Genomic DNA, 72,089 nt, shown 5'->3' on the forward strand with positions numbered 1-72,089 from the left:
ACTGAAAGAGTGCTATGCTTGGTGCCCAAAAGTGGCAGACCCTTTGCCAAGGTTAGCTGACCACCTTACAGTTGTAAATTGATATATTAATGTATTCGACTGGTAAAAATTAGGTGGCTTTCAACGAGACAAATTAATGTTTGTTAAAATGACCAAATTGTGTTGAAATGACAAAATTGGGAATTCATACCGTTGCCTTACACAACATAATTTGACCTTTTTAGCCTCATCATTTGGTCCTCCGTTGCTGCACGATTGTCATTATCCAGATTAGCAAAGCAGTGAAGCCAGAACCTTCTGCAAGGATGGCTCCCTTGGTGCAACATTGGCCGACTGAACATATCTATATGTTTGTTCGTGTAATGAGCTTCTATTCCAGTCCCGGATTCAATTTCTTTGCTACTTGATGATCATCTAAGGGCAGACGTGGCATCAACGCTTAGAGAACAATGCGTCTGAATTGAATCTAAAAGGCTGTTTCATGAATGGGACTTGTTCATTTGTGGTGGCATCTTGGTTGTGAGTTTCTCCTACTGCAGGCACACCATGCATTCCTACAACATTCAGCGCGCCATGCGCGCCTTCACTTTCCAAGCAGCCCGGGACAATGGCGGCCTCTTCTTTATAATGCAATAGGTCTCGCATTTACAAGAGTTTGAGCTATTGGCATTGTAAATGGCAATGCCTTTTATTTATGTGTTAATTTGTAAACAAATAAATAAAAGGCATAGCATAAACTCTCCCAAATGCGAGAACTATTGCATTGCAAAGGCTTTATTCTGTTCAGTTAATAAGGCACACTCCCGATCAGCGAGGGTAATAATTACCATACTTTGTGCTGGCACTGGTTGGCATTTAGAAGCTTGCAGTCTTCACGCCTGCTACAACTGCAGTATTTTGCACCAGCACTGATTCAACACAGTACATCCACAGAACCCTGTGATGGTTCTTCAAGAAAAAAAAACTGTAGAGGCTTATCCTTCAGACCTCCTCGCTCTTCCCACCACCCGCATCTTCTAATAAACATACCCATACAAATTTGGCCTATAAACCTCAGGCCACACTTACTGCACCCCCTGCTACTCCAGTACTGGGTATCACATACATCTTCGAGTGCTCCTAAAACATGACCTGCAATTCCCTCGCCACCAACCTCCACCCTACTGTTGCAGAATGGAAACCGATTTGCCTCATCCAATTCACCCCGGCACCGACCTGCTGCACACCCTTCAAATCCAGTCGTGGAATCCACAAAATGTTGTCCATGGCCCTGTCCCATGTCAATATGCCCTGGTATTCCAAGAGTCATTGCTCTTCAGTTTCATGGTACCCCAAAGGCAGAACATGAGTGAGTGAGATATTTCCAACAGAGGTCGAGTGAGTCTAAAAAATACATTCTTTTAATAAGAAATAAAATATTGTACAAATGTCGCCAGGTCGGTCGCAATAAATCACTCTGCTTCTTCTCTGGCATCCTTCACCTAGTCTTAAAATAAATAGCAAAAAATAGAGCTCTCTGAAACTTCAATGCCCAACATTCAGATTGGTTATTTTGGTCTTGCAGCGATTGCTGGTCAGTCTTCATTGGTGGATATGGGTGGAGACAACAGTGCAAGAGGCTGGGTGGAGTGTTCTTTGCTGGTGTACTGCAACAATTCAGGAGGAAGGATGAATGACAGCGTGTTGGACATTTCAACTGTCTGACCATCTCCAGCGATTACAGGAAGATTTGGTATAAGCTTGCCTCGAGTCCGCTCACTCTAAAACCAAAATCATACAGAGGTGTCACAACCACTAGAAACGCCATGGTCATACCAAAGCATTTTGTATGATGTCCCTATCTCTAAGAAGTAAAGTCTAAAGCCACACTGGCTCCGTATCACAAAACAACTCGGACGTTTTGCTTGGAATAATCAAAGCTAGACGCGGATGTTCCCAAGATGCGCTTGTGCTTTGCTTCCGAAGTGAAACCTATTTATAAACAATTTTCCCGTGGTGTGTGGCGAGCCATTGCAATTTATACAGTTGGTCACCAATAATGTGCTTGGATTCACCTCTGTCAGAGACTTGGGGGCTTATTGTTGGTCTTAGAGTGGGCCTTCATTGCTTTGTGGGAACGGGTACCCTGATTCGGTTTTGGCAAGAGAGTGCTACATTTGAATAAGAAGATGCCATATTGGTTTCAAGAGGAAATGATTGGAAAACATGACAGTATTTGTCATTTGTAGAACACCATTTGGCAATGCATTGGGAACTTTGCACTTTTGGTTTGTTTATCCGGGTTGTCAGGTCATTGGTTGAAAATGGAACGGGGAAGGCGCGATGGGTTGGATTTTAATATTTGTATGTCACGCACTTGCCGAGTTTGAGCCACTGGGCATTACTCTACAGGTTGAGTAGGCTTAACACTCTAGTTTGAATGCATGGGTGTCGTACCGCTGGTGTAGAAGTAATGATTTGGTTAATAATCATTGTCATCCATTTGGTGCATGGTAAAATGTTTGGTTTGGTACACTAGTGTTGCAGCACTGCTGTGTGTACGGGATGGTTTGGTTTGAGTATCTCCGAGCCACACCATTAGTAGAGGGGAAAAAGGTTTGGTTAGTGTCGCTGGCAGTCATGCCATTGGTCTGTCTGGAAAAGTTTGCTTCAATACCTGAATTTCACCTCAACCGTGTAGACGAATGCTTGGTTTGAGCACTGAGTACCAGTCTCTTGGTGTAGAAGGAAAGGTGGGTTAAGTGGCTGAGAGCCAAGGTGTTGCTGTAAGAAAGAACACGTTTGGTTCAAGTACCTGGATGACTTGCTCTTGGTGTAAGGGGATAGGATGTGGTTCGAGTACCTGGGTGCCGTACCATTCTAGTAAAAAGGAAATGGCTTGGTTTAAGTACCTAGATATCATACTATTTATGTAAGGTAGAAAGGGTTTGGTTTATGTATGGTGGTACAATGCCATTGGTTTAGAGGGAGGTCTGAAGAAAGGGTCTGTTTTGTGTCTCCATTTCTCAGATCATTGTTTAGGCAGCAGACAACTTTGTATACTCGGTTGGAGTATCAAAGACATAAAGTGGGTACAATATGCCATGAGTCTAAAGGTGGATTTTGTTTTGTGTGCCTTAATCTCCACTGATTTAGGAGGGAAGTGATGTGTCTGGTGTATGCGGTGGTCATGTTGGTTGAGGGTAAGAAAAGGACTCGAAAAGCATCCCACTCATCTTATTTTTGTGTAAATGCAACTGTCAATGCACATGCTGGGGGAAGCGGGTTGAAAGAGCCGTCTGGGTTTGGTGCCTGGACGTAGATGTCCTCGCAATGTTTTTGGGGACAGCGATAAGTATGAAAAAGGATGATCATTTGTTTCCTATGTGTTGGCTTTATGTCAGTAGTTTTGGGGGTGACATGTCAGTTCTCAAAATTGTCCCATTTCAGATGGGAGTAGCTTATGCAGTATACACTTCTTCGGTAATATCCTGATACATGCAGTTTTTTTGTTTTTTACTGAAAACTAAAAAAAGAAAGTAATAGGGTTGTAAAGAAAAAACTGGACTTGGTAATCTACAAATCCCACAATTACCTACCTGTAAACACCACAGGTGGTAATGGGTTTCCTATATATTAATTCCGTTAAACCAATGCAACATAACATAGCATTGTGGGCCAGGCACAATACTCATTTCTTAAGAGAACAATGGGTCTAGGCTGAATGCAGCGTTGTGTAATTGGTTTATATGCCAGGGAGTTGGTTTATTTTACATACCCTATATAGCGTAGGGCTGGGGTCAAAGATTGTCCCACACAGGTGGGCAAAGGCCACCGCCTTATCAACTGCTTGCTTTAGCTGGATCATGCTGCTCCTATATGGCTAAAGGAGCCATTCCCATCTCTAAGATGCTCTTCTGTAGGAGGGTCAGCTATTTCATATGAATGTGTTCTTCTTTTCACATTTTTCAAAACAATACTACCCGATGCATGTTAGATTTTTGAAACTCAGACCCTTTTCTGGCACCAAATATCCCTTTTTTCAGTTTTAATGTATGTATGTGTGGGGTGGAAAGCGGAAGTCACAGACAGGGACAGAACAAGGGAGAGGGTGCAGCCTTACGGCTAGAGCGGTCGACCTCTGACCTGGGGAACCTGGTTCGAGTCTCGGCAACGATGCTCAACATCCAGTGATTCTGGGCAAATCACTTAATCTCTCCATGCTTAATAAAAATGAATGTGTTCATCTGTAACAAAACTGGTGTTCATGTGAAGCGCTCTGATACCCGATGTCTCGGGTCTAGTTCGCGCTTTATAAAACTCTAAAAAAAAAAAAATTAAAATAAAAGTGCATTTGCTGGATGCTGTATTTCGCACAGGAGAAACTAAGACCGAAGCCTACTGTTTTTCTTCTTGCTGGTGCTGGGAGGGAGTGGAAAGAGGACTGTGAAGAAGAAAGCAAGCGTTTACCTTCTGGGCCCAATAATTCAAGTGTGAGAGTCAGCTACCACGTACCCACTTTGGTATAAGCGCTGGACCATAAAAGCATTAGGTCAACATATGTCAGAACAAAGCAGGATGTCCAAAAGAGCAGATGCATCTACCAGTTGTTTCCCACACGGACATGAACTTGCCCAAAAGAAGCAGGCGTCCCGATACGGATAAGGCTCCCTAGGAGAAGACCACATCTTTCTACTTCTTCCATTAAAATCCCACCCATGGGATGTAGCTGTGTCCATTCAAAGTCCTAGATTCCACCCTCAGCCATATGAGTTCATTAGCCTGAACAGAAGGGCTAGGGGTGTCCATTCACAGTTCAGCTAATTCCCGTTTGCCATCACATCTCATCAGCATGGATGGGTTTGGCTAAATCTATGTCCTTCTGCTGTTGAGATGCTCCCTGTGGTTCTCTTCCTGGGTGCTCCGTGGCTTTTTTGCCTGCATGGTCTGCATCTTCTGTTTGATTAGGAAGAGAAGTGTTTTTGGCCTTCAGCTGACCTAGCGGATCTGGTGGTGGTTGACCGTGCCTCTGTGCCACCACGTTCACTTTGACGTCTTCTGGGACCAATGGCTCAAGGGGTTCCCACGGTTTCTCCGGTCTATTTTTTCCTGGTGGATTTGGGTCAGGAACAGCTTCCTCCGTTGCTGGGACGTCTATCATTTCTACAGCTTCGGCCTCATTTAGAATATTTCTGGATATCACTAAAGAGAAGGAAGGAAAGAGGACTCGGTGAGTCAAGAGTGAAAATAAACATCTAGAGGACGAAAATTGAGAATTACAACCAGCACACAGTTTCCAGCTGCTTTAATCAAGAAACTTTAATTGAAGGTCTAGTTAAATAAAACTATCAAGCAGGCCTGCTGGTAGTGAAATAGAAACACGTCCATGCTACACAATAACCACAACATGTTGTGTCACTCACAAGAAGGATAATAAATCCTTGAAGGTAGACTGGCCTATCATCCTGAAAAGCCAGTAGGGGTGAGATTGACAATTTCATGTCACATACATGTATGTAAATGACCTGCCTCAGTCCTGCTGACGTTTCAGAAGGCACTTGCCTGTCCGTGAAGTCTTTCTATAGCCCCAGTTGCCCTGGACAGAGCCACCGCCTATGCTGAATGCCCCATGCAGCCAAATAACATGGTTCTAGCAGGGTAGCGTCTCATAGAAAAACCTTGAGGGATTGTTACCTCCTGTGGGCTTGTATCCATTCTCGCTGAGTGCCGATCCAGATCGAAAAGGGCTATAGCTTGGAAAGATCAGCAGAGCCAGGGAGAATAAGAAGATCTAGAAAAGAATGAATATGTTATTAGCACGCTAGCAGGCAGGCAGCTTAATACTCGTTTAACAGTCGTTCTATCATCAAATCAATATCACTAATTTCATATCCTTGGAAGAATACACAAGTGGAAATCCCAGCCAAAATTGGAATCCATGATCAGCAGGACAGAAGCAGGATGCACAGGAGTTCAAGCCATTTAGCTACCTTGCAGATCGACTAAGTAGGAAAAGCAATCTTTCCGGAAGGAAGAGCGTTATCGGTGAAACAAAATTACCACAATGTCCATTCCACTTTCCTATTTGATAAAGAATTCAACCTTACCAGCTCTTTCAAATGTGCTAAGAAGGTGCTACCGTATAAGAGACATGGGCACACATCCGAAACACAGATGCTTTGAGGCATAAGTTTTAATTGAAACAGTAGATATTTAAATTTTCTGAGGAAAATCAATTCGCCACAAAGATTTTTATACCAACCAAAAATAGAATAAGTTAACATAACATTTTTTTTAAATATCAGTAAATGTATTATTTGCCAAGTTATTTATCAACCAAAGGTAGTGATCAGAAATACCTGCTTTTGGATGTACATATATTTATACCTTTTCTTCATCCCCAAATGTTTTTAATTTTCATTAACAATATTTAAAAATACAAAATATTTTAGGCCATTTAATGAAATACCCCATCTTTTAAATGCCAACTCTTAGAGCAAATAGGAACACCGGAAACATTAGTTCTTCTATCCTCTTTGTTTTGCTTTTTTGAACTAAAATGTTTTGTCTTTTGAAAACTGCCTCTTTGATTTTTCTGACAATTTATTTAGAACCCTAATGCATACACCAAAAACAGTAGTTAATTATGTGTATGTTTTACTTTTTCACTTAAGTATTTCTTACTTGTAAATATGCTGCAATTAATCCCAACATAATTCAAGGATTACATTTGGCCAATGTACACCCTAGAAATATTAGTTTTGAGTTTGGTAAACTAGTCTATAAATACTAACTACATACCCATTGGAGACCTGAACTTCCACCTCGACAACCCCAGCGACCCCAACTCCACTATCCTTTGTTACAACCTCGCCAGCATCGGACTAAAACAACTCGTCAACACACCGCCCCTCAGAGCAGGACACACCCTCGACCCCATCTTCGCGGCAGGAAACAGCGTCCAATTCAGCCACACATCGCAGCCGCCAAGGATCGACCATCACTGCGTATACTTCGCCATCAACAAACCCAAGGCATCCAAACCAGCCCCACGCCCACCACGAAGGAACTGGAGCAAGACTACCGATGAGCAACTAACCTCCACCCTCACCCGAGACAACCACTCCTGGGCCCCTGACGCAAACGAGGCAGCCAGATAACTCCACACCTGGATCTCCAACTGCACAGACGAGCTCGCTATGCTACGCAACCCCAACAGACAAAGACCCAGGAAAGCCGCCTGGTTCACCACCGCTCTCCAAGAAGCCAGACGCGCCTGGAGAAGAACTGGAGAAACACCAAGACAACCGAAAACCACACCACCTACAAGGACACCATGACGGACTACCACAACCAGATCAGAGCCACCAAGAGGAACTTCATCCACAACAAAATCCTGGTCAACTACACCAACTCCAAGGAACTTTTCAGTGTCATTCAAGAATTCACCAATGCACGCAGCGAAGCCACAGACATCACCCCATCCCAAGACGTCTGCGACAAGCTTGGAACCTATTTCCACCTGTTTCCACCTCAAGATCAAAACCTCTACGACAACTTAATCGACCATCAACCAGGCGCCACAGACGGCCCCCGCACCCCAGAAACACCAGCCAGCCCACCATCTCCAATTGGACACCTATCACGGCCGAAGACACCACCTCGACCATGAAAAGCATCCACTCGGGGGCCCCCACTGACCCCTGCCCCACTCGCATCTACCACAGAGCCGCGGCCGCCATCGCACCCGAACAACAACGCACCATCAACACCACCTTCAAAACAGTCATCCAGACGACTGGAAGCATGCAGAAGTCAGACCCCTGCTCAAGAAGCCCATAGCTGACCCCACCGACCTCAAAGAACTATCAGCCCATCTCGCTCCTCCCCTTCGCAGCCAAAGTTGCAGAGAAAACAGTCAACAGGAAACTGACACGATTCATTGAAGAGAACGCCGTCCTTGACCCATCCCAATCCGGATTCCGAAGCGACCACAGCAAAGAGACCTCCCTACTCGCCACCACAGACGACATCCCCACCCTCCTGGACCAAGGCCACTCCGCAGCCCTCATCCTACTCGACCTATCAGCGGCCTTCTACACTGTCTCCCACCACACACAAGTTGCCAGACTACACGACGCAGGCATACAAGGAACAGCCCCTGGACTGGATCTGATCAATCCTCACTGGAAGAAGCCAAAAGGATCAGACTCCCACCTTTCCTCTCCGACCCCACGAAAATCACCTGCGGAGTCCCACAGGGTTCATCACTAAGCCCCACCCTCTTCAACATCTACATGGCCCCCCTCACAGCCATCGTCCAACAACACGGCCTCAACATCGAATCCTATGCCGACAACACCAGGCTCATCCTCTCCCTCACCAAAGAACCCACCACTGCCAAACTCAACTTCCAGAAAGGAATGCAAGACGTAGCAGTCTGGATGACCAACAGCTGCCTGAAGCTCAATGACGAGTAGACAGAAGTCCTCGTCCTCGGTACCACCCCTTCTGCATGGGACAGCACCTGGTGGCCGACTGCCCTCGGACACCAACCTACCCCCTCAGACCACGCCGAGAACCTCAGCATCATACTCGCTCATCGCTCACCATGAACCGACAGGTCAACGCCGTCACCTCCAGCTGCGTCAACACCCTCTGCATCCTCCGCAAGACCTTCAATTGGATCCCCCCCTGAGTCAAGGAAGACAGTCACCCACGCACTCATCACCAGCAGACTGGACTATGGAAATGCACTCTACGCCGCCATCAACAAGTCCCTACTCCTCAAACTCCAGATAATACAGAACACCGCCGCCAGACTCGTCCTCACGAACACATCAGCCAACACCTACGAAGTCTCCACTGGCTCCCCATGGAGAAAAGAGTCACTTTCAAAATCCTCACTCACGCCTACAAATGCCTACACAACAACGGACCCAAATACCTCAACGACAGAATCAACTTCCACGTACCCAAAAGAAACCTCCAATTTTCCAACCTCGCACTGGCCGAAACCCCGCACATCCACAGAGCCAGAGCAGGCGAAAGATCCTTCTCTCACATTGCAGCCAAGACCTGCAACTAGCTACCGGCAGTCAACAGACGCGCCCCCTCACTGAACACCTTCAGGAAGACCCTCAAGACCTGGCTCTTCAGCTAAACAGATCTGCGGACCCCCCCCCTCAGCGCCTTGAGACACTCACGGGTGAGTAGAGCACTTACAATTCATTGATTGATTGATTATGAAGTGTTTTTATCTACTAGATATTCCCCTTTTAGGTTACACATGTTGATAATTTAGAAGTGAATGCATGTGATTACTATAGAATGCATGTTTATTTTCATATCATTTTTCTATGCTAATTGACTATCGAGCATGCTCAAATATATTCTCAGTAATATATCTGAGTTGACTGTTCTAATTTAAATAGTGGTTATTGAGTTGTGTATAAAGGGGCTGATTTAGAGTTTGGCAAAGCGGGAACTTCTTTGCAATGGCGACAAAGTACTGTCCCTGCCAAACTGAAGGTCCGCCCACGATAGAGCCTACCCTGGTTCCATCGCTAACATACTCCTCCAAGGGCCCGATGGAGTTAGGGTTGTGCGCAGTTAGGGTAGTCGAACGGGCAGTTTTTATTACGCATCACGGCTCTGAAAAGCCCAGCGGTGAGTGACAGTAAAAATTATTTAAATGACCCCCACATCCACGGGAGAAAGCTTTCCATGGTGCCAGGAAGTCATTCGTTTTTGATTTTTCATAAACAAAAAGCCACTTTGGATAAAACGTTGGACAGGCACCTGTCATGTTTGAGAGAAAGGTCCGTCAAACGTTTGACTCATTGAGAAGAACTGCAGTGACAGTGGATCCTGTCAGTGACTACAGTTGTCCGCTTTGCCAGCGGACAACTCTTAATTCAGAGAACAGGTACTCTGAACTCTAAATCAAGCCCAAAGTTTAATGGAAGGCTGATAAAATATGTTTCTCATTTACTGTTCAAGGAAAACAGTCTCACATCAACTCAGTTCAATGTGAGTCCTTCCATTTAGAGTCAAAAAAGGGGTGGTGATCATTTCTGTTCCATCAACACATACTGAGATATCACACGGCAAAAAGAAGATAGGAAACAGAGGAATTTTCTCCGCACGCAGAGAGACAACTCAAAGGTTCAGAGACAGCTCTAAGCTCAGTCTGTCATCACACGGCCTATTTAAGGGATCTACGAACACCGGTGACAATTGAAGTTGCTTGCTCAAACAATTCCTGAAAACTTCCTTATAAAGAAAATGGCTAGCATGAACAATGGACAAGTGTTCTGGTCAAGACAATCATTAAAATTTACTCAAGGTGAAGAGGTTACATAGTAAGAGAAGCAGACTGCTGGGGGGAAACAGACGAGACATTAAAAGTGCAAGAGACAGAAAGAAAAGTTTTACAAACAAGCAAAAGGTTATTCTCGCATCTAGGACATATAATACTACACAGAAACCTATGATGCAAATACAACTTCAAAATTTGGTTTTACAGCGGCCCAAGCCTGTGCACAGTTCTTTGAGAAAGTACATTTCCTTGCACAAGCAGTGGCTGCACAATACTACAAGAAAACGCCAGAGGTGAACAAAGGTATGAATGACCAAGATGAGATAATGCACTGCAGAGGAGATACATACGCCTTACATGCAGGTTTAGCTGAACCACCCACAACCCATGGCAAGGCAATATATGGATACATTTATGTGCTGAGCCTGAGAGACAAAATTGTGAATCCTAATTGTGAAGCCTCCGCTGAGTAAGCAAATTTGAGTAAATGTGCATACACCCGCTATAAGATTGACATAAAAACATCAGAATATGTTGTTTTCAATTAAATATGCGCATCAGAAACACTCACATCCACCTTTTTTGTATCACTGCTTTGTTTACATTTTAAAAAGTATATTGTTTACTCCTAACCAGAAAGACTAAATTTTGCTTGCCAATTTATTAATCTTAGAAACACCCATTTGTACCTGCAGGATTTCGTTTAGTGACCTGGCAGGCCTTTACGTTTTAGTGGTTTTGTTTTACCTCTGACCATGAAATTTCTATGCAGCAAAATTTTATTTCTCACCATATTTAAAAACATATGTAACCCATCGTGCAGTAAGTATCTACATTTTGTGAAGCATTACAAACAACGTATAATGTGCGAAAGTATGGAATACAGGTGCGTGTGTGAAAACAGTCTCAATATTTTCTTTCCAATCTAACAGCGTAAGTGGCATACATACTAGGATACAGGTGCTGGTCTGAGCTGCCTTCGTGGAAGTCTGTTTAATCAGGGTTTGCAGTCTGCGCAACTGAGTGAGAAGGGATCTGTGGATTGAAAGAAATCACAGCTGGCATGAAAAGGTTGTTAGTAAGTTTGCAAGCACATGAATTAGCACACACGATTTTAATTCATATTTGCAGATTGAACCTGTTATGTTAATAGGTGTTTGTAAACTACCATCATTTGAAATATTTTATAACTGCAAAATTGCCACCTTCAAAAAACATTTTTCTGTGCGAGTGAGGAGCCGGAGAGGTCTTGGAGAGTGCAGGAGCAGGCCTTAAGACCAGCCATAAAGAGGACTCTGATGGGATGAACCCATGGCAATGGGGCGGGGATTTGTGGCAATCCCGGTCTGAGCCCCTCCCACCCCTCTCCAAAACAAAAAAAAACAAAAAAACCTAGGCCACAAAAGAGTTTGTAAAACTACTGTTGGGTGTGAGCTGTGCAGAGCCTACACAAAAGAGCTGTAAATCCAGTCTGTGGAAGGGTTTCCAGCAAGCCTTATCATTCACCATGTGGTATTGGCTCTTCACCAGGAGACCGTGTGAAGACAATAGATATCTTGAAACAAACAACAGCCCTGTTTGCGTCAACAGGTACAAACAATTCAATAGGTACAATTTCCAGTCCATATGTTTGAATGGCAGTTGCAGAGCAGGCAATCAGGAGGGGCGGGATCATAGGAGGTGGGACTCTGGTATTTTTGGGGTTGTTTAGTAAATGTTATTTAACAGGAAGACAATCTTAAATACCTGTTTTTTCATTAATTATAAAGGAAGCCTGTGATATTCATACATTTCATGTAGTCTACAGTCCACATACCAACAGGACACCCTTGGATCAACAGCTGCACTCTACAGTTATATGAACACACCAGTGTGCCCACTTGTCCTAGGTATGGTGGGAGGCTGTGCACATGACTGATATGTTTCAGCTCACTAGACAGTATTGCTCATTTCTAGCCAGCACACCCCTATTCTATATGAAAAAATGTTTATGTTGCACATACTTTCTCTTATGCCTACATTTGGGGGTTGTGATTCATTTTGGTTATCCTGTCCTTTTAACACAAATGTAAAGCATCTAGCAGTTACCCACTATGTGAACTGTGTCCCTTGCTTGTCAGCATACAGTAGTTCCTCTCTTCCAGCATGATTGCCACGCTCCAGCTTTTTGCTAGGCACTACTCAAGAGGCAATAGGTTTAGTCTAATGCAGGGGTCTCCAACGGGTAGCTGGGAAGGAAAGGGTAGCTCGCCAGTACCCTGGAAGTATCTCCCTCGAGTGCGTTCGAGCACAGTACATAATTCAGAGGATCTATCATCAATGCAACCCGCTTCTGTCTGGTTAGCCAAGGGTGAAATTTGCAATCTGCGTGTAAAGTATCTTGCAACTGCATGAGCTTGGAATGAGACCGTGAGGTCCTCTAGGCGTCCCTTTCCTAGGGTCTGGTTTGTAAGGTACTCACACATTATGCTTTTCCAGTTGTAGAACTTTTTTGTGCAGCTCCTGGTTCTGGGCCGAACATGCAGCTACCCTGAAAGAAAAACAGTGGTGAGAGTTCAGAGTGTGTGTGCCCAGACATTATGTGATCTTCCTCTGGTCCTGTGAAGCAAAACTCATACACCATTACTCAGCATGACAAGAATGGAAAACTGCACCAAGCTTCAGTGAATGTGGAAAATACAGAGTCCATCAGCGAAAAAGTAGCCTTGGGGTTTGTATCAGAGAGTCTGGCAGAAATCTTGAATTACAAACTATACAAAGTCTGCGACGAGATTCCAGCAATGCACGAAGCATCATATCCTATAACTTTTCACTTTGCCCAGCCAGTGCTCAATCCCTTCTTCACTTGCAGCACTGATGAGATCAAAAAGTTACAGGCAAAAGACTACTTTTTAGCAGCTTGTCTTACAGAACTGAGCAAAATGAGCATGAAACACAGCAAATCGGTGTACAAGCGGTACAAAACTGGGATAAAAACATTGTTATTCTCTTGTGCCACACATTTTCAGCAAAACGCTAAGGAGGAGACTAATGAAATTTGCAGTGGCGACTTTAAACTCTAAATATTATAAAGTGCAAAATTGTTGTTTCGCCTACTTTCATACAATCAATACAATAAATGGAGAGAAAAAATTATTTAAAAAATTAAACATTTTACATCAATAATATCAAACTAGCTCGGAGGGAGACTCTTTGTTCTTCTAACACAATAGGTGTGACAATGGCTGCGCGGGACCTGCGAAGAAGAAAGGTGAGAGCAGAAGCATTTTTAGGTCGAGTCTGGGCAGCGCATGCGCTGCTCTGCGAGGGATGCTGTATTTAGGTATGGACGTGAATCTCCGCCCAGTTTTTTCATTGGCTTGTGTCACTGTCCATTGTAAACTGTGGCTTTTCATCAGTCAATAGGCTTAGTAGTCCCTCCTTAGTACTACCTTTTCCCATTTTGCAACCTCCCATGAGGACACCCCCGTTACATGTGTTGTTGCTCGGATGCTGTAATTACATCAGCCTCCGAGCATTATTTTCTCAAAGAGCTTTGTCCTGCTTGCTCTTGCCGGCAGGAAAAGGCAGGACACGCTCTTTCCTAAAAACATTTACAATGCAATAGGTCTCGCGTTTGCAAGAGTTCAAGCTATTTGCATTGTAAATGACAATGCCTTTTATTTATCTGTTTTTAACAAAACACATAAATAAAAGGCATTGTCATTTACAATGCCAATAGCTCAAACTCTCGTAATTGTGAGACCTATTGCATTGCAAATGCTTGTTTTTGTTAGCACTGGAACTTATTACGGATCGTTTAGACAGTGTGTTGCTCAGCGCTGAGGAGCTCTGAAACAAAACACACCTTTGTGTCCATATAAAATACTGGATGGCATCACAATAAACTGGGTTGCGATTGTGCACTAATGGCAGATTCTGCTGTTAATGAAGTACATGGTTCTTGTGAGCCTGAGAGTGCACTTAGATCGCTAGCACAGGTGGATTCATCGACAGAGACCTTACGTGTTGAAGCGGTCAGAAACTCTGCATCAAGGAATCAGTGGAGACTGATTAAGGTCTTCAGGGCTAGTTGAGCTTGATCCTAAAAGGTCCTGGACAGAGGACGTGGAAGCAGGGACTGTCAAAGGGTCTTACAGCAGCATCTACATGGGCCTTGGAAAATGAATATCCTCCATGCACGTTAAGCACTACTCCGCCTCTGCGGGGTTACAATACAGTGACGACACACGCTGAAATGAGGACCATGAACATTTTCGCTGAGGCACACCCCCTTTAAAACATCGAGGATTCCAAATCTGTAATATTGCATTGTACGTGAAGTGAGCAGTGGCTGTCTTCCTTTTAAAATGGTTGCTGCTATGTCTATATGGGTGGAACTCCTAACCAGCTTCCTGGAAATTAATGAACACAAATCTTTCTATGACTGATTGCCATGCATGATCAGTCAAGCATGTTGATTTCTTTGTCATTCTTAGGGGATTAGTTTAACTCAAAGATATGCACCATTGCAAAGATATGTTTTAACTTTTCTACTAAAACGCCTGCTGCCCTGTTAAAAGCCCGAGCCGAACGCTGGAGCAGGCCTTTAATGGCTGTTGGGATCAGCTATGGCAGGCTCTAAGGCTATATTGGTATATAGATGAACAATTCAGGTGTGGGTGTATTTGGGAATGTTACAAGATCTGGAACTCTCTTCCGACGGAAATATGCAGAATCTCCTCCACGGTTGCTTTCAAATTGGAAACTAAAAGATTCTTGATGAACAAGTTCTTACCTTAAATGGGATAGGATCTCTGCTCTAAGTCATTGACCTTACAACCGTGAGACCTTCTTTGGAGGCTACTTTATTGACCCTACCGTTTGCTCCCTTCTGAGCACGCTATGTAACAGTTATTGTATTTACCTCCTCTGAACCTTTTGTCATGTAATTGTTCTGTTTTGTTATTCTTATCTAATGCCAATATTACATTTATTACCTGCCTCCATCCTTTTGTAAAGCTCTCATATATCCTTTGAGATCTTGTTTGCGCTATATAAAACTTCATAAATAAATAAAATCTCATATTGACCCATCCAAGTCCGTCTCTTTCTGCCCAATATCGTCCTTTTCCATGGCACACTCATGCCAGTAAAAGGAACTAGATTCTTTTCAATACGGAAGATGATTCCACAACAAGTGGAGAATAACACCTACTTTCACTGAAACTGTCAAATGACCTAGAACTCAGGAGAGCAGATTCCCAGATCTGGAATACATCACCCTAGGGGTGCTAGGCTCAAAGACGTGCAGCTATTCTGCCCTCCCTTTCTGCACTCTGAGGATAAGCAGTGACCCTTATGAACAGCTTTCTCCAAACAAGCATTGCAATGAAGCACTTCCCTCACAAACCACACTACTTTCTTCACTGTCTCTTCTTCCATAATCTAAGCATCCTGTTATGCTGTTTGCTTCAACATGTGCCAAGACTCAGCAACAAAAACAGGATTTGAGCATATTATTGATGCAAATGAATGGAATGAGAACAGTGGTGGGATAGGCCTCATTATAGGCGCAATCCCCGATCCATGCACGTCCATGGTGTAGCATGCTACTCATCTGTAATTGTGCTTCGGCACCTTGGATTGGGCATGAAACACCATACAGATTAAACTACAAATCAAAACATACTGTCCTGAGCTCTCGCCTGCTGTCTGCTACTGAGCTCTTCCCTGTTCTCTAATTCTTCATTCACCTGCTTTCCAGCCCATCTATATATTCTTTCTTCCGTCGGCGACTGTCCTGGGCAGACTGCTTGTTTCGGATCTTCCGTCGAACCTTTTTCAGTATTCTCTCTTCTGCCTAGAGTTTAATGAGAGATTACATGAGTCGCGATGAAGTACATCTGCAATTGCAATATGAGTACCGAATCAAGCAGAAGGGGGTTAGCAAGCTTTCTGTTCACAATATATGCCCTGCTTTAATATCACACTGGGTTTAACATCTCCTACAACTGTTCCAAACAGCATCCATAGAATCCTTTTTCAGAATGCTGCTGCCAGTCACTTACCAACTGCTGTTCCACTCACATCAGGGGACCTTTGTCGCTCAACTTCCTGCAAGAGGAATGAACGTTCTGAGCACTGAAGCCATCTTGTGATTTCCACTGCACCCCATGCTTGACATGACCAGGCTACATTGTGATTTCACTTGCTTTCCCTTCCCAAGGATTTACAGCATACTTTCGATTCCCCCCTCCACTCCCCTGTATGCCTTATTTATGCTTATAGTGTCAAGTGCATTTTTGGAGGGGCTGTCGGCAAAGGATGAGTTTGTAGCCATTTGTGGAACTTGGGTGAGATATGTTAGTGTGCCTTCTGACCTGGAAGGTGTAATACTCTGGGTCCCATCACTGTAAATATTGGGCCTTCCAAGGTTACCCTTTAGCAATGTAGTGTTTCCTCTTTTTGATGAAGTGAGCAGTAGAAGCCGTATGGTGATAAATTTATATATCTGTTTTTTATCCTGTGTTTTTGAAACTGAAGGACTATTCAAGTCAAATGTATTCGTATCAGTATTGGGGCAGAGGAGGAAAGTCGGAGAATGGTGGTAACAGATCTTGATTTTCTGTACCAGAGAGATACGTTACAGGATAGGATCATAGTCTGTTTTATGCTTACAATCAAATTCACCAAAATGGCTTATTTTTCATTACAGAAATGTCCCAGTTTTGGTATGTTATTATGCCCCTCTGGTAGCCATTCCCAGCTCTGTGTTTATTGGGACAGGCTCTCAGAGACAAACAACATTAGCGCTCAGTGATTGATGTTTTTTAATCTCGTGTAGCATAGCCTTTAGCAGGAACAAACATGGCCCTAATGAATATTAACACTTTGCTTCACTTGCCTTGTGCCAGACTACTATTTCTGCGTTTAGGCTTGAAACGGATTGCTAACCTAGAGCAAGCACTCTATCCACAAGCAGCTGCATTGCAAAAATTAGTGCAACCGCACACACACACACACAAAAACATAGTCCAAGCACTCCAACATGCCATACACACAGTTAAACTAACTGTCCGAACCAATTTGACCAAAACCCAGGCCGAAGACTTCACTTAATCTGCACCCGGTACCATGCCTTTTGGAAAAAGAGCACCAGGAAAAGTCGGAACTTCTTTCCACAGCCGGACTGGGAAAAGAAACCAGTTCTGCTCAACCGGCCTCCGGGGGAATGGTGGAGGGGTTTATAGCTACTGAGAAGCGCCGGCCGGGTGGTGGGTGGGTGGATGACAGAGGTAGGCTAGTGTCAAGCACCGCTGCTGCTTTTGTTACAGAAGTCCGATATTGTATCACTGCTGCAAACCCGGCACCCAGTGATAAAACTGCCCCCCCCCCCCCCATGGCCAAAAATCGGCCCCCACCCTTGCGGCCCACCGGGGGGAAACCCTGTGCACGCTATGGCCAGTCCGGCCCTGATTAGTTCACATCAATACACTCACAAGGCTACTACTCTCAAATCTCCTGTGATGGGGCTCTGCTCTGCCCCACATCCACAACACTTCCAAATGTCTTCTCCAAACTGCTAACCAAACTCCAAATGGAGTCGAAATGCTCACACAGTACTCCCAAACAACCTACATGCAAATAAATTACATTTTCCAATCGGTCTTGCAGTACTAAGCATTCAGCACACAATAATCAATAACAAACTGCAATTCCCAAACAACAGAAGTCAACTTACATGGAAACTGCTTACCCTGACACATGCATTACCAATATGATGTATATGGTGCATGTCAATATTCACAAATCACCACACAAACAAATAAACATCCCATTTAGTGGGAATCAAGGCACGTTTCGTAACAGAAACTCATAATAATACGAACTCCATGAATGCAAAATAACCTAGCTGAATAATTAACTGGATTACATATTTTAAACATTGCAATTAGACAAATTCCAGGTAGGCAATGTTTTGACTTCCCATGACTTGGAATGAGCCCGGCCTACACAGTCTTTTTTCTTTTTCCAGTGTCCTTCTTCTGTTTCTTAATTAACCAGAAAGACTGGCATAGTCTTTCTCCAAAGTCTCTAGATGTGTTCCAATCAAATTTCAGCTTACAACCCTCATCCATAACGTCCAAGTCTACATAACGGTGTAATCACAAGGGAAGGCTGCATTACCCTGACAGAACCTGGGCACAATCAAATGCAAAAACACTGGGTTTTTCTGCAGGGATAGATTTGCGTAACCAGCAATCTGTCTTTACTAAAAGAACTAGCTTCACATAATGCTGCCCATTTACACAGTTCCACTCACACATTGTAGATGTGTATGCAAATACAATCCATTATCCAAACTAACAATAAGTCACGAGACCTAAATACATACAGTTCTTTTTAACACAATTTTATTGCATAACTCACAAATTCATCAACGTGAAAGACATTTCAACACACAATGTCCTTGTTAAGAAAATCTTTATTACAAGGTGTCCACCATAAATCAGAAGCCTGTTGTACGCTTAAAGGTAGCACTGCATCTGGTTGTGAGGGAAAGGTCTGTGTGATGTCTTCCACAACTATGTTTATTATAATTAGGGCTCCAGGTTCCATGGTATTAATTTTTGGGGCATTTCCGTCTGTATATATCCAGTTTTATTTTTTGCTAATTTTTTCTGTATTTATCCCTTTTTTTTCTTTTTTCTGTATAAATGAAGCTGCAATGGGTATTTTTCCACATTTATTTAACAGATAAATGTATACTCGCATGTGAATGTCCAAAAGGATTCAGCGGTGTACAGTGCAATAGTGTTATCGGAAAACACTTGCATTGTAGAATAGCATAAATATCTGTAGATCTGCACTTAATTAAACTTAATTAGGAAATAGATTGTCTTTTTTTTTTATCTCCCCTACCCCTCAGTCTGTACACCAAATGATCTGGCACTCATGATTGACAGTAGAAAAAATATCCCAAAAGGACTATTTTCCTGTATTTAAAAATAAATACAGACAGGAAAATAGTTTTCTGTCTGTATTTATCAGTAAAAACGGAAAATTGGGAGCCCTAATTATAATCATCAAGATTCTGGCGGCGAGCTCCTTTATAAACAGAGTACGTTTAGGCGGACCACAGATTTTTGTGCGATACTGCTATTATCAATCAGGGCCTGCACTCGACTGCCCAAGCCCTCAAGTGAACAATTTCTCCTTTCCCTTTGTAACATATTTGCTCTGTCGAAGATTTATAAGTCAAACTAATGGCACCTATCTAATAAGTCCCTTTTAAATCCATTACCAGTCTCCTGGAAACTTCTGTCATATTTTATATTCAACATTGAAGCAGAGCCCATGAAATAACTCTGCCGACAGCATATCTTCCACCTAACGACATATCCTTAGGGATGCAGGCCACACGCCGCTAAAAGTAAAGTAGTGCACCTGGTTTACCCTCAACAATCTCCATGTATAGTGATTCAGGATTGGGTTTGAATGCGGTTAAAACATCCTGTGTGTGTGTGTACATTAAGGGAAAGTGTTGCACCTCATTTCTTTCATATTTAACCCGTGGCTTAAAACTCCTCTAAGCTGGTCTCAGACAGAAAGACGGTATGGTGCTGGGGAGCTGAATGGAGATGGTTTTTTTTTAAAGCAAATTGTACTAGTCTGCCTAGTTCTGAAGCTCACAGATCACGACCTAGGATGGTACTCTATAGGCAGAATATGTAGGACCATGCATAGTGTTAGCAGCCCACGCTCCTTGAGAGAGGTGTGCTTCTGAGCCCTACATGCTTACAAGGCGCAAAAGAGCATTTCTAATAAGGAAGTACATTGCTTGAGCAATGGCATCAATCAGACACCGATAAGACAACATGATGTTTTTGGGAAAAGATAGCCTTTTCTTGAACTGAGAAATTTTGGGGCCTAGTGGAATGATTTAGCAAATCTAGTGTATCGAGCAGATGAGGAAGATGGACAGCGGTTTGCATACTTAGTGCCGTGCAAGGTAAACCCACTAGGATTTAGCACAATAATAATAATAATATTATAATAATAATAATAATACAGCATTTTGTAGAGCGCGAACAGCTACCTCACAAGGAGGTGTCCCGGCGCTGAAGACCGCTGGGGAACCCGTCCTGGCTTTCCCTGTGAGATGGTCCCTTTCTGGGTATCTCCAAGGTGAAACCAGGCATCCCCGGCGTCTGTGGGGGGCCGTTGTAGAGATGAGGCAAGCTTAATGCCCAGAGTTGCCGAGTGTGTTCCTGGTTAGAGTAGGTACCGAGGCGAGAATTATCGAGTCCGTTTTTGACCCTGGTCCACGACCCTGCTGCATCGGGAATTGAACCCTGGTCCTTGGGCGAATCTCTGCTTACGGGTCTGCCGCCTCTAACCAGTGAGCCACACCTCTCCACAATGGTGCACCCAAAGCATCACGCATTGCCCAGCCATCTCGCTCCAAAGATTTTATTCAACGTGGATCTGCTACTTTACAAAACGGGGGAGGGGCAAGACTATTACTCTTTTTGTACCTTGCCGATTGCTTGACCTCTGCACATACATGTTTGATTTAGTTTACTTTCAAACTTGTTTGTTGAATAAATGTGTTAAAACCAGTTCAGTATTATGTTCTCTTTGAGTGTGTCCCTTTCCCTACCAACTATTAATAAATTAAAAAGATGGTTGTGGGCATTCATTTTAAGATGGCATCATCCCATGCCAAGAAGTGCTTAAATCCTCAGCTGAACAGCAAACTGACATGTTTTAAGAATGCTCCTTTGACTGTGCTGCATAAAGACCAAGTCTTGGATCCTGCCCTAGCAGAATTGAGGGCTTTAAACTTTTATCCGCATCCAGTTCTAATACTTTAGACGTTCAAAGAAAATGTGCAGCTTTGAAACATTATAGCAAATGGTAACAAAAGAAAAGATCTCTCCAATCAAGCAATTATATAGAAGATAGAAACGGAAGTGAATGGCATGTTGAGGAGGACAAGTGCAAATGCCTGAAAAAAACATCCAGCAAGAACTAGATCATTAATTGGATACTAAACTTTGTATGATTACTGACAAAGCCCAAAACTTGACACATCTCTAACTCCAAATCTAGCAGGCGCATAATATTGTTGTAGAGTTAATTGAAGACATTAATGTACGATACATGGGAATAAAAAACCATGGAGCTCGAAAGCCACAATTGCTTTGTGTGGTTCTTTCCAACAAATTCCTGATACGCGACCAGTAGCGTATGTCCTACAGCAAGCTCAGGTAAAGATGATGCCTGAAACAGTAACATCCGAAAAGAAAACCTAGCACACAAACTGTTTGCGACACAAGCCTTGGTAAAGAAAAAATACATTTCTTCACATTTTTATTAGGAGCTTCAATCGAAGCTTAGGTATATTACACCCATTTACAAGTAAATATAAAATAACCCACAATGGTAAACTGTTATTCACCCAACTCTAGTGGTTTCAAGTAAACATCTGGACAAGATCCCCATCCAAGAGTGATTGGGTCACCTGAAACAGCAGCCAACAATGAAGCCAGCAACAAGCCAATATTCTCCATCCTCAATCACACACATTTGTTATCAACACCGTTTTACATCTTTATCTATACTTCTAAAATCAATCTACTGGTTTAAATATGATCTTTCCTATTTCCCTCATTTTCCAAAGTGAAATGTCTAACACTAAATTGACTGGGCAAAGCGCTAACCCACCTATTACCCTGTTCGAGCTTCATACGGCCCTCATAGCACATTCTGTACTTAATCATGATGACTGTCTTTTATATCCAAGTTATACCTGTACGTGTTATCAACCTGTTTCACCTCACAGATGCAACCTTACCACTGCTGTGAAGCAACAATAGGAGAAAGATTCTATTTAGTATTTTCTTCTGCCACTCTTCACCCAACCTCTGGGTTTCCTACACATTTGGCAAGCTTTAGGGGTGAAACCTAAGGATTAACAACAACCAATGTCTCTAAAGGGCAAGTCTTGGAATTGGAAGAGGATAAATCATCCAATCAAAATATGCAACATCCTAACCCACAGTGAGAAACTGAAAGCCAATAAGCCATTCATCCTACAAAATTCACATTAGTGTCATAGTCGGCCAAACACCATGTTAAGTGGGTTGGACTTGGACACTTGATCTGCAGACAGAAAGACAATGCTGCAGGCCAATTCCAGCTGCACTAAACATCATGGAGGAAACATTATACTTTAATATTTACAACCCGAAGCATGGAGGCCCTGAACTACAGGAAGCCACTGAAGGAACTCATTGGCACTTCAAGTCAATCCTAGGTGGGGACAAAAAAGTACTTGGATGCTTTATCAATTAAATGCTATAGTTTGTTACTACCTCAATAAGAAATAAAAAAAACATTCTACAGCCAGCAACATTAAAACACAGCTTTTACTTAGTTGACCCAGAGAGTAACATTAAAGAATTGATCATCTTTTTGTCTGCGAAGATCTACTGAATAGCCACATGTCCCGCTCCAAGATCTCAGTCAAGCAATTGCAAATTAAATTCCTCCCACTGTTCAGAGTGGACCTGAAGTTTCTTCAGTTCTTCCTCGGTAGACTAAAAATTGAGAAACACATAAGGGCTAGAGTCCCTCTAAGCCCTGGACTTCTGAAACAGACTAGGGCCTGCATCCTGGTGTTTATTTTATTTATTTATAAAGTTTTGTATAGTGTGAACAAGACCCAGGCGGGTATCAGAGCGCTTCACAATTTGGATGGGTAGGAAATAACAGTTGTAAAGAACCAACGTTACTTCGAAATGCAAACACGAGCAGGTTCCAAGAGGGTATCCGAGTACATCAAATTAAGAGTAAGACATATACCGTACTGGGAGAAAAATATACATCACTTAAAAGTGCATACCAGGCGAGGCTGGGATTAAAAGGTGAAAACCAACTAATAAACAATCCGGAGACAGTGAGTGAGGAGTGGAGTCATTGCCAATTAAGGCAAGAACGTGTTCATTAGGATTGTTTCTACTTCCTTTTTGAAAGAAGCCGTGGAAGAGATCCGGCGGACTTCCGGTAGAAAAGAGTTCCAGATCTTCAGGGCACAGCCTGAGAAAGCTCTGTGACTCATTCTCTTTTTGTGGAAAATCTGTGGTTTCTGAACATGCACTTCCTGACGGTCTACCCCGTCCATATAATTCAAGCTTTTGAGACAAATAAAATGGGGTCTTAAGATAGAGGGCTTCGAGGAGGAGCCAAGATGGCGACCGGGACGGCAGCGTAGATTCCCGGCTCCGTGAACCTCCGCATCCCGCACGGATATCCTGCATGAGATCCTTATTCTGCGCTACGAGATCGTGTTCGTAAACGAAAGTGGCAACCGATCGTGTGACTCCGAGGTCTCTGACTGCCGTACAACCGGAGAAATCAGCGGTTGAACTTTGCGGCCCGTGCGGTCCCGAAGCCGGGACCTCGAGTGGACGCCTTGGCCGGGTGGCAGTTGAACAACAGCGGCCTGTGGTGACTGGGTGGAGTCGGTCCACCGAAGCGGAGCTCCCCTCGGCCTGCATTTTGCTGCGGCCGCTCCCCCCTGCTGAGCGTTGCGGACTGAGGACATGCCCGGGTGTGCAATTCTCGGATTCTGTGGCGTTTGCCCCTGCCTTTGACGGTGAGCTGCCCGGACGCCGTCCCTGGCTCGCCCTGATCCTTGCGGGCTGCTCCCGGCTTTTCGCGGGAGCTGGTCCGTGGCGGAGACGACTGTTGCCCGTGACCGCGCAACGGCTGAATCTGTGCCTGCCCCAGGATCCCTGTCTTCAGCGACGTGGACCTTGAGGCGTTGTTCCCGGGGTCCTGGCCCCAATACGAGTCGGGCCTTCCCAGCGGCCATTTTGTCACGATGCTGCCTACCATCCTATCCGCTGGGACGCAGCGAGACTGGGGGTGTGTGACTTTCGGGAGTGTGGCGGAGCGATCGGAGGGAGCTGCTCTGGGGTACTGCGACCTCCTGGAGGCCCTTGGTGCCCTTCATTACTCCTTGGCTCATGGCGCCGGGGTCCTGGGGGGGAAGCTAGATGGTGTGGTAACAGCGTTGGGACAGTGGCGGCATGCTGGTCCGCAGGTACACAGTGGCTTTCCACACTGCACACAAGAGGAAGATGTTGCGGCCCCCCCCGCGATTAGTGTACAGCCGGACACTCCGGACAATATGCTACCGTGTGGTCGGCTAACTGTGGACTTGATCTGTTCCGGAGGTATTGGACCTGAGCGGAAGATGGTGGCCTTGTCCCGTGCGCGGTCTCCGGCGGCCCAGGGACAATTCCAGCAACGTGTGTCTCATTTGGCTGATTCAGCCTGTCTGGACCTTGTGTGCAGTGCAGATCCTGGGGCGGCACTGGAAAAGACGCCCCTCCATGAAGCGGTCTGTGCGGATGCTCAGAGACTTCCACCCCACCTGTGTGCGGCGCTTCCCGACTGTTTTTGGACACTCCTGTACCTTGGGACATCGGACATGGTGCTGGGTCGAGGGGCAGGCATGGGCAGAATCGCAAAAAGCGGTCAAGGCTGAGGCCGATCCTTCGGGGGTGGTCACCTAGTAGACAGGCGGACTCATGGTTGCGCGCTCTCGTGATTATTCGCATAGTTGGTGTATAATGCTCCCCATTCCCCCCCCCCTTTTTTTGATATGGTCGACTTGGTGATGCTAATTGTTTGCTGGGGGGAGACTTCACCGTGCGGGAGGGAGAAGCCGGGGGTATGTTTTTAAGGCCCTCCTCCAGTTTATTATATTCTTTCCGCCCCCCCGTCTGGGGGGGCTCTTTCTCACTCTCTTTTTTCCCTGTCTCTTCTATATTTCGGGTCTAGTTCCAGGGCGACAGGCACACTGCTGGGGGGTGGGGCCATACTCATTCGCAGAGGTGCAGGGTGGGGGGATGGGGGAGGGGACTCTTTAGTCTTTATCTCTTTTTCCATGGCCTCCTCTTTCTTCTCTGTTTCTTTTTGCTTTCTTTTTCTGGGATCAGTGCGATACACCACCCTGATTGTGAATCGTTTGCTCTTCATGTGTGCCACAGTTTCCGGGGGGTTCGCTGGGCTTTAGGTATGGGGACCTGTAGGCGCAACTATCTTTGATATTTCTCCCCATCCGTACTTTCCCGCGCCTGCGCCATTGATTCAATGTATTGCTGCTTATTGTTTACGTCTCTTATCCTTGCCCCTTCTCGTTGTTGGGAAATTGTTTGGCACCTGATCCTACTGTTTCGTCTTATCATAAAATGAAAAACCCTTTCTCTCCTGGTGTCCTACCTGCGCGGCTCATTGGCCGGACTATATTGGATTGAAGACTTTGCTCTCCGAGGTGCCGCCTGTGTTGACATTTGCTTGTATTATCCTGGTTATTTAGCGGCCGGCCCCGGGGGGTTGTAGGCCCATACGTGTTAATGATTGAAACATCAATAAAGGTTTTTCAAAAACAAAAAACAAAAAAGATAGAGGGCTTCGTGAGTCAAGCAGGCAATCTTTAGCTGAATTCTTGCTTCGTAAGGCAGCCAATTTAGAGATTTTAGGACTGGGGATATGTGAGTATTTCTTTTTGTACCAGTAATCAATCTGGCTGCGGCATTCAAAGAGGCTCTTAGTGGGGCCAAGGTATATTTAGGAAGACCACAGAGCGTCGCACTCCCGTAGTCTAGCCTAGGCAGTGTGAGCGCTTGAACCGCCTGCTTGAAGTCATCTTGTGGAAGGAATGGTTTGAGATTCCTGAGTATACTCATCTGGGGTTTAGCGCTCTTGCTTATATTGCTAATGTGATCCTGCATATTCAAGTGCATGTCCAGTGTGATTCCAAAGGATTTAGAAGATTCAATAATGTGGGGGGAGCAGTTGAATGCTGTGAGGTGATTCAACCAGATGCCAATCTTGGCCATGGGATTAGCAAGCGAGATGAGAAGGAATTCCGTTTTGGAGGTGTTGAGCAAAAGGTGACTTTCAGTTAACCAATTTTGAGTATTTGTCAGGGTAGCGTTGAGTGAAGTGAGGTCATCAGGGGAGTTGATTTTCAGATAAAGTTGAGTGTCATCTGCATACATGTGAAAAAGAATGTTCGCAGAATTTAGTGCATTTGCTAACGGTTCCAAGAATAAATTGAAGAGGACGGGTGGTAAGGCAGACCCTTGTGGAACCCCCATGGATACTGCAGTGGGCTGGGATAGGGAATGATTCACCTTGACTCTTTGAGATCTGTTGTGGAGGAAGGACGCAAACCATTGCAATACCGGTCCTGAGAGGCCCATCCTGTGTTCTAGAATGGATAAGAGGTTGTCGTGATTGACATGTCAAACACGGAGGAAAGTTCCAGGAGGATCAGGAGGCAAGATTCTTTTTGGTCTAGCATTTTTAAATGTCATCCAAGATGTGAGTCAGAGCATATTCCATACTGTGACCTCTCCAAAATCCAGACTGATGTTGGTCCAGAAGTTGGAAATTCTCTATGTGCACGCAAAGTTGCGATAGTACACATTTTTCTAGAAGTTTAGCCAGAGTGGGGATGTTGGAAATAGGACGGAAGTTATTAAGATCAGAAATGTCAGCATTAGGTTTTTTTAGGATGGGGAATACCTGACCAGCTTTTAGGCAGTCGGGGATCATGCCTTGTGACAGTGAAGCTTTGATAATCTTTGTCCAAAGGGGGATGATGGCGTCTCTGATTTCTTTGACGATGGGCGTCGTGGGTCGCTGAAGTGGTTAGATGGGTTGATCATAAGGTAAATGTTGTAAATGTCTCTTTTGCTGAATGGAGCAAAGGTATTCCAAGTGGCATTGTTCTTGGTGCTAAGTCTCAAGGGATCAAGGCTCTCATGGTTGACAAAGGGAGAAGCAAACCCATAGGATGGAAGAAGAGCCCTTTTAGAATCCAGGTCACTACTGATGATTTTTGTTTTCTCAATGAAGAAGGCAGCCAAATCGTCGCATGATGGAAGGCCGTCACCAGGGTCAGGGCGGTAGGGTGATTTGACCGATTGTTGTTTAACAATTTCAAAAAGTTTCTTGGGTCGGTTTTTGGCCTGATTAGGTTGGGTTCTGAAAAAATCAGCCTTAGCATTCTTGATTTTTTAATTTTAGGAACTCCTAACCGATCTAAGGTTAATTAAATGATCCGTGGAGGGTTTGGATCTCCAAAATCTTTCAGCTGCCCTTAAGTTGCGGCGATCCGAGTTTAGGTTGTCGGTGAACCAAGGTTGGGAGAATTTGCCTGAAGCATTTTTTGGCTGTAGCAGAGCTAGGGAGTCCAGGATATTAGAGATAGTGGAATTGTAGAAATCGACAAGTACATGAACGTCTATCGTATCAGCTTGGGAAGACAAGGCCTGCTTACGGCGGGTTGTTAGATCTTGGGTGTTGATGTTCCGGAGGTCCCTTTTCCATTGCTTCATTTTCTTAGGTTGAACTCTTCTCAAGGACACCTCCCTCTTGATAAAGAAGAAGATGCTGTAGTGGTCAGACCAATCACATGGGCTAATGAAATCCAATGCAATGGCGTTTCCTTTTGATATGATAAGGTTCAGAATTTCTCCCTTGTTAGGAGTTGGTCTGTCACAGAATTGAGTCAGCTCATGATCAGATAGGAAGGATTTTAAGCAGTTTACTGCTTGATCATTAGGGTTGGACCAGTGAAGGTTGAAATCTCCCAGGAAGATTTAGGACATCGATGTGTCATCATTGGATGAGATGATTTCCATTAAATGATCAATGAAGGAAAGATTATCTCCAGGGGGCGATATAAGGTGTGTAGTTTGCATACAGGGAGGTGGTTGCTTGAGATATTAATGCAAAGGTATTCACTGGAGGTTGAAGTGAGGGTATCCGATTAGGAAACCAATAGTGTATTCCGATGTATACAAGCTAGTACTCCCCCTGGTTTTGTAGATCTGTCCAGACGAATTATGTCATGGCTAGGAGGAACTAGGAGGTCAAGAATAGGGGTGGAAGAGCCATTTGGCCAGGTTTCTGTGAGGATCAAGATCATCGTGTAGAATGAGGTCAAAGATATCGGAGGCGTGTTTACTAGCTGATCTGCAATTGAGAAGAGCGCATTTCAATTGTACAGGTGCGTGAGGGGTAGGGGTCTGAATGATGTTCACTTTTTTGAGGTTGTCACTGTTTATAACTCTGAGGTTGTTTGCGGGTTCCCTATATGGGTTGGCGTGAATGGCTTGAATATGACCCAGCAGGGTCTTGTCGGTGTCTAGTGTGTGGGAATAGGAGAGCAGTAAATCATAGCTATCACTGGTCGCTAGATCGGTCTTCGTTCTTCTGGGGCGGGAGGGAGCATTTGGGAAGGGTAGGGTTTTCCGAGTAAGGTGAGAGGAGTGTGTGTCAAGGACAGGGACTGCGCCGGTAGGGACAATGTGCAGTTTCCCTAGGGAATTAATAAATCTGAGCAGTGGTAGATGCTCGGTTAGGATGGCTTTCAGTTCATGAAGTTTGTCGTAGAGGAGGCGCAGGTGGTGAGAGATCTCATCCAGACGCGCAGCCAGATCTGAGTGCTGGTTATCGGATAGGAGTTGTCTGTTGAGTCCGGCGGAGAGGCGGGGCCTCGAGGGATAACTGGATGGTCAGAGGCGGCGGTGAACTGGTCTGGGGGAGCGATTGAGTCAGTGATGATTTGTGGAGATCCTGTTCGCGTGGAGAGGGGAGTCTGGGATGGAGGGAGGGAGGAGGGACAGGTGAGTGGCGGATAGGAGATGGGTGAGGGGAGGTTGATTGGGTGGATTCATTAGAGGGCAATCGCCTAGGCTCAGACAGAGTATTAGGTGAGATAATGCAAGGAAGTTCACAGGGTGAGGGAAAAGGCGGTGGGACGTGAGGGGCAACCCCAACTAAGGAATCATAGTGTAACCGTTTAAAAATCAGAGAAGTGTGTGACGCTGTCGGCCTGCTAGCCACCGGAAAAGATGATCGGGTGGGTTGTGAGGGTTCTAGGGAGTCAGGGGACTGAATGGAATCGCGATCGCTTGGGGGGTGAGTAGGGTTTTGTGAAATTGGAGTCATTCCGGACAAGGTGTGGCGGGTGAATGTGATGTCTTGTGTAATAGGATGGTTTGGGTGGGGGGGGAAGAGGTTACAGCTTTCCTGAGTGTAGGGAAGATATTATCCCTCTTAGCTAAATTGTCATTAGAGGCTTGAATTAGAATAATACCATTGTTGTAAAGGGTGATGGTCGCACTGAAGAAAGACGAGGGCAAAGCAGATAGTTTGAGACCATGTGGAGTTTTTCTAGTGACCGATCTACAAAGCATGAAGTGGAAGACGTTCCCACAACATGCACGTTTTCTGGAGTAGAGGATGAGGTCGTTAGATAGATTACCCTTGTTGGCAGAGAAGTAGACATCTGAGATTAATGTTTAGATAAAGAACTGAAGTTCAAGGACCAAGTGAATAAAATGACATCAGTCTCATTTCGCTCCTTAAGGCTTGAAAAAAGATCGAAAAATTATTGCCGCCTGAACTTCTGAGAACTGCTAACATTGCATTGGTACTTACAAAGATCGACTATAGCAATAGTCTCTAGCTTACTCTAGCAGCGGGTCACGCGAGGCTTCAGACTTTGCAAAATGCTGCTGCCTGTTTCCTTTTTAAAATTCCTAAACATGAATCGGCTAGAGGAGCCATCCGGAAACTACACTGGTTGCCAGTCAGACAACGATGTAGGTTGAAGGCTCTCTGTCTGGCCTATAAATCATTGCATGGACTGGGGCCAGCCCGCTTCAAGGAGAAACTCAAATGGCACATCCAAGTGAGCTCTGCCATGAACCTGACTGTCCCCTCATTTAGGAGGACCAACTGTGGTGGGAAGAGCTTTTTGAGGGCCACAGCTGTGCTCTGGAACAGCCTTCCACTGACATTAAAAGCTGCTCTCTCTTTACTTACTTTCAGAAAGGTCTTAAAGACCTGGCTTTTCCCAAAGGATTAGAAGGCATCTGGTCATCGGCTTGACACGCTTCTGACATCTGCTGTAGCTATCCTCGTTTTCTATAGCGCCAAGACACCCATGGGCATAAGTTGCGCTTTATAAATTATATTCATTCATTTATTAAACAGTAGGTTCATTCCTGGGTGGGAGCAAATCCTCTTGCTCCGAGGCAAAGTTACTGGCACCAGCGAAAAAGAAAACAATGAGGGCTCACTCTGAAGCTCCAAGAGCGTGCGGGAGTCTGAGCAGCAAATTCAGCAAGGCAGTAATTGAGGCTCAGGGCTGGAAAGGTGCTTTGTCTTTAAATAATGGCAAATTAGAGGCTTTGGGCTCGGAAAACTAGGAAACGTTAGCAGAGGGAGTGGCAAAGCTCACCTAAAGCTTTTAAATAATGGGTGCCGATTCAGAGGAAGAGGTTTGATGCCTTAACCTACTTCAAGGTCCCCCAGCGATGGTCCAACCCAAACACAAGTGGTAGGTTCGCTAGGAACATTACTTATAGCACAAACCTTTCCTCGTCCACTTCTTTACAGTGAATAGGTTTCATCACTGCATTGCGGGAGCTTTATATTTGGAGAATGAATAATCACTTTCCTGAATAACCAGGAAATGTCTGACCTTGCTTTCCCATTGGTTCTAGGTTGCATGCACCTGCACAGTCGCAGGTAAAAGAGTTGTGATTTGTACCCAAGCACAGCATACACCTATATCACTTCAAATCTCAACATTGCTTGAGTCCATGTCTAGGCATTAAGCAAGACAGAACCAAAAAATAGAAAAAACTATAAAACATTGTCAGACAAAAACCAGAAGGTTGTGTCACTGATCCTTATATACCCATCTATGATTTTGATATGTATACAAAAAGGAATGGAGGACATAGCTGGGCCTGTTAAGGGTCCAAAGAGTCTCTTCTGGGTGGCATGATAGGGGCGGCTCCTCCCCTAAGGCGGAGAAGCGTCCCCACACTGCTTTTCAGCAGTGCAAAAAGGAGAAGTAAGAGGTTATTAACATTTTCTTTTTCCGTGCTGAAACCTGCTTTGGGCCGGGGCTTGTCTGTCGTCACAGCCAGCAGGGGGTGGAGCGGTTGGGGCACTTAGGTGGGTGTGCATGATGGTTTGACCGGACGTCTAGGGCCATCCAAATTGTCATGCGCACTAAGCATGTTCTCCACCGGGCTGTAAAGCAAAGCCACGGTGGAGATCGTGCATAGGCTGGCAATCCCTGTCTGAGCGCCGAACCTGCTGCTATAATGGTGACAGCAGTGTTGTGATTAGCGGGGAGCCTGTATGCTCCCTGGAAGAGAAGCAAGGACAGACAATGGAGGAAGACAGCGGCCATGGAGCGGTAAATGTATTTTTAATTGTTAACAACCCCCCGCCAAACCCGTTCTGTATCAGTCGCTACTGTGGCATGACATGTGCAATGCTTCGCTCTCGAAATCATCGCTCTGACTGGTACCCAGATGGCACAATGTGGGTAATTTTAAGGTCCTGCCTGACACCTGGGAATATTTCTTAATATCTCAAAACAGCATGAAAAAATTTGATTTGAAAAAACACACCCAAAACTGAGTCAAGAGTTACAGATTTTTACTCCATATTTTGATAGCTATAACTTGGTAGTACATGACAATATAGTGAATAGTCGTTTCAAGGAGGTCTGGGCTATCTTTACGAGATTGATCAATTTTCCTCGGTTAAAGCCAGCCCACTTCATCTGTTTTTATTATGTTTTGCAGTTGAGTTGGAAAAAATTATTATAACCGCACAATGGTGATTTTAAACTTCTCTCAGACTCTACCTAGCTATTTCTAAGTAAGACAAAAACAAAATCAAAGAGCTAATTCACTCATTTCTTTAAAAACAAAAAGAAAAAAAAGAATTTCTTCCTTAATAAACAGTCTCAGCGATCACGCGCACAAGCTTCGTGCTAGAAAATGTTAACAGCGATATAGTTCTGCTTGAACATCTCACTGAATGGGTTTACTGTCTGTATGTTTAGTTTAAACCATGGTTCTTGCCAATACCCTAAAAAGACCTCCACTACTTTTTTAGCTGACCATAAAAATACAAACAAGAGGCCTGTTGATAGTAATGAAACTAGCACCCTTAATACTATAAAGTAACATAATGTGTGTTTGTTCTCTCTGAAGGGTGTCTGAACTCCTGCTGCGTGCCCTCTCCGTCCCCTGATTTTCCCTGTTCCAGTGCCTCTCTCTCCACCCCCTAAATTGCTCTGTATTCCCTGTCACTTTGATAACATTGTTGCTCATTCAACTCCTCCCTCCCACACCCTTATACATTTGCTGTCCATACCTTGGTAAGGGGTAAATTGTTGGGTAATGCAACTCCTTCTTGAGATAGCAATCTCTTCTCCTCATCTGTCAGCATGAGCTCTGGATACTGTCCATTACCAAAATAGAAAACAAAGCATTATTCAGCACTGAACAGCCTCTTCCCAGTAAAACCCCTCTGGGCTGCTCTCAAAGAGCCTGCCTTTGTCAGGGTATACGAGGTCTCGAACAATGAGCTGAACCAATAGCGAAGCCCTGCACCATATTTTTAAACTGGTTTTACTGGATTGTCTTGTTACATTCCCAAATACCACCCACACCTGAATTTTTCATTCATATACCAACATAGCCTTAGAGCCTGCTGTAGCGGGCTCTAACAGCCATTAAAGGCCCGCTCCAGCATTCGGATCGGGCCATGAACAGGGGAGCAGGCCTTTAATGGCCAGTAGAGCCCGCTACAGAAGGCTCTAAGGCTATTAAAACATTCTGGCCCTAGAGGGCAGAATGTTCTAATTTGTAAAACAAAGGCCTCACAGAGCCAGAGTGGGCTGGAAATCCCCTCGGGCTCCGTGAGGCCTTTGTTCACAGTAATAGCACATTAGAATGTTGATGCTCCGGGCTTCTAACGGCCATTAGAAGCCTGGAGCACTCTATTGTCTTCAATGGAGCCCTCGACATTCCAATGTTCTAATTGTAGTTTCGCTATAACGTACTAACTAGATACTATGTTGGGCAAATGCTGTTTCATATGTAAATGCTTTTGGAATCGAGGAATTCAAACACAAATCAGAAGTGGAAGGCTCAACAAGCACCTACCAGAGCTTCCATAGCCTGCAGCTCAGCAGCTGTCATTATCAGTGGCAACTGGACTGGCTTTGGCACAGAGGTGGCGGGGAGAGCTGGCAACTCATGGACCATGCGGGAGTCTGGGACCAGTATGGGGGTGTTCCAATCATCTGTAATTCAAGAGAGACAAGTGAGGCACCAGTAACACTGATAAAGTCGTCTTATCATGTTTTAGTTTTAGCCCTGGGGTGGCCTAATCTTTTCTCACTAGTGAAGTCAACGGAAATTATAATACTTTGCTGCAAAACACTTGTCTTCGCTTTCACACCTGTACATGGACTTGATGAATTAATCGATCCGGATAAATAAATATCACTTTATTAGTTACAAAACATACTGGAAATCATTAAGTCTGGAAGTTAATCCAATTAATACAGATCTTAAGTAAGAAAGAGTACGTTTGACTTCTCTACACTTCCAAACTATTTAGGGTATGGACTGCTACACTTGCATTAGAGCCACGGCTCGGTTTCTAATTTTTATGATTGACAGAACGTAATCCTGCAGAGACCCTCTAGACAATCAAAATTAAATTGGCGATTCATTCCAACACAGGTACTCGTTCAGTCAAAAGTGCCATTGCATCTCAAACCATGTAAAAGACCAAATGAAATGAAATTAAATGAAATGAAAAGAAATACCAGCATTTGTAAAGCGCACAGCTACCTCCGGGAGGTGTCCCGGTGCTGGGGGCCATCGGGAAGATTAAGCAAGCTATTGCCCAGAGTCACATGGTGCTGGGCTAACCTGTTGCCGGCACCAGGGATCGAACCGTGAACCCCCTGGTGCGGAGTCAGGCACCCTGGCTGCTGCACCACACCTCTTCCACGTAAAAACCATTGATTACGGTCAGAAATTTTAATGACAAAGATTCTGAACTTATGGTATGCAGGCTGCTTGCAAAGAGGTAAATAAAGCCACGAAGCAATCTCAAAGAGTATATGTGTATTCAGTGAAAACCACCTGAAGAAACTGGTGCCTATTTTTTATTTTGACAAACCAATTCAGACAAATTTTTCAGTTACAAAGGTTTTTGCTAGGCAGCCGTAATAAACTGGAAAATGGCTTTCATGCCAATTTGTTTTGGGTGGTTCCCATCCCCCATGCTACTTTTTATTTCTTTTCCTCAAAGGGGTGGTTCCATTCTTACCCCCCTCTTGTTTTTATGCTTATCCTTCTTATATTTATATCCACTTTTAATCCCCCAAAGTGGTCCTACCCAATTCGATGTTAGTGTTTCCGAAGTGCTTGGCGAATCAATCCTACTGTTGCCTTTATCTATCACGATTCAAGTGCCAAAATCAGCCCAGTTACTCTGGGTCATTGGGCCAACAAAGTGGAAACAAAAGTAGGACTATACGACTTGGGGGTTACTCTGTATGTCAATTAATTTTATATCAGAAGGAATAAAGGTATTAAAAATGTTTTGGTAAAAATGTTTATGTTGTGATATGTTTATTTATAAAGCGCACTATCACCAGTGAGGGTATTCTGCTACTGAGCAGGTGTGTGTGTGTGCACCTAGCCATTTCTATGGTAGGTTGGTTCATTGAAAAGCCAGGTCTTCAGCTTCTTGCAGAATTCAAGAAGAGAGTGGGAGGCTATGAGGTGGAGTGACAGGTCGTTCCACACTTTAAATGCGGTGTAAGAGAAATTCCGTCCCCCTGAGCTGGTTCTGTATATGCATGGGATGTGTGTGGGTAGGAGTCCTGCAAAGCAGAGGTGTCTGGGCGGTTGGTGGAAGGAGATGTGACTGCTCCGGTAGGTGGGGCCTGAGTAGTGTAGTGCCTTGAATGTGTGTGTAATGAGTTTGAATTTATGCGCATTTGTGTATCCTGGAGCCAGTATAGTTGAAGTGTGGTGTGATGCGAGGTCTATGTGGGAGTTTGAGGAGGAGTCTGGCTGCTGAGTCCTGGATGGTCTGTACTCTTCTACTGAGTTGCTTGGTGATCTCAGCGTAGAGGGTGTTCTCATAGTCCAACTTGCTGGTGACTAGAAAATGAGTGACAGTTTTTCTCGTGTTGCTTGGGGGCCATTTGAAGATCTTACCCAACATCTTAAGGGTGTGGAAGCAGGATGCAGTGACAGCGGTGGCTTACGCATTCATGTCCAGTTTATATACATGTAATCTACATTTAAACATTAGTGCATCAGTTTAAAAAGTCATAGTATTAAATTCTGTAAATATAATATAAACATGTTCAGGGCCCGAGTTTCCAACCAACATCATTATGGTGTCAGTGTTTTTGTAATTCTAGTAAATCTTTTTATTATGCTACATATAAAGAAATCCTTTAGTTTGCTTTTTTATATGTGGATTTTTGTCCTATTGTAATTTTGTTACAATGACATTTCAGGTAATAAGTTGGATGTCAAATTATGTCGACAAGAAAGCCAAAACATTGTACCCGATGACTGAGTCAAAATCCAGAATAATTATTGGTATTGTCCACAAAAGGTCTTTGATGACTAAAGCTGTCTGTAGGGGAGACTTACAAAGGCGCCCCTCCCTCTAGTAGCAGAGAATGAATTTAAAGATTACGCAAAGGAAAGATTAGTATGGAATAAGACTGCAACAACTAAACATGAACAGAGTGAAAATCGTAAACACAAAGTCCAAGTCTAGCCCATAATAGGGTAAAATATACTGGCTATTGACAACAACTAAAATGAATTCAGGGAAAGTGGTAAAAAGAAAGTGGAGCTCTTAAAGTCGGATTCAGTAGGAAATGGTGATGATGTCTACAAAAGACTACCGCAAAGCAATACCGTTGCCACCGATTCTATGATGTATGCTTTACGACATCCTTACTGGCTTAAAACCAGACGAGAAGATCTATTACTGGAACATATATTGATTGAGGCAGTGATCAGCAGAACGAGGAAGTACCGGCTACTTGAAAGCACCATAATCTTGGCATCTATTAGTACCACTGGCAAAGTCATGTTTATATTTGCATTGTGTTGGAGCGGGTGAAGCGGTACACCATTTTCAAATTGCAAATTTAGCCAGTTCCCCTCTATTTCAATCTATTTACGTAATGCAGATTGTTTTCATTGGCTGCTGATAGGAAAAAAGGTTTGTCATTCTTAACACACAATTTTGTTTATCGCTGGCCACAAATATTTATATATTTTGCGAGAAGAGGCCCCTAATTTGATATTTTGTTGGTGAGCTTGTGTTGACCTTTCCATTACAACAATTTCTGGTAAAGGTCAGATGACTATGTTTTCTTTCACCTTTCTATCTCGTCTGAGATGTCTGAACTCAACATCATTTTGTACGTTTCTGATCATCCGTCCAGTGTTTGGAGGGCAAAACTCATGGGATTTGCCCAAGAGCACACAGACTACAGAGGTGGAGCAGAGATTCTAAGTCTATAGCATGCTATTTCTAAAAGGAAAAATAAGGTAGCCATTTAACAAAGACAAACAGGGCAATGCCTGCCAGTGTCCCTCAACGTGTGGGTACATGATCTAGAGAAGCACTGAGTATGCTCATGTGTTGGTAAGGGGCATATCTAGGATTTACTGGGATCCCTGCAGAGCAGAACTGATGGCAGCTCTTCTATTTCCATGAAATGTTGTAGAAAACTGTACTTTCTACCGAAGGATACTTAGTGGGTTCAGATTACAGGGAGGTCTGCCATTCCAACACTGTATGTTGAAATGCATCTCTGCACTTGGGGAAAGTCACCATAACACTTAGTGTCTGCTGGTAAGACAGACCTATCCCTAAACTGATTTTACTCCTTGCTGTCTTGCTTCTTTCTTCTCCAGACCATGACCCATTAGGAGTCAGATGCAGTGGCATCCCTTATCCTGCTCTGCTCAGCTACCCCCATTTACCATGTGATGGAACACACCTGATAAAACCAAATATGTCTCCTCATATTGTATGGTATTGTAATTGCATTTATATAGCACTTACTACACCAGACGAGGCATCAAAATGCTTCTTTCGATGAGTAGCGTGCTACTTCGGAACCCATAAAGGATTAGTGGTGAATTAGTATAGTGAAATATGTAAGTGATTTGAGTGGTGGATATGTTAGTCTGTTATTTGAATTGAGAAAGATAGTGGAGGGATAGAAGAGGGAAAAAGGTTTGTAGTTATATTGCGATTGCTACCCTTGATGGGGTGTTGAAGCGCTTTTTTCAGCGAGTAACACTCTACTCTAGAACTCATAAAGAATTAGTGGTGAATTAGTATAGTGGAAAGTACTAAAATCAAGAGGAAATATGTGTGGAAACTGCTCCGAATCAGAGAAAACATGCCAATTATTCTTTGTCCTACATGTTTTCCCTAATACTTCAGCCAAAAACTCACAATGCCTTTTAACTGGGTAAGATACCACCCAGAACTGTTAAGTCTGGCCTATATCCACCTCTATAAGGGCGTCTCGTAATGATGCTCCATATAGTGGTCTCCATTTTAACACAGGCGATATCGACAACTTGCAACACAAAATTGAGATCAGGCATTTAAGGGAAACGGTGAAGCACTATACCCTTGGACGCCCCTTCTCTTACACTCAAGAGTATCAGCAATGTTGATGGTCGCGTTGAGGGTGGGGTGCTAGAAAAGTCCTGTGAACATCTCACTCACAAACAAGACCCAACAACAACCTAGGCTCCACTCTTTGTCCCTACTGTATTGAAATGCAAAGTAGGTAAAGGGAATTATTTCAAAAGAGAACTTACACAGGACAGACCTCAGAGGATACTTATAGCGTGTGACCTTATCACATTTTCAGGTCTGGCTACAGACAGCTTTAGCTGTCTGCAACAGCGCATTTAATTAATTTTTCAGAAAAGTGGGTGGTGATCTTTGGGACAGTCCCTCCAGCCGTTGGTTTTTAGGTGATTTTCGTTTTTTTAATTGCTTGGATAGCCTGTCCATCAAGGTCATGGCCTTTTCAAGATGGTTACATTGTTCATTTGAGTTCTCAAAACTTTTTTTTCGTTATGGTGCATCAAGCAGTCCTTTGCTATGCCACAAATGTGACATGTAGCTGGAAAACGTGTGTGGTATTTGATGTATTTTCTCTGCTGACGCTGTGACATTTTGTACCCTTTACCTGCCATAATAATAGAAATAGGCCGTCAAATGTTTTGGCCTGATCCTGTCTTGTTCAAATAGCTCACCCAAACAAGTAGAGGGTGTGGGTGGGCTTACTGAAGTGTAGGAAAGTTGTATGGGAAAACTTTTGCCATTTGTAGGAAGTTCTGGAGATTTCTGTTTGCAGAAAACTGAGGTGATTGTGATGTGTTAACGTAGACACCCGGAACTATTCTAGCCATCATCGGTGCAACAGGATTAAACAAGAAAAGATGCAGGACAACTTAAGCCAGGCTGGCCACGCAGGTAGGAAGGTACGAACAGCAGTACTTAAACACAAACCCCAGACAGAAGCCATTTTTGGCTCAATGCAACTATTGCTAATATTGTTTGCATCAAACTGAAGAGACTAATGCTGACCCTTAAGCAAACATGTTGCAACCCTGGAGTGAGGTTCATTCTTGTCGGTGTTGTTTTAAAGATTTTCGGGGCCCTGGGCAAGACATATTTTTGTGGCCCCCTGTATGTAACTACTTTCAATTTTGTTACTTATTTTCTACGAATTGAATCCCGCATGATGGCAAACTTCCAAAAACAAGCTTCACACAAAAGCAATTAAAATATGTGTTTCCAAGGCCCCCAGAAAACCATAAGATGCCACTGGGCAAAGAGAAACCGACTCAGAGGTAGAGAGAAGTAGGCAGGGAAGAGAGAGGTAGAGCTATGGAAATAAGCAGAGGTGGGATAAAGTTCTTTCCAAGGGCCCCTTGAAAGGTGGGGGCTCTGGACAACTGTCCACTTTGCCCATGCCTTAAAACGTCTCTGATTCTTGCCACGGTTGCACGATAAAACCAACCCAGGCGGCACTAACCACATGCGAAGCAGAGGCAACAGAAGTGCACAGTTTATTTTATTTATTTGAAAAGTTTTATAGAGCGCGAACAAGACCCGGCAGGGTATCAGAGCGCTGTACAACGAGGTGCACGGTTCACTCACATTGCTAAAATATCCCGAAAGACACACAAACAGAGCCTTCAGCTGGATTTTGAAAAAAGGCATGACTACTGGACAGTTGGGCGTCATGGAGAGGGTGCAACTAAAAGTGGTAAAAAAATGATGAAAGAAAATATATTTCTTGACGCAGTGTGGGAGGGAACCTTAAAATAGTGCCTCTGTGGGTGCAATTTTAGACGATTATGCAATTTTTAATGATTTTGTCTTGCGTAACTGCAGAGGAACACTATATATTAATAGTGTCCTTTCTACTTTCTGAAGTAAATTAGCTGGCATTAAATATATATATAGTTCCGCTCACCCTGTACATAACCCTATTAAATGTGCACCTCTTATATTCTGCACACACCAGCTAAACTTTAAAACTTGTCTACTGAGCTCAGTGACATGTTTACTCTTGTCTACAATAATAAGCAGATCCACAGAATATACCTTACACATGTATATTTAACTGATTTAGCAGGAGACACTGTAGCACCACACACCAGATATTAAAAATAAATGTAAATTGATTAGGATTCTTCTAAATTCTGCTTTAACAACACTGATTGAAGGAAAAATTAGCACAGCTAGTAAATTAAATCCAGTATCAGGTCTGATAAAAACCCATTCTTCCACCAGTTTGAATTACATTTAAATGGGTCAGTGTTGGCGTTTCCTCCATTCCACAAAGAAGCCTCACCTAGGCCCGCCCTTTGCAGTTAACACAATTCAAACCCCGCCCAATAGTCAAATACAGCCATCAGCAGATGAGAGGTGTCACAAGCTCTACTGCATTCCATAGGCAGCGGCTCAGTTTGATCTGTTAGAGCATCAATTTCTTTTGTTAGAACTGCTTGTTAGTTACTCAAGAAGACATGAAGCAGTGTGTGGCAATTCCATAATGTTGAGCACAACTCTGCAGTCTTGCGTAATCCCCGTCACCCTGCATAAAGGTGATTTAAAGGTAACTTGGTGGAGCAACAGTGGGCACACTTCCAGCCCATCCCCTAAGCCTTCTCGCAGACTCCTGCCGAACACCTAACCACAGACTCCATGTCCTAAGAAAAGTCAATATTATAACTTCTTGTTTTTGCGATGGGCTGTAACTCTAATGCGATGGTTTGCTTAGGCCGTACCTGCTGCGGAAGGCTGGTTGTGGCTCTCCACAGCCAGTTCACTTGTATCTGCAGTGAACCCGCTCGGTCTCAGGGCTGCGAGCCATCCCTATGCAGGCAGACAAGAGCCGCAAACTGCACCATCTCTATTCGTCCATATTTTAAAAAATTCTAATTTTCAGCATTTATGATCCACTGCATGTGGTAAGGATACAATCCCAGATGTCGTGCCCACTCCCTATGGATTTGAGAGAGACCTGATGGAGCTGCGGTTTGATCTTCATGCATATGTAAGAGATGCATCTCTGTAGGGACCTTACATCGCGGAACGACAATAGCCAGATAGCCCTAAGGCTGCCTTCCCTATTCTTTAACTTATGGGAGCACTGATCTAGAAGAAAGCAGTGGAAGAGAGGACCACAGATGCATTGGTAATCCCTGAAATTGCTTAGCAGGTCAGTCCCTGCTGGGTGAAGCCCAGAGGTTTATATCAATCCTTTCGAGAAGGTTCTATCAATAATCCCAACTTGGCTACATTTCTAAACGGGTGCACTGACCTAGCTGTATGGAGATGATGCCATCGCCGTGGACTGGCTCACTCTTGATGGTACCCAAGGAGCCAATGTCAAATACAACCTCGTACGGCGCTGCCAACGCTTGCTCCGACTGGCTCGTCTCACTGTGCTGAGGGCTATCTGGTGGGTGGTCGTCAGAGATGCCGCTGTCGCTCTCCGGCGATTCGATGGGGGTGCTCAAGCTGTACACGTCGTTTGGGTTGATCATCAGCTGCAGAAAGTCGTCGGGATCGTCTCGGTCTTTCAAGGCCTAAAAAATCAGGGAACAAAGATTGGGACACACATGGCACAGTCAGTAGAAGCAAGCAAACGGGGGGGGGGTTAAACAAGGCATGGCAACACAGCAGGGATCCCTATACTACTATACATATGTCCTGGCCACCAACATACAATTTATTAATAGTAGCTTTCGTTGTGGGAGTGAAGTAGGGGTGTGGATGTCTGTGATAAACTGTGTGCAAGTCAGTGGGTGTCTGCATGTGTGTGTTTTTCAGAGTCTGTTTATGTGCATTATTTAACAGAGGGATCCTGCAATAATGGCAGTAACAACTCTGTTAGTTTTAAAGACAATTTAAATAAAGTGTTCATCTTTTTGTGTTGTTTCAAAGCCAGTTAAAATGATAAAATACATATATATGTGATGAACATAGAATTGCTTCTATTCCTCAGTCTTCAATCCACCTACAAATTAAATCTGATTTACTGTGGCTACCCTTTACTACTTTTCTGTCATCGTCATTTTAATCTTTATCTGTCCTTACTATATATTTCTTATTCTTTTCTTTTCCTTGTTCTTTTCCCTTCTTCTTTCTCTGTCTTCCTTTCCTTCTTTTCTTTTTTCTCTTTCCTCTCATAAAAATTAACTTCCTTTTTATGTAGTGTATACACTCTAGCATTTACACAGGTTCTTTGTATACCAGTGTAGTATAATATGTTATATCTATTTTTCTTAGGTATTTTTTCTTTTTTTATTGTCACCGTTTTAGGAACATTAGCATAAGTGTTAAAATAGTTTGAAACTTATTCTATAATATTCACCTATTTTGCAGTTACTATTTATCTATTATTGTATACTTATACTCTGATCGAATTTGACTAATTTGATATTTGTATTCCTGTGTTCTTTATCTTCAATAAAAAATTATTTAACAAAAAAAAAAAAATGTAAAATACATATAACTTGGGTAATCTCATCATAGAAGTAAAATAACATCAAAATGCAAAAACCTTGTGCAATAATAATTTTACCAAACAAGTACCTCTCTACACTGAGCACCACTAGCTGAGGCTTATGAAAGAACATATTTCACATAGGCTAAGGGAAATCTTTTTAAACTAATATAGAGAGAACAAGCTCTTTCTATTGGGCAAAATTCTATACAGCAGATTCTGAAAAAATGTTAAAATTCCCAAGAGGCTGTTGTCTCAATTTTAGGGGAGGCAGAGTTAAGAGAGACAGGTATTTGGCTTTGCTTTTGCCTGACCAGCCTCTCAGAAGCGTCCGGTGGTATAGCCAAGGTGCCATGAACCAAGTGAAAGAAAGGAAAATAAGTGTCCCTAACTGCTGCATGCGTAGTAATATACAGCAATTATCAGGGCCTGGTGCCGTTAAACCTGCTGCACCACTGGTTGCTACGCCCCTGGGGGCACCTGCGTGATAAGAGATTTGCAAGTCTACCTTCGAGGCCAGGTTGCCCTCTGGGCTTAACCGATCTTTTCTCTTTTGTCTACACCTGCCAAGCAGCCAGACAGGCTCCTCCACTTTCTTTACTTCCTTAACCTACACCTCCAGGAGTTGCAGAGTTTGCCTTCCCCGGTGTTCACCCAGAACATTACTTGCCACATGGACCTAACACGCATATTTGTACCGGCCCATGATTAATCTCAATGCAGGGGTGGCTCCTCCGCTATGGCTGAGGAGCGTCGCCCCACTGCTTTCAAGCAGTGTGAAGTAGAAATATAAGATGATAAAAACTGAGTTTATTTATTTATTATCATTTTATGTTTGTGATGCATTGCGAGCGCGTGGGCAGGGCTGCTCTGCTCTTGGAGCAGGGCAGGGGAGGGAGGAATGGTTTGCCCACTTATAAGTGCGCAATTAATGTTTGGCCAGCTTTCTCGGGCCGCCCAAACCAGTCATGGGCACTTTCCCTGTTCTCCATGCAGGCTGCATTACAGCATGCATGGAGAACATACCCAGGCCCCCATTCCCTGGGTGAGCGTCGAACCAGGATGCTCAGACCAATCCTAACCCTGCATTGCAGTGTTGTGATTGATCAGAGGAGCCTTGCTGCTTACCAATCACAACACTGAATTGCAGCATTATGATTGGTCAGTGGGCATTGGCTGTTCTTCCTGTTCCTCGACTTTGACGAGGAGAACAGGAGCAGAGACAACGGACCAGAGGCAAGGAACGTTTTTTTATTTTTTATATGGCCCACCCCTACCCCTGCACGAGCCGACCCCCCTGCCACCCGCGAGCCATGCTGGCCGCCACTGTCTCAATGTACTTGCCCCCAGCCTGTCCAGCTTTAAGTATCCGTAGTTCAACCCATTATTCGAGCTGTCAGGCTGTCCAGCAGTGGACATCCCCATCCTCCTGACTTATACGACCCTCAAGGACCACTTGGAGTCCTTACTAGCACTGGACACGACTCAGAGAAAGTTGGTTAAGTTTAGAACTAGGAATGCCAAATATTCAGTTGCAAGAATATGCACAAATGCTCGAGTCCTGGGGTTTTCATGAAAGCCTTCTTTGCCGATTACCTGATCCCCTCAAGACTGCAAGAGCCCCCCTCCGAGAACAAGCATTAGCAAATCCAATAGACCTCGCCTTTTGGACCTATTGGCTTTGCCACTTGTATTTAGTCATGCAGCACAGCACAGCAGATGCTGTGCAGTTTGGCTAAAGAATAAAACAAAAAATAGAAATTCTGATGCAGCCGGCCGCATGCATGTACCCGCAAAATGATGCCGCTGTTCTTTGTTTTTTAGTTACTGATCCCTGTTGGGTCGGTAACTAAATACAAAAAAAACAGACAAAAGCGTATTTTTTGTAGTGGGGGTGGGGGGGAGCAACATGGGAGAAGCAGCCCGGAGGGCAAACGTAACAGAAGGGCAATGGGATGGCATACTTGTAAGGCAGGGGGCAGAAGCAACATGGGCGTGGATGCAAGGCAGAAGCAAAACAGAGGGCGTGCCTGGATGGAAGCAACACAAAAGGGCGTGAGTGGGCAGAAGAAACTTAGCAGACATGGGTGTGCGAAGCAAGTCGGTGGAAGAGCAATTTGGAGGTGGCTCAGAGAAGCACACCAATGAGAAAGCAACATGGGCCGAGACTGGAAGAGAAGCACGAGGGCGAGAGAGAAGTATACAGGGGGCCGCGAAGGGGAGATAAAAGTACAATGGAGACAACTGGAAAACACATGCACCCTTGTGGAGTACTTAAACAAAAGAAAAAAGTAGTGTTTCAAAAGTGAGCAGTGGAAAGTCACATGTAATGTGTTCACGCTCCAGGGGAGGAACAAACACATGAAGAGGAAGGAAAGCTCCCATGATCTAGCATATAATAAGCAAGAAAATGGGAGTGTCAATAAGGCCAAACAATTGTATGGAAGGGGCGTGTTATAAGCCCACTGCAAGCTCACAACATGTCTTATAGCAGGCTTTGACCTGAAAAGGCTTCGGACAGCCCTACAGCCTCAACACCATCATCGGACGCAGGAAGTGGTATTACTATTGTGAAGCTAAAGAACATGAAGACTGGTGAACCAGTCTTTAAAATGACTGACTCTTTGAAACAGTCTATACAGCAAGAATACGAGGATTATAGTCTTTCTGGATGCAAGTGCTGAGACACAGGAGAAGCAGTACTGGTTCAGGCAATAGAAGCTGTGGAGTCGAGGCATCACTGTGGCGCCCAGCTAGATTCAAGGTGACATAGAAAAGGAAGATATACCTCTTTTGGTGGTCAAAATTTGGGTGACTCCCTCGCAGGACAATAGTGACTAGCTGTGCACGTTCAGTGCTTGTTCTCTGTCTCTTCGCTGGTGGCAAGTTACTGCTGGATAACGTTTGTCAACATAAACCGGTGACGTGGAAAGTAGGAGAGCCTGTGCTTGCACTGTGTGGATCAGTTCTATTTATTGATCTAAAAAGTCTTCTTTATTGCTACTCCCCTACAACCCATCCCAATTTATTTTTTTACCCCCTCCCTTCCCCAATCTTATCCCTTTTAAATGCAGGGTTGAAGATTGCTATTATGATAGTGATGATGCATTAGAAAATTACAGGGGCTTTGCGTTTGAGTTTGGCAGACAAGTGGGAGTGAGTGAGTGAGTGAGTGAGTGAGTGAGTGAGTGAGTGAGTGAGTGAGTGTGTGTGTGTATTCCGTTTGAAGTTTGTGACTTCCACAACATACGTTATGTGGTTGCATTGCCTGCAAAAAAAAAAAATATTGAAACTTTGACTTGCTACAAACCCATCCATTTCTATCTCCCCTCTTTCAGACTATTTGTGCATGCCCCAACCCCAGTCCTCTCGTTTCTACCTAGCTCATTTCTTCTACCTGCCTTGGTTCATCCATTTTCTCTCCCAGTCGATCGCTTGTCCTTGCTCCCTGCCCATCTTTTAGAACCGAACACCAGTCCATCTGTTTGTACCTACCCCAAAATGTCACCCCCAATCTGTCACTCTGCACCTCTCCTACTCGACTCAATTAAACCTGCCCCATGCCCAATCCTTTCTACCTTCTCCAACTCGTCCCTTGCAACTATGACAAGCCTGTAAATTTGTAGCAATACCAAAACAAGCTCCATCCGTCTGTACCCACCTCTTGCCACAGCCTTCCCAAAGTACATGCACTGGACTCAACCTTACCCGGTTTTCATGGACTGACCACTCCTCGAAGAGTTTCTCCGCTGCAGCCCGGTACACATGCTCGGACAGCGGGAAGGTGCCACTCTCTGCATCTGGGAATGTACTGCTGGAGAAGAGCTCATCCTGCTGTCCAAAGAGAACCCCCAGCAGCTCCTCGTTCTCTTGGTCCATTGTAGCACCTGGATGGGATGAGACCGAGCCAGTGTTAATAAAGGACCCCGGTGCATACCTGCTGGACACATCAAAGAGTCTGGGATACACGGTGGGAGCTCGGGGAAAGACACACTCAGCTCTATAGGAACACACAGGTGGGCCTGATGCCCATGCTGAGGGAAGAGGAGAGAGCTGGAAAATACCTGCCTTCTCGTGTAGTCTTTTACCAAAATGAGAAAAAAAATCCCCTGAAGGTGAGCAGTGGAATGATAGTAGCCAGCCAGTCAGAGGGATGGTAAAGAAGCCAAGCTCCAGAGGAGGGACAAACACAAGCTAGGATAAGGAACACCATCCATTAAGAAACAAGTACATCAGAGTGACAATAAAATCGATCAAGGGGAGGATGGTAAGCCACCGTGACGTCTTGGTAAGCTTATGATAGGCCTTTTGGAGCCAAACAGCTTATGGGTGATCTAAAAATACAAATAGAGGATGTGGATTAATGGCCAGAGCGGCTGACTTTGAAGCTGGGGAACCAGGAGGCTCAAACATCCTGTGATTCTTGGCAAATCACTCAATCTCCCCGTGCCTAAAAATTGGAAAACAAATGTTTAACTGAACTTGTCCGTCTGTAATGCAACTGGTGCTCATGTAAAAGGTCTCCGATACCTTCGAGTCGAGATTGCGGTATATAAAACTGAAAAAAATAAGTGTATCAAACATTTCTAAAGTGCAAGGGCGCTCTTTTTTTTTAAAAAAAGTACTCCGTGCTGCTCTTAAAATGTGTCCACATTACAAATTAGTGTATGGCAGGATTACATTCACAAAAAGTCACAAATTCACTGACTCTACTGACCGCATGTCTCTATAAAGTCGGAGCCTGCCTGTGACACAAAGACATCGGGAACCGTTTGGAAAAAGTCAACACCGGGCTTAGAATTCGGTCAGTACTTAATTTTATCCGGTGGGGTACCAGCAGTCATTTTTGGGGACCGGCACTTATTTGTCCTCATTAGACATTTCCAGAGAGCAAGGGAGGGAAAAACACACAAAGGAGAAAGACGGAAAAACCGTCACAAAGGGAGAAAGCAGACCCCTGCCAGAGCCACTAAAGGGGCAGACAGTGTCTGGTAGTGGATTGAAAAGGCCTGAGGTGGATTCGACACTAGCAGCCTGGGTATTCGGCTCGCTGACATTTAATAGTGCCGGCCGGGCTTCTGAGCGTCCCTTTTGGCACCCGGGACGCATGCAATGTCAGGTTGTCCACTACACAAATGTGAAATAAGAATAGCTAAGGATCACAAGAAAAATAAGGATGCATCAACACACTTACTTCAGCCACAAGCCCTCGGCCTCCACTGATCCTAACAGTAAATACCATGTGCAAGGCCTCCTGCAATTTCAGACGAGTTGCATATGATGGAATGGATTGTGCCCAGTACTAAAATAAATTGAAGCATTCGACTCATCAATGTTTATTCTCTCCAATGAGGTCATCGTAGAGACCAAATGGTGTGCGCAAATCAAGCCCTCGTATCTGGGTTCTGTAATAGATTTTGTATTCACTGCAGAGGTTCTGTGTGCTCTTGGGCCTCTTTCCCACAGCAACAGTAGATTGATGCTCTGAAAAAAGATGAGAGAGAGAGAGAAGAGAGAAGAGAGAAGAGAGGGAGAATCGACCCCTTGGGTACTGCATAAGAAATCACAGATGAAAGGTAGGCAGGTGTCTTTTCATAAAGCAGCCATATGGTCTCTCTTCAGCGCTCTCCTGTGGTAGGTGTCCCTACACAGCCATACCCTCCTCCTCAGAATCGGCAATGCCATAATGGACTGTCGCAGAACCACGGAGGCATCCATTGTGTGACCGTGCCAGAATGGAGCAAGTAACCCAAAACAGTGCTTCATCTCTGCCAGCAGCTGCAGGTGGCGAGCCCTGACACTCATTTTTAGGTCTTGCTAGAGCCAGCGCATGCGCTGCTCTGCAAGACATTTAGTAGGGGCTTTAAAAAGTGCTGCCACAAGCTGCTTTGGCTGGCCTAGCGCTTCCGTTCACGCGAGCGTGCACACGCGCAACCGCCAGCCAAAGCACCCGATCAGGCGCCATCTGTCTTTCCCCTCTGAACGCTCCTCCTCCGCCGCGTCTTGCTTTAATTTGCGCTGCTTATCTGTCTTTCCTCTCTGAACGCTACTCCCCCGCCGCGTCTTGCTTTAATTTGCGCTGCTTATCTGTCTTTCCTCTCTGAACACTCCTCCCCCGCCGCGTCTTGCTTTAATTTGCGCTGCTTTCACTTTCCCCGCACGTTCGACCGGCTTCAACTTTGCAGGTTCTTTCTTTCTCAGCATATACTTGTTATATTTTCTGATTACACTATGGCCCAGAGGAAATCCTACACAATCTTCGACACTACCGACCTGTTTTTCTCTCCACGCTCTCACCAACATAGTCAAATCAAACACGACTCATTAGGTGAATTAGTCTTTAGAAACGTATCACAAATTCGTAAAAAAAAGAAAAAGTTGCTGAAATGTAAGACAATTTGAAAACTGAGCCCAAACGTGCACTGACTGCCTGTGTGATACTGAAAGAAATTTTCCAGTTCTGAGTGCCATACAGTGCGTTTTTGAATCTTGGGTAGCCTATGAGTCCCTGCTTGTGCACATAATGCATACCTTAGTATATGCAAACCTATCACCATGTCTGCATGTTTATGGTGCACATTTAGGCTTATTGTTAGGGTCGAAAAGAACAATCACTGGGTTGAAGTGGTGACTAGTCTGCGAGGCAGGAATGTAACAAAGTAAAATAATGCAAAACGTTAACTACGGCCATGTGAAACTCTTTCATTTTTTTCACGCAGAAACATTTGAATCTTTACTTATATTTTCATAACTTGCCGCTTTTCCAGAATCTGAAACTGCTGCCTGTGGTCTTTATCAACGCAATCATTTTTGTGCTGCGTTTGAGGAAAAATTCCGACTAAGAAGCACTTTTTTTGGAGCCCGTCTACACCAGGTTTGGCTGCATAAGAAGTCTGACGTCGGACGATCTGGAGTCGGCGGAGGGCTTCCTTCTGCATCCCATAGACCTGATCTCTGGCCGACCCTAATACTGCTTCAACAGAGTATCATGTCCTCCTTCCTCTCACCGCCACCAGGCTCTCTCCCACTTTGTCTATCCCCTTTCTTCTCATGTTCCTTGCTGCGCCCAACTGTGCACCCTGAATCCAGCACAGTACAGATATTCTAAGGAGCAGGCTATCATAGAGCACACACCCTAATTTGCCAAAAAGATACAAAATCGCATTTCATTAAAAGCAAAGACAGGCTGGTGAAATACATACATCAAGGGTATTACGTTATCTTGATAAAAATGTGATAAAGAGACAGCATACTTGCAGAATTCTCTAACCCCATATGTAGAGAGATGGAGATGCTTTCATTTAGGTTAATCGCTTATTAGGTCGAGCCTGGGCAGGATAGGATAGGATAGGATAGGATAGGATAGGATAGGATAGGATAGGATAGGATAGGATAGGATAGGATAGGATAGGATAGGATAGGATAGGATAGGATAGATAGATAGATAGATAGATAGATAGATAGATAGATAGATAGATATTGGACAGTGGCGGTTGTCACTTTGTAGTTATAGTTAGGTCAGGAATTTTTTGTATCACTAATAACTTTACCACCATTTGATGAATTTTCACAGAACTTTCCAAAACAATTTCATCCACCTCATTTCCTTCTTGTAAAGTTTCTGGGTTATCCATCAAGCAGGTGCCAAGAAAAGGGGGGCTCTCAAAATATTAATTTCACATGTTAAATCCCATAGAACTCTTCCATTGCAGCAACAGAAACAAGCATTGAAAATGCAATAGGTCTCGCCTTTGATTAAGTTAAAGTCATTTATTTTGCTAATGGTATTGTATAGCAAAGCTAGTGGCTTTAACTTAATCAAAGGCAAGACCTTTTGACTATGCCAATGCTTGTTGAGGATTGTAATGTATTTTTCATCTTCAAACTGATACGCGGAGCAAGAGAGAAAAAACGTAAATAGGGAAGAGAGAGGTTTCTAAGGCTGCAGAACAGTGCTTTAAATGGGCCCGTACTGTTCAGCACTGAGTAACTGCACTTTTTAGGTCTCGCCTGAGACAGCGCATGCTGTCTCTTTGAGACATTTAGTAAGTGGCTTTTAAAAGTGGCACCAGAGGCTTTTGGTGGCCTAAAGCTTGAGTGCACGTGTGCGTGCACGCCCGCAGCTGCCATCTGCCTTTCTGTCATGGCTCATTAAGCCTCCTCCACCCCCTTGCTGTCTGCTCTCACTACCCCCTCCCTTCTACCCCTCCCTCCTCGTTAGCTTGTTATTCTTAACTTCGGAAGCATCTGATATGAATTCTTCGAAGAACAATTCACTTCCGACTAAGCCAATGCCGCCTCAGACAGTAGACATTTTCTGGTGCTTGTTGTGTGTTTCTTTTTGTCGCATTTGTCATATAATCACTGTATAGAACGTTACACCATTAAGCACACATAGATCTTTTTCACTATACGGTAACTTGTTGCACAGTGCCCGTTTTTTATTTAATTTGTTACAATTAGCGTCCAGTTGTATTAACTTTCTCCACCCCTGCTTAGCTGTTTTCACACTAGTTGCCCCGTCTACTGTTGGAGTTTCCGTTTGGACTACATACAGTTGGGACGAGTTTGTGGGGTTACATTGCGCGTCAGCCTGTCCATGCAAGCCACTGTGCTTTACCTATGGGATTCCCTTAACCAGCACTGCGCTGTGATTAGGCCATAAGCCCTATCTTTTATTGAGATCGCGCTTGCATCTCACTGTCTTTATGGCGTTTAGCTCCCACGCTCGTCAGACTTTAATGCAAACATAGGCTAGTTCACGCGTCTCCTTCACATTTTTATTCCCCCACTGTGCCGCCACTCTCATTTCTTTACTACTTTCACTATCCCCGGAACCTCTCCCGTTTCGGCATCGGATATCTAGCCACGATTTGGGGCATTGTCGTGATTGTGCATTTCATGCTCTGCAGCAAAATTACAGTTAATCAGTTTGCACTCTCATTATATTTTATGTTCACCGTAAAACACACGCATCTCGTGACTCCTAACGTGATGCAACTCAGTTACCTGCCTATAAAGCTGCTACTTGCACGTAGCCTGGTCTGTGCCCGTGTCTTCTTTGCTGCCTGCAACCACTACGGGACTTGCTGATGATATATATTTCCCCACATTTCATGATTTTCATAGTGACGTGACAAAGATTGAAAGCTTTTGTGAAGCTGCAACAAATGTCATGGGCTTTTGCAAAGTATACCTTTCTGTGCAATTTGTATGGCCGCATTCAAAATATAGAACCATCTTTATAGTCAGTGAAGAGGGTGGCCTCAGCAGAACAGGAATATATGTTTGCTATATATGAATGCACACATGTATAATCAGATCAGACTCTTTATTTCCAAGAAATGCATTCTTACAGAAATATTGCACATTATTCAATTCATTGACATAAGCAATTACAAATATCATAAAAATCTACAATAAATAGCAATCAATTAAATCAATACAGCAAACACAGAACACCAACCTAAAACAAATATAAAATGGTTTATAAATTAAAATATCTTAAAATTAATTGAGCGATCTGCAGCCCATTATCCCACACGTATCAAAATGTTTGAAAGCGCAACAGTTTAACCAACACATGCAAAGCTCATTCCATCAGTTAAGGCTACAAGAGAGCATTATACAGGCCTATATAACATAAACCGGCAGAGAGACAATCCATTTAAAACATGCATTGGCATTGCCAATAGGTCTCGCTTTTGGGACCTTATAAGTATTTAGTTATGCAGCTCAATATCCATGGTGCAACAACATCAACTGTTGCATGGTTAAACACTTATAAGGTACAAGGTTTAGCCATGCAACAGCTGATGTTGTTGCACCAAGGATATTGTGCTGCAAAACTAAATACTTATAAGGTCCCAAAAGCGAGACATATTGGCTATGCCAATGCTTGTTTATTTTGAGAGGAAGAGTACCTGCACTTCTCAAGAGAGACATAATACTTTTAATTGGAAAGTACCAGCACTTCTCAAATACAAGCAGGTGCTCTCTTAGAGTACCCGCACTTCTGTTTTTCCATTTCAAGCACTGCTGGAGATGGAGTGTTAGTGACATCATGGACAACTAGAGCTTCACTCGTGTTGTCAATTTATGTCGCTCAGAAGCCCTTGGTGAAAAATATCCCCATTAATCACAGCTACCAATCTACAATGCTATATATTTCAACACAAGTTTATTGTAAGTGTGGTAAACTCCTCTCTTTTTTTAAAATCTGTGTTTTGAAAGTGCAACCTAAACAGGTATTTTGCTACACTATACCATTGGCTTTCTTCAACCACACTCTTTCGGCTATTGGCTTCAAACTGAATCATTCATGTCTTGGCTCAGCCCAATGAAATACATCTCTCGCCTATTTCCAGTGGATCTTTGAGTGTATCCTTCCACCTATTCCTGACTGCTTGTATTGGTCTGCATGAGGGACTACTTTGCAACTATAGCCCTTTCAGTCTGCTGCTGACTCCCTCCAGTGTGTCTCATTCTAATGTGCTAAAACTTCATGCGTTATCACATGATTCTCAGGCCTATTGCCTTTGCTAATGCTTGTTAAAATTAAGTGAGTAGCCCTGCGTCCAGCAATGATGGCATTGACCAGAAGGTTGCTTGGGGCAGGGAAGAAAATGGTGGAAGGTCTGCAGCGGAATCCAGTATCTGAGATTATACACGGTCCGGAAGTGGTAGGGATAATATCATGTACAGTGGTCAGAACTCAAAGTTTCCAAGGTACATGACTAGCATCTTTTCTTGAGGAGAGAGGACAAGAGATGTGGTGTCCCCCATTTTCTGCTAACTCTCGTAAACTGAGGGTTGGAGTGCCACACGGCTCAGCTCTGAGTCCTACTCTAGTTAATGTATATCTCACTCCCTTGGCCACCCTGGCGGAGTCACTAGGGGCCAAGATCATGTCATATGCTGATGACACCCAACTGCTCTTTTCATGGAAGAATAATGAGGCATTCCCAGGTGATCAAATTCGTAAATGCCTTACTGCAGTATTTAGGTGGCTATCTTTAAATCAACTTAAATGTAATGCTGGAAAAACAAAGCTCCTATTCTTCGGTCTTGATGACGAAGTACCTTGTCAGTCCTTCTGGCCATCTGATGCCTCTCCTCCGCTGACTCAAAATTTCCTTGGTGAAAAAGGTGGGCATTACATTTGACGGACAATTGCTGTTTCACACCCAAGTCAATTCGGTGGTGGGTACTTGTTTTGCCCTGCTACGTATGTTGCAAAATTTCCTGTATCTCTTGTCTTTTACGGACAGACAACAAGTGATCCAAGCCCTGATCACATCACGGTTGGGCTTTGGGAACAAACTTTACATGAGCCTACCCAAATACCTGATTGATAGGCTGCAGTAGGTCCAAAAAGCAGCAGCTCGTACTATATTCGGGTTATCTCATAATTCCCATGCCACAGGACTTCTTCAGAGTCTCCATTGGTTCCCGTGAGAAAGAGAATCATCTTTAAGATAATGCTCTTTACTCAGAAAGCTGTACACAGAACCGGCCCATCTACAAAACAGAATTAAGTTCTATATTCCTCAGTGACACCTCCGCTCTGCAAATCTCCGTCTTGCCAAAGTTCTGCGGGTTAGGAAGGCAAGGTCGGGGGCATATCTTTGTCTCTCCCGGGCCCCTCCTTGTGGAATAAACTTCCGCTGACACTCCAATGCATCAAGTCTACACCTGTGTTTGGAAAAAAACTCAAGGCCTGGCTCTTCTCCAGTCGCTAGGTCTCTCCCTCCCATTTCCCTCTGACTGCTCTTTCTGCACTAGGACCAGGACACTCCCTGGAGTAACAGTTGCGCTCTACAAATACACTACATAAAACATAGCTCATCCAGTTTGTCATTTAAAAAATATATATATACTTTGCATTCTGGGATATGCAGGCCAGGTTTTATAAGGGCAAACACATGACTATAAGTCCCAGAATGCAAAGTAAAAACCTGCCCAGTGAACAAAGGAAGGCTCTGAGACAAGAACGTCAGTGATTAGTGGAGAGCTCCTGGTTTATCTGTTGAATGGTTTCAGGGCACACGATATTCATCAAGATAAGAAAAAGCGTGTATCCACATGCAAACATCATACGGCCTACAACCACTATGTTTGGATAGCTAGCGGAGTAGGTTATCCGGTAGTTATTCAGGTTAGTTGTGTGCACTCAAGAAAAAAAATGAATGCATTATGTGTAGCTCTGATCATCACCAGCGCAGCACTTCGTCCCAGGACACTTGTACAAGTCCCTACAGACAGACTGTCCAGGATAATATGAACGGTAGTAACCAGGGCTTTAAGTGGGCCGGGTCCTGCCCGTGCTCAACACTGGCAGCTCTAAAAGGCAGCTGCTGAGGCAGGTCCCTATCTGGCTCTCCGTTTTTGCCATCACCCTCAAGATGGAAAAAATATCTTAACTCTGCAGCAGCAGCACCACCCTTCACTGGTTTTGATTTAACTACAAAGAGACTCGTTATAGTTCTTTCACAGTCATTTCAGAATTGAAGCATTTTCAATATTCTATACAAAAAAGCAATTGTTGTTGCTTATATTTATCTTATGCAACTAACAACCATTGGCAAAGCCAATAGTCCTGGCTTGTTACAAGTGTAATGTTACTTGTATTATATATCTGGATGCAACGTCAGGAGCAGCAAATTACCAGTCAGGCGGCACACTATACTAAGCATCCACTTTTAGCTTAGGTGTTTTAATCCACGCCCTAATTACATCGGCCACGCCCCTTTGAGAGACCGCCCTTCCCCCTCCAAGTTTTTTCAAACCACTTAAAGCCTTGCTAGTAACTGTAGAAAATATACATATTAAGTAAAAGGTGAAACTACAATTCCCGGCATTCTTAGAGCTGTAGATTTAAGAAATCAGCGACAGGCGTAAAATCACCCTCACGTAACCGATCGCGACGCTGAGCTCTCACATTTCCCCGATCTGTGTGTGACAAGCTCATCTAGCCCAGGTTTCAACTTTGCATTCTGGATCCTGTAGTCCCGATTTTTATAATAACCAGTGTTTTAAATGGGTCGGTACTCACCGGTACTGAGTCCCGGCACTTCTAAGTTTTCACCCCTAGAGTACCGGAACTTCTCCTTGTGTCAAGAGAGTACCGGCACTCCTAGAGGCATGTTGGGGTCAGGCTCTGGGGTATGGGTGCATGCAGTGCAGGTGCTACTGAATACATTTGGAGGGAGCGTGTTTGTGAGGTGTTCTGACAGTCAATAGTGGGTGTATTCCTGCTCTCGGTTGCTGCTGCTGCCTTAAACTCTTAACTGACAGAGTGACAGGAGTAAGGAGCTGTGGCCTGACGGACAGAGCTCCTCACTTTGGAACTTTTGCGCTGTCAGTTAGAGTGGAAGGCTGCCGCGCCGGAATGCACTCGTCATTGTCTGTCAGAGCGCCCAACACCTTTGGCCAAGTTTGGCTCATGTGTACAGTGCGCAATTGGGGGGATATTATCAAGGACGGCGTTAAAATTATCGCCGGTTTAGCGGCAGAAAACTGCCGCTAAAGCGGCGATGATGGGCTTGATAATATGCCCTGGAGAATTCCAATAGAAGCCCATTATCGCCGCTTTAGCGGCAGTTTTCTGCCGCTAAACCGGCGATAATTTTTAACGCCGTCCTTGATAATATGCCCCTAAGTTCTTTTCTTTGCAATTATGTATAGCGCACACTTGCCAGAAGTGTATTAAAGCCCTTTAAATGAGAAGTGCAAGTTCTACACGAAAGCATACTTTATTTTGTTTTTATGGCACGGGGAGTTCAAATCCAATCCTGTTATTCTAGGCAAACTCCCCCTGCCATAAAGACTTAAAAAAAGTATGTTTTCATGTAAAACTTCTGCTTCTCAAGTAAAAAGCTTTAATGCTCTTTGGTCAATTTCGCACTATATAAAACTGTAAAAAGCACCCTGCACATATGAAGGAACTTAGCCGAAGGACACTAGGGGGATTTTGCATTGAATAAGAAAATTACGCTATTGTTAAATACCTGACTCGAAGCCACAGCCCTACCAGACCCTCAATCAATTTGGTGAGTACCGGCACTTTTCTTTTTACAGTTAAAGCACTGATAATAACATAAAACAAGACTACAAGTCCCAGAAAGCAAAGACAAAGCAGGGGAAAGATCCCCATGCCACGTTCCTGGAAAAAAAAGTTAGAACTCTGAAGATGACAGCTAACACACGGCACACTAACTCTCCCCAGCAATGCAGCTCTGCTCACCACTTCCCAGAAGAAAAGCACTCCCTCACCAGACATACGCGAGATGCGAGATCAGCGACTCGAACGCCCACCCGTCCTCCCTCGAGGATTTTCATAAAAAATAGAAATAACAGGCGTGCACTTGCGTTTTTTTGATGAAATGCGGAGCACGGCCGTCCCTGGCGCGGAGAGCCTCGATAGCCCTGGTCAGCTCTGCGGCAGCGCAGGCGCGCGCACGGGAGCCAGCTCGCTCCACAGCAGGATCTCCGCATCCTGGACGGGCAGTCCAAGTTCCACCCCCGGTGCCTGGGCTGGGCCTGTTTACCCGGCCGGAGGTGTGGACGCCGTGCTTCCTCGAGGCACACGGAAGCGTAGCGCCGTCTCCTGAGGTGCGCCGGGGCACGCGGAAGTAAACAAGGCGCTCGTTCACACAAGGAAAGTGTCCGGGTTCACGCAGGTGGCGGCTCCAGGGCGGGCGCAGACGTGCAAGCGGCCCTGGAAAGAAGTTGTAAGAACCACCCTATGCTTGCAGCAATCAGTCGTGACACTTCACCCTCTTCAGAAAGATTTACCGACACAAGAATGATGGAGAGAAGGGAGAATGTGGAATTGTAAAGTGGCTTCACCAAGACTGCAAGAAGTGCAGCAGGGTTGCCACCCAAACAGCATTTCACCGGACTGGCCGGTATTTTAATGCCAAGACAAGTTAAACAAGCATTTACAATGCAATGGTCTCGGCATTGGTAAAGTTAGAGCTATTGGCATTGCTCATGACATTATTTTTGTTTATGTTTTTGTTTTTAAAACATTTAAAGAAACGGCATTGGTTTTTACAATGTCCATAGCTTAATCACTCTCAAATGCGAGACCTATTGCATTTGCACCCACACACAGAGCCACCTACACACACACTGATTAAGCTATTGACATAGTAAATAACAATGCCGTTTCTTTACATGTTTATAAAAAAAAACATAAACAAAAAAAATGTCCTGAGCAATGGCAATAGCTCTAACTTTAACAATGCCGAGACCGTTGCATTGTAAATGCTTGTTCGCTAGCCGAGACCTAAAGACTAAATAAAACATGTTCCGCAGAGGAAAATACAAGCAGCCTTCATTTTGTGTTCAGGCAGTGTTCTTGAGTGTGTACAGTTTTCCCCTTTAATATGGTTGTGAAATCTATGCTTTCAGGCAGCAGAAAGGAACCCCCTTGCCAAACAACACTTGGAAAGAGCAGGGGGAAGTGGGTGGGGGGAGTGGATGCGATGTCCTCGCGCTACCCTTCGCTCCACCCATGCACAAACTTGCAAACTTATAAACCATCGCAAAGTTATTCCTGTACAGCATCCCATTAACCCCCCCCACTTGTGACCATTGTGCCGCCTGGCACTCTCGTAGCGGATGCATGGGGGACTATGGCAATAAGAGAGGCCATCATGGCCAGAAGGGGCATTACTCTTCTGACCATCAGGTGGCGATCCGGCACAAAAAGAGGCAGTGGTATAGTTAACTCAAGTAACTATACTGCTGAATTTCACTGGTTTATGTCCCAGGGCAGAAGCTCTGGTGTCATGCCCTGGGGCTGGCTATACACTTCCTCTGCCCTCAGCTGCCCTGGTGGGTCATCTTTCACCACTGTGCTTGTCTGATCGTGTCACTTTGAGATTTGGCGGCTGCTACTTCTACATTTTTTCTAGTGCCACCTGTTTGTGGTAACTGGGCGCTCAAAATGCATTGCATGTAAAAAAAGCGAACACGCCCCTTTAACGAAGCGTTCACTGCACGGCAAGAAAACAATCGATTTGGGTATTGACACAGCAGCAGGTTAAACTTAAATAACCTGTTCACGTAATACAGCCGCCTGGTTACCAAAATTAGCCCTGGTACTGCGGCCGACTCCTTCCCAGCCTTTGCAACAGAGGGGCGGCTCGGGTTTGTGTACTCTCGGCCAGACTGTTACATAATAGGCTGTTTGCTCGCGACCGGAGACCCTGCTAATCCGGGCACAGCGCGCGCACTTATGTCATCAACTAGGTGCTAACCCTTTACATGTCCCTTTCCTGAATGCTGCCACCTCGCCCATGCACCTTCGCCTCACCCTGATTATATACGCCTCCACTGCAGCCCTCTAACCAAGTGCTGTCCAATGTTATGAACCCAATGTTGTTCACCCACCCTGATGCCCTTCCAGCCAGTGCAGACCACAAGCAGCTCTGTGCCACGTATCCCCCCTCTACCTGGACTGCACCCACGGTGTTCCACTCCCTCTTCTGCTCTCCCCCTCACCTCCTTCTCGGCCGCTGTTACTTCAGATTGCGAACACTTCCGGCACCCACCTCCCTCCCGACATCCCCGGCGTGGCGTAGAGGGTGGGGCAAGAGGGGTGGGGCTAGGAAAGTAGCCTTAGGAGCGCAGGCTAATGTGGGCCGGAGGGGTTAAGGCGGTGTAGAAGAAGCGAGGGCATGTGGGAGGAGTAGTTACTGAAATATCAACGGTGGGATTTATGGTCGTGATATGGTTCTTTTTCAATAAGAGGGCAAGTGTGGTGCTTCAATAACCGATTCGGCGTGAACTGCCTGAAGTTACTACGGAATATAGCATTGTAGACCGAGAGACACGGTTCTGATTAGAGGGATAGAATTCAGCGCTTTGTAATGTGCGGTACTATATTGGAAAGATACTGAATAATTATTATCAAAATGCTAAAACATGTTTATCCCACAAGCAGACGTCAGGGTAACCCCCCTCCTCCTCCTCTCTACGCTAAAGATGGCCGCTTCGAGATCACAGCGAGGCTTGTCCTTTTTCCATTTGTACACTTCAGCGGAGGCGGGATATCAGGCAAGCTCCTCGGCCCTTATAAGGGCTCAAACAGCACTTCAGAGCGAAGGGTTGGTCATCGAAATTACGTTTTATCTGGCATGGCTCCGTTATAGGAATTAGCTCCACGGGCTAAAGAAAAGCTCCAAATACAGCCGAGGTCCGCCTGCTTTGTGATGTAATCTATAGATTGCATTAAAGACAACCGCTCCTTGTATGGGTAAGCTTTTTGTCGGCGATTGAGGAGAGCGACTGCTAATTTCGAACGGAGGCAAAAGGCACACCACCGCCTTTCTCCGAGGCAGAGAAGAAAATGCCTCGGAGAAAGGGAGTGTCCTTTTCGGATTGGGGGGCGTGTTTTGCTGTTGTCTCCTCCCTGAGACTTCTCGCAAAAAACACGCCCCCCGATCCGAAAAGGACGGGGCTTCAACGGAGTGACTGGACCTCTTCTCCAGTGGCTGTCCAGCATTTAAGAGGCCAGCCAATGGAGAACAGGAGAGAAGAGGGGCGGGTGCAAGCCCCTCTTCTCAAAGTCACTCCAACTCATTAAATCTCGGAGCGAGACTGCGCAAGCGCAGCCTTTCGCAGCCAAGACCTAAAAACAAACATTTCGAATTTTTTTAAAATCCGGTATTTTTCCCCTTTTGCAATACAAAGATAAAACACTTTGAAACAATTTTAATGCTGACAATACTATTCCTAAATGTTGTCTAAGTATATAAACTTAGAGTAGCAGACGATTCAACACAAAATGTTATTCGAGTATCAGCTCCCGGCTCCCCCAAAACCTCCAAACATGCACAAATGGATGGTCTTTCTCTCTGAGAAAGGCAACATCGCTAGTGCAGTGGTACATCGCCCAAGGATGCTAGGGGCCCATTCCATAGCCAAATATGGCTCTTGCTACCCAGAGTTATGGGTGCCCTTTTCATTGATTGCATTAGGGTACACGGCACACCTGCCCCGCCAGTGCTTAGTGCTGCCAGGGGCACTGGCTGGGACTACCTTCCCACATGTAACAGGGGACTCTGGCTGGGACCACCTCCCCACATTTTACTGGGGACTCTGGCTGGGTCCACCTCCCCACATGTTACAGGAGACTCTGGCTGGGACCACCTCCCACATTTTACTGGGGACTCTGGCTGGGACCACCTCCCCACATTTTACAGGGTACTCAATCAATCAATCAGGGTTGGTAAAGCGCAACTACTCACCTGTGAGGTTTTAAAGGCGCTGGGGGGCAGGGGGCCGGCTCCGTTGAGTGCTGGAGTCATTCGAAGAGCCAAGTCTTGAGGACCTTCCTGAACTGGGGCAATGTGGGAGATTGCCGGAGGGAGAGGGAGTTCTAGGCTGTGGCTGCGAGGAAGAAGAAGGGCTTTCCTCCCGTACTGGTCTTGTTGATACGTGGGATGGTGGCCAGAGAGAGCTGGGCTGATCAGAGGTGTCATTTGGGTGCGTGGAAGGAGAGGCAGCTGTTCAGGTGTGCGGGTCCGGTGTTGTGAAGAGCCTTGTCTGCATGAGTGAGGAGTTTGAAGGTTAGTCAAGTCAAAGTCAAAAGATACTTTATTTCGAATTTAGTATATAAATTCATAAAAAGTCACATACATACAAGATAAAAAATCACAGACCAATTAAAAAGAAATAAAGTTCCATTGACAGTTTAACAATCCATATCCGCTCTTGATTTCATTGTAGATTTGAAAAAACGGACAATAAAATATATACAGTCCATATGCAATAATTGTAAAAACATTAAAGCAGGTTTAACCTGGGTGAACTTCATTTTCTTTAACATTGGTGTCAGGTAGGTTTTCCTTGGGACAGAGTAAAAGTTGCAGAAAAACATAAAATGTATTAAATTTTGTGGAGACTGTCCATCACACCCACATACCGGTAACAACTGTCCCAAATGACCCATTTTGGGTCTGGCCAGTAGAAGATGAAATGTATTGCATCTAAACCTGGTTAATAAAAAATTTTCATGGGTTGTAAGAGTAGACATTAGGTAAGGTTCAGCAGTATGGGTGGTTATTAAGGCAATATGTGATCGGACACTGGGTTTAATAAGCTCAATCCCTTCCCTTTCCTGTGTCCTATAATTCAAAAAGAGGGATTTAACCAATTGAATATCCTTATTGTGGATCTCTTCAGGCTTAGAGAACAAGGAGCCCCTTCCTATTGATTCGAATCCCTTTTTGATATAAGAAAACCACGGGATCCGTGCCTTGTTCTCCAAAGCCAGACAATCCCTAAGTATTTCCTGGGTCAAGGGTATGTCTTGGTTGAGCCAGCATTGTAGCCAAAAAGTCATGGGGCTCATTGCTATCTGGTCAGCTATATAAGGTACTCCCAGTTCTTCATGGACCACCAAGTTAGGAGTACTTGATGGGACACATAGGAGTCTTTTTAGGACTTATTTTCCTCGACCTGTATAGGGTTTATCTCAGCACGTCCCCATAGCTCGCTACCATAAGTAGCTATGCCAATGCTCTTTGCTCTATATACCTGGAGCATAGCCCCTGTTGGTTTCTTCCCTATTTTGGAAGCGAAGTTGAAGATTGCTGCATATGCCCGCGCCATCTCCCCCTTTTTTTATGTATGACGGCATCCCACTTTAATTTGTCATCGAATAGGACTCCCAAATAAGAGAACACCTTAGTGTTGGGAATTAGATCTCCCCCTGTTTTAAAAATAAAGGTCTTCCTTGGTCGTTTGCCCAAGCTCATGGTATAGGACTTTGTACTGTTTATCTTCAAGTCTAGCTTGGACATAAACCCATGGAAAGAATTTAATAGGGTCTGGAGCCCAATTTCAGTTCTAGATAAAAGTACAGCATCATCCGCGTACAGCAGGACAGGAATACCCCTTCCCGCTGCACGCGGAAAATCTGCACCAGTCTCTACCAGGGTCCTCTCAAGATCATTAATATAGAAATTAAATAAAAACGGGGCCATAATACATCCTTGCCTGACGCCTTTCCTGATGGAAAAGTCAGTTGTAACCTTTAAATCTTTACCGTACCTAACGTTTGCTTGTGTTGAAGAATGCAAATCCCGTAGAAAGTTGGTCAACCCCACATCAACCCCTCTCGCCTCCATGGCCAACCAAAGCTTCGATCTGTTGACGCAATCAAAAGCTGATGAGAGGTCCATGAAGGCGATATGAATCGAACCAGGATTTACCACAGTATATTTATTGAGTAGTAAGTACAGGTTAAGACACTGTGTAGTAGTCGAGCGTCCTGCGTGGAAACCATACTGGCAATCTGTTAAAATCTTATTTTCAACCGCCCAATCCTTCAGCCTAGTTAGAATAGCACGCCCCATTACCTTCACGACCGAGTCTATGAGTGATATTGGTCTGTAACAACTCGTGTCGTTTCTGTCCCCTTTTTTAAAAACCGGCACTATGGTAGACAGTGCCCAGCTATTTAAACAGCCTTCTGAGGCTGCCGCATTAAATACCGGACAAAGAATAGCTGCCCAGAAATGGGGATCTGATTTATATAAATCTGGAGGGATCCCATCAGGCCCCGGAGCTTTATTACTTGTCAGGCCCTTTATTCCATCCAAAATCTCCGATTCAGTAAATGTTATGGTGGAAGCGGCTCTACAGCTCACTCTACTATCATTAAGGTCAGTCGGGCAATCAAACATTACTTTAAAGTGATTGATCCAGTCACTTTCTCCAATATGGGCCACCAGACCATCGCCTTCCACTTGTTGGAATAAGGGACCGTTTACAGTCTTCCAGAACCTTGTACTATCTTTTAGAGTGCTACTGTCTACTAGTTCTTCCCAAGCCTCTTCTTTTAATAAGGATTTACGTAGTGCTAAAGTATCCCTATACGACCTTCTCAAGGTACGTACTGCCACACAGTCTCTGGTTTTTTTTGCAAGTGCTTCTCTTAATAGTTTAGCAGCCTTTGAGCAGTTTTTATCGAACCATTTAGGGCCATGGTTACCATTTTGTCCTGAACTTGTTAACAATAGTTCAGATATTTTTGTGGATAGATTGGCAAAAGCATCTAAAACGGATCTAGCCATTGTTCCTATGGTTTTACAAGTGTCTATTTCTCCCAGGCAATGGGTCTTTACTTTTTCATTGAAAACACTGGGCGATATTTGGGTCCACTTTAACCTCCTTTTCCCATCAGTGGGCCTTAATACTCCTGTGATTAATTTAGAACTTGTAGAATCTGACAGTATGCCTCCAAGGTAAACCGACAGCGGATTATGATCGCTAAATTCATTGGTTAAAATGAAAAAATCCCCTAAGTGGGGAATTAAAGAAGATGAAATCAAAATATAATCAATAAAAGTACCATTCCCTTTGCCTATAAAGGTTGGGATGGTATGCAGTGTGGACGGGCTCATATAAGACATGACTGACCCCATATCAAGTTCACACAGCAAATCATTTAGTTCCTCACCATGTGCTGTGTGCTCATAATGTAAACCAGATATTAGCGGGCAGCCTAAATTTGCTAAACAGGTAGTAGAGGGATTACCACATGGGTGGATATTAAAATCCCCTGTAATAATCAGACTATGCAGGATATTGGCCATATATTTTTTTATAAATATAGCCAGGGACTTGATATTTCCTCCTTCTTCCACTGTAGATGGGGAATTATAAAAGTTTATTATCCCCCATTCTACGTGTCCCTTCCTTAGTGTGATTGCTAAAATTCCTAGGTGGGGATGGGTAATCAGGCGCACATCACATTTAATGTCTAATGAGACATATGTTACAAGGCCTCCCTTAGGCCTGCCACTGGCCGAAGGAGAGGCCGAAACAAAGAAGGCCTGATAACCATCTAAGTAATGGTTATTATCCATGTCCCATGTTTCCTGTAGGTTTATAATCCTATACTGGGTAACAAATGCAATCCAGCGCGGATCACTACTTTTCCTGGCCAACCCGGCAATATTCCAGGATAAGATGTTCTTTCTCTGGGTCAGAGATTTATCAGTTACATTATCTTTACTTTGAGCCTGTATGGGGATTTGGAAGTCTATTTCACCTGGAGCCTGAGAAATTAGTCAATCACACTCATCGATATCTGACAGTGGCTGAAATCTATTCCTTGACTCTAATCCTTGAGGAAAAGGAAGGTTAACCCTATTCCTCAAGTGTGGAGGTCGAATATTTGATCGGCAAGAGGGATTCTGTCTTGTGGTGTCCCTTAAGTATGTGTGATCTATGCTATTATTATCAACTCTATGTGGCCAGGGTTCCTGAGGGTAAAAGTATCTAAGGGACAGAATCACTATATTAGAGCCGGAACCCGGGTGACCCATTTGAAATTCCTGTAGAATTTTTTTAGCAGTGTATGGATTATCAAAGTTCACAACAATACAATCACCATTATGAGATTTAGTCCTTTTGCCGATCCATTTAATTCTGCGGGCCATAATTATGAATCTATTAACATCCTGTCCCCTATATAAGTTGTTAGTAAACCATTGATTCAGTTTATTTTTAAGTTGATCAAAATCTTCTGTGACCCCTTCCTTCAGTTGGGGGACATTACTCAGGATTACAGTATAAGGTGCGGACTCCCACGGAAGATCAATCGAGTGGGATCCCTGCAAATGATATTCGGGGGATGTCCGTTCCTGATTGATCATAGGATTGTCAATGGTACTATTATGTTTATTAGATTCCTGTGGTCCCTGAGTAGGTCTAAATTCAGTCAGTGGAGGAGGCTGAACGGCTATAATGGCCGGAACCTCACTTCTCATTACTGAGTCAACCTTATGTGCCTTAGAATTGCCACTTGAAGATGCCTCTGCTCTGGTGTTTTGTGCAATGACTAGTCTGCTGTCAGGTTTCCCCCCACTGTTCCTTTCTATAATTGCTAGTCTATCCTCTATACTTGTAAGCTTTTTTAAGATCGGATCCAGAAGCTTTTTCAGTAACATTTCTAGAGTTTCTGAATTGCCCTCGTGTACCTGGCTACCCTCGATGACTTTCTTAGTTACCTGTCTCGCCCCGGTAATATTAACAATGTCAGTAATATCAGGGGTTTGGGCGTTAACTGTTATCCCACCCTCGTTTCCATGTGCACCCACTGGCTTATGTTCCCTTTTTCCCATCTTTCTGGGGTTTGGAGCCTTGATTGTTTTATTTTTGCCCTGTTTTCCCCTGGTAATCATCCCTTTATCCACGATCGCTACTTCCTCAACCACAGGAATATCCGTCTCCTCAATGGTCTGAGACAGCGATATATTAATCGAGGAGCCCTCAGTAGCACCTAGTTCTGGTAGTAAGAGGAATTCCGGTGTAGCTGATAGCCTATTCGTAGAACTGAGGGGTTCTAAGGAAAGTCTACGTTCAGTGTCCAGGATCTCTTGAGTCAATACTGAATTGGCCCTCGATAAAAAAGCATCCAAAGTACCCACCACCCTGTTACCCAGAGTACCCTTGACTTTGTTCATTTTCAATTAAATAAGGGGGATATTTCAAACAACTGGGCTTTTCAGAGTGCAGAAATGAGCAATGTATGGGGCAGACAGTCCAGCACAAATAAGAACAGTACCTTTGATTATTGTTGAGTCTCTTCAGTAATCACTCTTATGTGAAGCTCCAGCCATATAACGTGGCCCAGCCCAGCCTACTCCGGCTATGACGGGCAAGGATGGGCCCGCCCTTGGCCCGGGCTTCGCCTGGGCGCTGCCCGCGCTCGTCCCGCGCTGCGGAAGCTCCCTGTGGCTTTTGTAGGACACCGGCGCGCTAAGGTGACGTTAGGCGCTGCGCCGGTGTCTGGGGGTGCTGGGGGATGAAGTCTGCACAGCCGTTCCCCTCACGACACGGGAGTTGAATGCAGGAGGCTGGATTCCCCCACAAGGTAAGCCGTTCCCCTCACGGCAGGTGAATAGAGTCACAAAAGTATTGGCTCTTAGCTCCTCCGGCGCGTCCCGCGCTGCGGAAGCTCCCTGTGGCTTTTGTAAGACACCGGCGCGCTAAGGTGACGTCAGGCGCTGCGCCGGTGTCTGGGGGTGCTGGGGGATGACGTCTGCACAGCCGTTCCCCTCACGGCACGGGAGTTGAATGCAGGAGGCTGGATTCCCCCACAAGGTAAGCCGTTCCCCTCACGGCAGGTGAATAGAGTCACAAAAGTATTGGCTCTTAGCTCCTCCGCCGCGTCCCGCGCTGCGGAAGCTCCCTGTGGCTTTTGTAGGACACCGGCGCGCTAAGGTGACGTCAGGCGCTGCGCCGGTGTCTGGGGGTGCTGGGGGATGAAGTCTGCACAGCCGTTCCCCTCACGACACGGGAGTTGAATGCAGGAGGCTGGATTCCCCCACAAGGTAAGCCGTTCCCCTCACGGCAGGTGAATAGAGTCACAAAAGTATTGGCTCTTAGCTCCTCCGACGCGTCCCGCGCTGCGGAAGCTCCCTGTGGCTTTTGTAGGACACCGGCGCGCTAAGGTGACGTCAGGCGCTGCGCCGGTGTCTGGGGGTGCTGGGGGATGAAGTCTGCACAGCCGTTCCCCTCACGGCACGGGAGTTGAATGCAGGAGGCTGGATTCCCCCACAAGGTAAGCCGTTCCCCTCACGGCAGGTGAATAGAGTCACAAAAGTATTGGCTCTTAGCTCCTCCGGCGCGTCCCGCGCTGCGGAAGCTCCCTGTGGCTTTTGTAGGACACCGGCGCGCTAAGGTGACGTCAGGCGCTGCGCCGGTGTCTGGGGGTGCTGGGGGATGAAGTCTGCACAGCCGTTCCCCTCACGGCACGGGAGTTGAATGCAGGAGGCTGGATTCCCCCACAAGGTAAGCCGTTCCCCTCACGGCAGGTGAATAGAGTCACAAAAGTATTGGCTCTTAGCTCCTCCGGCGCGTCCCGCGCTGCGGAAGCTCCCTGTGGCTTTTGTAGGACACCGGCGCGCTAAGGTGACGTCAGGCGCTGCGCCGGTGTCTGGGGGTGCTGGGGGATGAAGTCTGCACAGCCGTTCCCCGCACGGCACAGGAGTTGAATGCAGGAGGCTGGATTCCCCCACAAGGTAAGCCGTTCCCCTCACGGCAGGTGAATAGAGTCACAAAAGTATTGGCTCTTAGCTCCTCCGGTCTTCTTTCGACTGGGAGGAGATCACGGAGGTGTTGGGTGACGTGACTGCGACTGGGAATGTCGAGGATCAGTCTGGCTGCGGAGTTCTGGACAGTCTGGAGTTTGCGAAAGAGTTTCTTGTTGATTCCAGCATAGAGAGCGCTGCCGCAGTCCATTCTGCTGCTGATGAATGCGTGCATGACTGTTTTTCTTGATTCGGTTGGGATCCATCTGAAAGTCTTTCGAAGCAAGCAGAGGGTGTTGAAGCAGGTTGAGTATACGGAGCTGATCTGGCAGTTCTTTGTGAGTGATGAGTCTGGAATGATGCTGAGGTTTCGTGCGTGGTCCATCAGGGTGGGGGAATTTCCAAGGGCCACCAGGAGTCCCATGCGGAGGGGGTGGCGCCAAGGATAAGGAATCCTAATGAAGTATTATAGAACTGCAGATACCAGACACAGCCGAAATCCTAGCAATCTCATTTACAGATTTACCCCGCCTCTTGAGTTTTCTTAGACAGACACCAGTTCACAACCGTACCCAAAAGCCTATTATCTCAATAATGTCCCTTCAAAACATAGTGGCCACCTGTCAACTACTACACAATTTTTTTTTATATTTCTTTTTAGCGCTTACCACCAGTCTCTCAGTTTCACGGTGCTGCCCATAACAGACGCTGCTATTAAAATTATTATACTTGCTACATCTAACTGTAAACGATGAACAATTAGGGGGCTGAAACCAGTCTCCTGCAGGTTTCTGCAATAGATAATGAACAGGCCGAGCATTACCAGTCCCTTTGCGACCAACATGGCCGAAAACATACGTGCTTAGCTCAAAAAAATGTAATTCATTAGGCAGCAATAATTTGTTTTAGAGAAGTAATTTTTTTGGATCAATTCGCTGTAGAACGTGGTGACATTGTTACTGGAAAGCAGGGTGTCTTTCTGAAGAGTTAAAGCACCTAAGCTAGCCTTTGGGTGGGGAGAAATCGCTGACAGCCTCTGTCACATTTTATTTGTGTTTCAATGCAACATCTGCATTTTATTTAACAAAACTGCAGTTCACGATGAATACATCAAAAGATTTGCCGTCCTATATCTGTCATGGCTGGCAATGCTGTGTTCTTTATCCCCAAATTACATTGTATTGCACAGTAGCATTAGCTTTGTGCCTCACCTCACGACACACATAACTTCCAAACGCACATGTAAAATGCTGCATCATTCTTTGCTTGTTTTAGAGAACATGAATTTATAGAGAATTATATTTGTGATGTGCATAAGTATCAGAGGGGTGCCACAAGGATGTTGAAAGGAACTACGAGGCGCATGTATGCATGCTCTGAAGTCAGAACTCCAGAAGCATAGAAGCCGAGTTTACAAATTATTACTATGGCTCTTATCCACTTGTGATATGTATCAAACTAAATTAATGTTAAGATTGGAATGTTATTGTAAAATGCTATTGGTCGTGATTGTCAAAAAATTTCAGAATTGAAAGTTCAGTCCTTGTATTGTTCCACACCTGTTTTTGTTTTGTGTGATATGTTTGAAGTTTTTTTTATTGCCCAATTTGTGGGATCCTACGATATGTGTGTGTCCGTTCCTGTGGTGTTAATCAATGCCTCTTGGACGTTGTAAGGTCACTCCTTGTACCATTATGGCCTCATAGCAAGGCTTTAAACTTGTGTAATGGACAGGGTGTAAATACCTCTCTGGTAAGATAAGAGAGGCATTTAAATAACCCAGGCACATGAACATTCATTACACAAAGTAAACTTTATTGAAGGTTCAGTTAAAGTCTGTTGAAAATGTAGCTGTAGAATATTTGGTGCCCCAAATTTGTATGAGAAGCCTTCCATGGATAAGCCCACCAGCATAGCCCTGAACATAAGCCCTAACAAGGTCTCGTCTGGACGTAGAAGAAGCATGCTATTGTTTTTAAGCTGAAAAGCCCAACAATAAAGTTGTAGGTCGGGGAGTCCTAACGCTCCCACCTCAGTTTTCCTTCTCCGTTTCTTCCAAGAAAAGCATATTCCTTTGCTAGCCCAAATAAATTTGGCTATTCTCCCTTGTAGTTTCAAAAGAGCCCATATATTGAGAGTGGAAGATTCTGCCATCTTTTTAATATCCTTCCTATCTCACAGGCCACCTTATCCAGATTTATCGATGTGATTTCGCTATATCTTTCTTTATTTTTATCCCCAAATATCTTATTCAGCAACACTTGTTATCTTTCACTATTCTGTTTCCAAGTCATTATTTCTGTTTTCTCTTCTTTGATCTCATATAGTGCAAATATGCTGAATTCCCTTGCTTCTGTCATAAGATATGGCAAAGCAGAAATTACATCTGAAGTGTAAACCATTAAATCGTCTGCATATAAAGAGATCTTCCTGGAATATGCACCGACTCTAAAGGTTTTTATCCCATCATTCATTCTTTGACCTTTATATAGAACCCTTTGATCAAAGTCTAACAGTATGGGGAAAGAGGGCACCCCAGCCTTGTCACCATTTCAATTTGTACAAGTGACGACAAACTATCATTCACCAGGATCCTGAAGACTGAAATGTATACAGGTGGCAGCAAGATCTTGGTACGCGGTTGGATCAGTTTTGGGTATCTCATATTATAGCATGTTGTTCCCTATATTGGATTCCCCAGGAACTACAGAGTGTCTGCTTGACAGTCTTGCAAAGCCTTTGAAGCAGAGTGATATTTCCAGATGGGAACAGTTGGTGGTCGATGGGAAAAGGTAACCTGGAGTTTCTGGAAAAACATTTCTAGGTTTAAAAATGATCAAGTAAATGCATGGCTTAAGAGCCAGGGTTGGTCGGAAGCCGAATCTGGACAAATGGAAATAGACCTTCGGGAGCAAAAGGTCATGAAGAAGGAAGTGGCTCGCTGGTACCAGTATTTAGTGACGGCAGAAGTGGATAAGATGAAGGTGCCATCTGCTGTGTGGAACGGATACTTGCTGGATGCGGAGCTGGCAGAGTTATGGCAAGTATCTTTATCTAGACCTTTGTGGTTAAACCTGCTGCACTAAGAAAAAAATCACTTTTTTTCATCCTTGCATAGAGTCTACTAGACCCCAAAAAACTGGCAAAAATAAGGGGACGTTGAGAATCAAAATGCAAGGAATGTGGCAGCAGAGAGGCAGACAACATGCATATGTTTGCCACATGCCCAAAACTGGAAGAATTTTGGTCAGCGGTGGGTAAGACCATTTCTCATTACTTGGGAACTAATATGGAGATAAGCACCGCTTTAATTATGTTTGGGATAGAGCAGAGCAGCAGGATTCGGGCATGCCCACCCCCCATGTAAAATGCCAGTGCTTGATCTTTCACTTAATTTTGTTAGCAAGAAGGGAAATATGTAAGCTCTGAACCCAAGTTCTGGCCCCTGCTTGGCAAGCCTGGAAGAGATCCATGGTCATTTTTAAAGAATTCTATAGAAGGAGGAATAATGGAAATGGAAAAGGAGGATTTGGGGAATTACTAAAGATATGATGAGTTACCTACGTCGAATGATTACACCCTCTCAACTCTGTAAATTATATATATATATATATATATATATATATACGGGGCGGACACTTGTCTGTTTTTAGTGTGTGTGTATATATATATGTTTGTGTGTGTGTATATATATATATATATATATCAAAACCAAATGCTCACTTTCAGATTAGAAGTAGGCAGGATACAGCTCCAGGGTTCAAGTGGATTTATTGGAGCAAAATCAAGCGTGGAAAAGTCAGTGAAACGCTATGGCAGACACGTTTCCAGCCGGAACGGCTTTCATCAGTGCCGTAATCACAGGCATGGTCGATTCACCTTGAGTTCTTAAAGCATTTCAGAGACCACTCCCAGTGTAGCATTCTCTTGGCTCCTCCTCCTATTTAGAGGTATGTACCTCCTCACGCAGCGTCTCCAGGTAGGCTGTATGCTGGATCGTGTAGTTCATCGTGGAAACCTAATGCAGTGATGGAGTGAGTCCAAAACACACAGTGGTGTCCCCAAACTTGGCGATGTGCCACATACTCCGCCGCAGATTGCCAAGAGTAAGATTGTCCGGCTCACACCACTTGTGTCTCCTTATCAAGCAGTACAGTTCTGCCTCCTCTCTCCCCATGCAGGAAATAACTGCTCCGTGGCAATAACTCTGCTTGGGGGGGGGCTCTGCGTTGCATTTTCGATGCGCAGTCCAAGTTTTGCTGACTCCTGCAGCGCTTCTGAACGAGAGGGCGTGTCCTATGCCGGTGTCAGCGATACCGGCCCAACATCAAAACCAAATGTGAAAATGCAGGTCGACATGTCTCACGCCTAATGGTCAAACTGATCCACGGCACTTCTGCAGGACCAAGAGCAGGGCTCAGTTGCCTACCTAAGAGATGTATCATGGTTGGTCACCCATAAGTGGATGGTACCTGTTTGTTGTGTGGTGAAAAGACGCTTGTCCAACCGGTTGGTTGGAGAGCTATGACCTAATGGTTGACTCAGAGGGCGAGCGCTATATGCGGGATTTTTGTCAGTGTTCCCTCGGCGGTGAACCTACCCAGTCCCTCTGCTCACCTTGGTCAAGGAGCACGGGCCCTGGACCTTTAACCGCTCTGAATCCCCCCTTTCCCCTTGGTTTATACTTGTACATTTTAAGTGCCAGGAATATTTAAGATGGTAGTTG

The 72,089-nt window shown here is 44.6% G+C and overlaps 1 protein-coding gene across 2 annotated transcripts; it reads right to left on the reverse strand.

Annotated features, from left to right (window-relative positions):
• Window positions 1-1,378: 1,378 nt before the first annotated feature.
• Window positions 1,379-56,935, reverse strand: CREB3L4 (cAMP responsive element binding protein 3 like 4). Of its 2 annotated transcripts, XR_014971919.1 has the most exons (11): window positions 56,676-56,905; window positions 46,014-46,192; window positions 41,118-41,385; window positions 33,358-33,497; window positions 32,564-32,650; window positions 16,036-16,142; window positions 12,762-12,830; window positions 11,251-11,335; window positions 5,674-5,770; window positions 3,543-5,181; window positions 1,379-3,454 (listed from the first exon to the last, which is right to left on the reverse strand). XR_014971919.1 is itself a non-coding variant. In XM_085636871.1 (10 exons), the coding sequence occupies exons 2-10, from the start codon at window positions 46,182-46,184 to the stop codon at window positions 4,817-4,819; spliced, it is 1,389 nt and encodes a 462-aa protein (XP_085492997.1). In that variant the 5' UTR covers window positions 46,185-46,192; window positions 56,676-56,935; the 3' UTR covers window positions 1,379-4,816. The 2 variants fall into 2 exon arrangements, 1 of the variants encoding a protein (XP_085492997.1); XM_085636871.1 differs by having other exon boundaries at window positions 1,379-5,181; window positions 56,676-56,935.
• Window positions 56,936-72,089: the final 15,154 nt, after the last annotated feature.

The sequence above is a fragment of the Triturus cristatus genome, chromosome 12, assembly GCF_964204655.1.
Source record: "Triturus cristatus chromosome 12, aTriCri1.1, whole genome shotgun sequence".
NCBI classification, from domain to species: domain Eukaryota; kingdom Metazoa; phylum Chordata; class Amphibia; order Caudata; family Salamandridae; genus Triturus; species Triturus cristatus.

What these genes read in the sequence shown, in the direction of transcription:
- CREB3L4 (XM_085636871.1), bottom strand. Translation starts at nt 46,184, where the DNA reads ATGGACCAAGAGAACGAGGAGCTGCTGGGGGTTCTCTTTGGACAGCAG. An exon ending in ACAATTTACCCCTTACCAAG is followed by an intron (nt 16,143 to 32,563) that starts GTATGGACAGCA and finishes ATTAAACTCTAG; the next exon opens with GCAGAAGAGAGAATACTGAA. An exon ending in AGACCAGCACCTGTATCCTA is followed by an intron (nt 5,771 to 11,250) that starts GTATGTATGCCA and finishes ATTCTTTTCTAG; the next exon opens with ATCTTCTTATTCTCCCTGGC.